Source organism: Apium graveolens, unplaced genomic scaffold (genome assembly GCF_009905375.1).
Source record: "Apium graveolens cultivar Ventura unplaced genomic scaffold, ASM990537v1 ctg1809, whole genome shotgun sequence".
NCBI lineage: Eukaryota > Viridiplantae > Streptophyta > Magnoliopsida > Apiales > Apiaceae > Apium > Apium graveolens.
In genome coordinates this window covers 4,145-73,459 of record NW_027417406.1, presented here as the reverse complement: position 1 = coordinate 73,459, position 69,315 = coordinate 4,145, and the positions used below count along the sequence as shown (strand labels likewise).

General features: G+C 36.8%; 2 protein-coding genes across 2 annotated transcripts; both read right to left on the bottom strand.

Moving 5' to 3' along the window:
* Positions 1 to 27,470: 27,470 nt before the first annotated feature.
* LOC141700129 (V-type proton ATPase 16 kDa proteolipid subunit) lies at positions 27,471 to 31,395 on the bottom strand. The gene is made up of 3 exons (XM_074503902.1): positions 31,206 to 31,395; positions 28,598 to 28,883; positions 27,471 to 27,880 (listed from the first exon to the last, which is right to left on the bottom strand). Exons 1-3 carry the CDS (start codon positions 31,282 to 31,284, stop codon positions 27,748 to 27,750), a joined length of 498 nt encoding a protein of 165 aa, XP_074360003.1. The 5' UTR covers positions 31,285 to 31,395; the 3' UTR covers positions 27,471 to 27,747.
* Positions 31,396 to 32,270: 875 nt separating this feature from the next.
* Positions 32,271 to 34,965, bottom strand: LOC141700131 (V-type proton ATPase 16 kDa proteolipid subunit). The gene is made up of 3 exons (XM_074503903.1): positions 34,733 to 34,965; positions 33,301 to 33,586; positions 32,271 to 32,598 (listed from the first exon to the last, which is right to left on the bottom strand). Exons 1-3 carry the CDS (start codon positions 34,809 to 34,811, stop codon positions 32,466 to 32,468), a joined length of 498 nt encoding a protein of 165 aa, XP_074360004.1. The 5' UTR covers positions 34,812 to 34,965; the 3' UTR covers positions 32,271 to 32,465.
* Between the last annotated feature and the right edge of the window lie 34,350 nt (positions 34,966 to 69,315).

Below are 69,315 nucleotides of genomic sequence, written 5' to 3'. Positions count from 1 at the left end.
AAAGATATCCAAAAATGGGCCGCCTCAATTTTCTCTCCGTTACCTCGTGTATCCTCCTTACGTGGATTAATTATTTTGAAAACGAGTTCCATTCGTTTCAGCTCTTGATTCACTTCCGGACGACCCCAAATGAATTGCGAATGCAATTTCATAAATCCATAGGGACAAATTATGAAAAGATATCCAAAAATGGGCTTGCCTCAATTTTCTCTCCGTACCTCGTGTACTACCCCCCTACGAAGATTATTCGGAAACCGAGTTCCATTCGTTTCAGCTCCGATTCACTTCCGGACGACCCCAATGAACGTGAATACAATTTCATAAATCCATAGGGACAAATTATAAAAAGATATCCAAAAAATGGGTTGCCTCAATTTTCTCTCCGTACCTCGTGTACTACCTCCTGCGAGGATTATTCGGAAACCGAGTTCATTCGTTTCAGCTCCGATTCACTTTCGGACGACCCCAAATGAACGCGAATGCAATTCATAAATCCATAGGGACAAATTATTAAAAGATATCCAAAAAACGGGCCGCCTCAATTTTCTCTCCGTACCTCGTGTACTACCCCCTACGAGGATTATTCGGAAACCGAGTTCCATTCGTTTCAGCTCCGATTCACTTCCGGACGACCCCGATTGAACGCGAATGCAATTTCATAAATCCATAGGGACAAATTTTTAAAAGATATCCAAAAAAAGGGCCGCCTCAATTTTCTCTCCGTACCTCGTGTACTACCTCCTACGTGGATTATTTTGAAACCGAGTTCCATTCGTTTCAGCTCTGATTCACTTCCGGACGACCCCAAATGAACGTGAATGCAATTTCATAAATCCATAGGGACAAATTATGAAAAGATATCCAAAAAATGGGCCGCCTCAATTTTCTCTCCGTACCTCGTGTACTACCTCCTGCGAGGATTATTCGGAAACCCAGTTCCATTCGTTTCAGCTCCGATTCACTTCCGGACGACCCTGATTGAACGTGAATGCAATTTCATAAATCCATAGGGACAAATTATTAAAAGATATCCAAAAAATGGGCCGCCTCAATTTTCTCTCCGTACCTCGTGTATACCTCCTACGTGGATTATTTTGAAAACGAGTTCCATTCGTTTCAGCTCTGATTCACTTCCGGACGACCCCAAATGAATGCGAATGCAATTTCATAAATCCATAGGGACAAATTATGAAAAGATATCCAAAAAATGGGCTGCCTCAATTTTCTCTCCGTACCTCGTGTACTACCCCCTACGAAGATTATTCGGAAACCGAGTTCCATTCGTTTCAGCTCCGATTCACTTCCGGACGACCCCAATGAACGTGAATACAATTTCATAAATCCATAGGGACAAATTATAAAAAGATATCCAAAAAATGGGTTGCCTCAATTTTCTCTCCGTACCTCGTGTACTACCTCCTGCGAGGATTATTCGGAAACCGAGTTCCATTCGTTTCAGCTCCGATTCACTTTCGGACGACCCCAAATGAACGCGAATGCAATTTCATAAATCCATAGGGACAAATTATTAAAAGATATCCAAAAAACGGGCCGCCTCAATTTTCTCTCCGTACCTCGTGTACTACCCCCTACGAGGATTATTCGGAAACCGAGTTCCATTCGTTTCAGCTCCGATTCACTTCCGGACGACCCCGATTGAACGCGAATGCAATTTCATAAATCCATAGGGACAAATTTTTAAAAGATATCCAAAAAAAGTGCCGCCTCAATTTTCTCTCCGTACCTCGTGTACTACCTCCTACGTGGATTATTTTGAAACCGAGTTCCATTCGTTTCAGCTCTGATTCACTTCCGGACGACCCCAAATGAACGTGAATGCAATTTCATAAATCCATAGGGACAAATTATGAAAAGATATCCAAAAAATGGGCCGCCTCAATTTTCTCTCCGTACCTCGTGTACTACCTCCTGCGAGGATTATTCGGAAACCCAGTTCCATTCGTTTCAGCTCCGATTCACTTCCGGACGACCCTGATTGAACGTGAATGCAATTTCATAAATCCATAGGGACAAATTATTAAAAGATATCCAAAAAATGGGCCGCCTCAATTTTCTCTCCGTACCTCGTGTATACCTCCTACGTGGATTATTTTGAAAACGAGTTCCATTCGTTTCAGCTCTGATTCACTTCCGGACGACCCCAAATGAATGCGAATGCAATTTCATAAATCCATAGGGACAAATTATGAAAAGATATCCAAAAAATGGGCTGCCTCAATTTTCTCTCCGTACCTCGTGTACTACCCCCTACGAAGATTATTCGGAAACCGAGTTCCATTCGTTTCAGCTCCGATTCACTTCCGGACGACCCCAATGAACGTGAATACAATTTCATAAATCCATAGGGACAAATTATAAAAAGATATCCAAAAAATGGGTTGCCTCAATTTTCTCTCCGTACCTCGTGTACTACCTCCTGCGAGGATTATTCGGAAACCGAGTTCCATTCGTTTCAGCTCCGATTCACTTTCGGACGACCCCAAATGAACGCGAATGCAATTTCATAAATCCATAGGGACAAATTATTAAAAGATATCCAAAAAACGGGCCGCCTCAATTTTCTCTCCGTACCTCGTGTACTACCCCCTACGAGGATTATTCGAAAACCGAGTTCCATTCGTTTCACCTCTAATTCACTTACGGACGACCCCAAATGAATGCGAATACAATTTCATAAATCCATAGGGACAAATTATGAAAAGATATCCAAAAAATGGGCCACCTCAATTTTCTCTCCGTACCTCGTGTACTACCCCCTACGAGGATTATTCGGAAATCGAGTTACATTCGTTTCAGCTCCGATTCACTTCCGGACGACCCCAAATGAACGCAAATGCAATTTCATATACCCATAAGGATAAATTATGAAAAGATATCCAAAAAACGGGTCGCCTCAATTTTGTCTCCATACCTCGTGTACTACCCCCTACGAGGATTATTCGGAAACCGAGTTCCATTCGTTTCAGCTCTGATTCACTTATGGAAGACCCCAAATGAACGTGAATGCAATTTCATAAATCCTGTAATAACCCCAATTTTTGAGAAATTTTGAAACCCTTATGAATAGTGTTTTTGCTGAACGAGAAAACTTTTCATGCCACGCTATGTAGGGAATCTGTTATTGATCTTATGGGATATTATTAGTACTCTATGTGGTATATAAGTGTATGTAAAGATCGTCAGAATCCAATTCCGAACACTTTGATTTTTCCCGGAAATCCACAAGATACGGAGAGAATTGAGTATAAGGTAACAGGATAAAAAGGATTGAAATTAAAGGATTATAGGAGAGGATCATAAAAGGAATATAATATATTGAGAAAGGTTAAGGGAACCTAAGTAATAAGATCCCGGGTATGATCCCTCAAACGATAAACGAGAACGAAAGATAAGCGAACCGTAAACCAAATAAGTGACCAAGAGACAAGCTTGTACAAGAAGCCAGGGATGGTGACATCATCAAACCACAAGGTGTGGACAAGTGGGAGCATTTTGACATGTGCAAGGTGACACAAGCATGACAAAGAAGGGAAGGAAGTGTGGTTGAATTATAACCACACAAAATCAAGGTTAATTAAGTCATTAACCAAAAACAACACAAAAATCAACCAACCAAGAAAATCATTTCATTTTCATCAAACAAAACACAAAAATCTCTTTCTTCCCAAGCTAGCTCTCGGCCCATTTCTTAAAATTTGAAGATCCAAGCTCCACCACTTACTATTTAGCAAGGTAATTATCTAGGCTTCCCCATGGATAGTTACATACTTCCTATAAGTTTAAGCTTCTAATTCCAAGCCAATCTTTTTCTATAAATCAAGGAAGAAGATGGTGAATAGTAACCTTCAAGAAATAACTTTAGTTTTCTTGAATTTTTATGAAAGATTAAGGTTATACAAGCAAGGATCAAGGTTCTTTAGGCATTCAAAGCTCTTGGGTTGTGTTAAAAAGCTTCAAGGAAGGTATAATCTCTTAACCAAGCTTTGTTATTGAATGTTAAGAGCATAATATGAGTATTTTAGTTCATGAGAGGCTTGATGGTTGTGTATGTAGAGATTAGTGAGTTTTGGGATGTTGTTGGATTGGTAAATGTTGTTGTTTTGATTAAAAGAACTTAAGTATGGTTAAAGTTAAGCTTAGGCATAAGTATGAATGTTAAACTTGAATTGGTTGGGGCTGTTATGATGTGGATTGGATGGATGTTGGTTGTATGATTGATTTGAGGTTGAATTGTGATGGTGTTTGAATGGTTTAAATTTGGGAAATCGCGTAAACATAGCCGTCGTAACGTCCGATTTTCTTTAGACTGTTTTTGTGCATAACATTAGGACCCGAGAACCCCCTGCTAGATTATGACCATTGCCATGTCTAGATAGCTCGTGTTACAAGCTTCGTTTTGATATGTAGTTCGTTCGATTCCGATGCACGGTTTAGGAGAAACGACCGTTTCAAGTAACGGCGTTTCGCGAACGAAACATTTCCCCTCGCCTTACTTTGAAACATAGGTTAAAGACCAAAAAGGGTTAGTTAATGTATGAAACAATTATGGTAAGAGTGTTAGGCAGTTGGTAAGACACTCGCGAAGGAATCGCCTTAAAATTCGTAATGGTTAATTTATTAAAAATGGTGGAGCCGCGGGTACCCGAGTGACTTAAGCAAATCAGTGAGCGCAAAACAAGCGTTAGAGTCTAAGTTAGTTAAAGTATAGATTTACAAGTGATTTTGGTTTAATTCCAACTTACTTGTTGTTTATAGGATATCAGACTCGTCCCGAGCCTTTCTCACCCCCAAGTCGCTCAGGCAAGTATTCTATCTGTTATACTGTTGTTGTGATGTATACACTTGTATATGCATTATCTTGCGATAGATGCATGTTGGTTAATTAGCAAATGTTGCGATATATTGAAGCATGCTGATATGGTATATATATGCATGCCTGTTTCGTATTCTTGATTTATATATCTGTTGGTTCAAATGCTTATTCGTTGCATAATACCTATGCTAGAGATAAGCGGTATTTGCGTATACCCTTAGTATAGGGACCCAAAGGTGGAAATATTTTCTAAAACCGGGAGTCGAGGATCCCGAGTAGATTTTGTATATGTGGATATATATATATATATATACTTATATATATATATATATATGGTCATAGTTTTCAAAACTATTAATCGAATAAGGGTTATTCGATTACTTTAACTTTATTTTATTATTGAATATTATTTCGAATATTATTCGAGGACTTATGACTCCTTTTATATTATTTAATGAATATTATTTCGAATATTCATTCGAGGACTTATGACTCCTTTTATTTTATTATTTGAATATTATTTGAATATTCATTCGAGGACTTATGACTCAGTTTATATTATTTAATGAATATTATTTGAATATTCATTTGAGGATCTATGACTCCGATTATTTGCTGAGATATATTCTGTATTTTATTAAAGAATAATGTTTCGATAATCAAACTTATTTTCGATTATTCAAATGAAGATAATACTTTCATATAAGTATATCTTTGGTTATTTAATACTCGTTTCAAGTATAAATTTTAATACTTCTACTTCAATTATTTTTATAAAGATTATTCTTTATGGGAATATTATTTAATTAATAATATTCAGTCATTTTCTAAATATTCTGGGGACTGATTTACTTCATTAAATCAGCTTTACTCCAAACACTCTATAAAGTGTTTTCGAGTCTTCAAAATGATTTTTAAAAGTTAGAGCGGATCCCAAAACTCATTTTTATATTTAAGATCTTCCTTTTTAAGGGGATTTAAATACTCGCTTAAAACCTGAGGGATCCGGCTCTGTGGTGTATTTTATATTCACAACAAGGTTGCAGTTTTGGTAAATGAATTGATTACTTACCCAACGTTCGGGAAGTAAGTCCATCTATTGAGTCGGCATAAGCAACATGGGCTCAGTGGGCGTCCATGATAGTGTAAGTGGCTCAGTGGGAGTCCATCAAATGCATAAGTGGCTGAGTGGCAGTCCAGCATAGGTCCTAATGCGGCCAGGGTGATGACCAGTGGGGAATTCGTCCATCTACTAGTAGAAAAGGTTACTTATTGGTATCTTTGTCTGATCAGCAAGATATCAGGTTTATGCCAAGGTTTTCTCCTTTCCAAATTCATTGGATATTGCAACTCTGTTTATAATTTTCATAATAGAGGTTTTCAAGGAGTGTATGAAATGTATATATATAGGTGTATATATATATCGGGATTTAATGAAGTGTCTCGTAACTTCATTATTTATAATGATATTCAAAGATTGAATCTATTCAAATCTTGTCTTGTAGTCTCATCTATGTGATGAACTTTTGAACTGATTATAACTTGAACGGTGGTAGTTCAAGTAATATTTGGAAAAGATATAAGTATATTGGGGTATCTTGTAACTTCATCTTTTAAACTTATATCTAGTATATGATTATCTTATGCATGACAAAGATTTTCAGAAAAACGTTGAGACAAGGTTAGATATATGAGATCACCTTGCAACGATATTTTTATACAGTTATAAACTGGAACTCTGTGTATATTATGCATGGAAGAGGACTTCCAAGATTTTGAAAAGTATATATATATATATATATACTGAATATTTTGCGACTTCATCGCATTAAGATATCAACTTGGTTCATTTCTTTTGACCAAGACTTTCATGAGTACTAAGAGAAGGCTCATATACTATTAATCATTATACATATTATTTTGGTGGGCTTGCTGCTCACCCTTGCTTTCTTCTTTCATCACACAACAACAGATAGAAAGGATGAACAGGACCAAGCTCCCGATTCGCAAGCGATTAGGAGACGTTCCGCAGTTTTCTAGATTCATTGATGCCGCCGTAGCTGAGGTAGGAACTACCAATAGGCTAGGATTTCAACTTCTAATGTACCAGATTTATGTATAATTATGAATTGTAATAATGGCAAAGAAATGTAAATTTATTCAGAAAATCTTTTAAGGTGTATTGGCAGATAATTGTGGAATAAAATGACTTGTGGTTATTTTTGGATGTTCATCTCTGAGACTATAACGTATGGTGTGTGCATTTATTGTGGGGTCACAGTACAGAGTAGTTGAGTAATTATTAAGATTGGGTGTTATTAAGGGAAATGGAACTCGTGACAACCTGGATCCCCGACCCCGGATTTGGGGGTGTTACAGAAATGGTATCAGAGCTAAGCGTTATAAACCTCAGAGATGATGTAACGTTAAGATAATAAGTTCACTAAGATAATAAGAACTCTTGCCAAGTTCATAGTCGGGCTACCTAACGTAGCACTGACAGTTAAAACCCTTACGGGAACCCTTATAAGTATCGTGATAGTAACATAGTTCATTCTCGTATAGGGCAGCGGGGCACCGAACCTTGAGGTTCAGGAGCATCAGCATGAGGATGTTTTATTTCAAGTTGGAGATCAAATTGTGAATCTGATGGAGTACCCTAATGAGGGACCGGATGAGGTTCAGATAGAGAATGTTGCGGTTGAGGATGTTATTCCGGAAAGGATTGTGGCTGAGGAGGATCTCATGGAGGATCCTGATGAGAATGAAGAGAGGACCGCTGAGGAACAGATGACCGTAGTCAGGGCGACTACCAGAGCAAGAATGGCCGCGAGGGTGGCACTAGAGGATGAAGAGTTACCAAGGGCACAAAGGTTAATGAGGGCAGAAGGAGTGGGGCCTTCCACGACCCCAATTATACCAGTATCAGACCCTCTTCCAGAGGCTCCTGTAGACATCCATGAGGTTCCACCAATTCCTGTTCCCTCCCCTGTACAGAGCCCAGCACATACTGAGGAAATGCCACCTTTATCCCCTGCACCATTGTCACCTGATACCGTGCTTGGTTATCCATTTGGATCTCCTGGGTCTGCACCACCTGCACCCCATGGACTGCTAGATGCTACCACTCAGGCTTCTCTTATCGCTGATTATCATATGACTTTGGGTGGCCTGTCAGAGGCCCGGAATGTTAGGAGTGATCTGTTGGATCGACTTACTGCACCAAGGATTGAGGGTGGGATACTTCCGGCAGGATTAGCGTATAGCATGGAAAGGATTGAGGCTACCACCCGTGTTACAGCTAGAGGCCATCTTGAGGGTCAGGTTGATCCAGCTCTACTTGCGACTATCTTAGACCTCATCACCTCTGTGATGGAGCAGGTTAGGGATGTCGTGCGTGCTCGCATCTCTTAATCCATGGTAGTGTGCAGAGCCAGAGCAATCAAACAAGGGTTTCATGTAGCACCGCTTTCGGAGGATTAGCCTAAGTAATGAATGGTTAGTTTTAATGACGAGATGACTATCTATGGTAGTACTTTTGGGATAGGAGCGATAAGTTCATATGATGTAATCCTCTTCAATATGTTCAGTTGTTGTACCCTCGAACAAATGGTAATGTATATATTCGTTAATTTCAGTTCAGATCAGTTTGTTTGTGATAAAATCACATTGTTAATTGCTCTATTAACACTTAAGAGAGTGTCATGAAGTTTATCGAACTTGAGAATTCATAATTTGCAATCGTGCAAGGACTAAACGAGGGGAAGACTTAAGCAAAGTAAGTAAGACAAATATCCGGAGATTCTCAAAATTTTCCAAGTAATATGCCCCCACAAGGAATAAGATTAGGGGGCAAACCTTGAATGTGATAATCAGGGAGGTCGCGATTAAGATATAAAGAATCCGGAATATATTAAAGTGGAAAATGAAGATTTTAAATTAAAAGATGACCCCAATTATGGGGAGTAGGAAGAAATATTTAGACTAAGACAGCAGAAGTCGAGCGAGATAAGGAGACCCGAGACGGTACTCCTATACGGAAATCCATGAACCTGTCTAAACAGAACTTATATTTTATTCCCAACCACCACCTTGAGGAAACAATGTGGTGTGAAATTCTTTCAGGACCTCTAAGTCGCTAAGCTCTCAGAGTTCCAAGGAACAAGCTGACCCAGTCGAGGCAAGAGCCTGGCTAAAGGAAATATAGGAATCATTTGAGATTCTAAATGATTGACGAATCACAAAAGACTGTTTTTATCACTTACCCTCCTAAGAGAGAGACCACCCGCTGGTGAAAGACCAAGGAAGGCACGGAGCAAGAGATTATAATAAACTGATTTAAGTCCAGTCAATTGTTTTCGGGAAAGTAATTCCCAAAGATAAGGAGATAGTGTAAAAGCTTTAGAGCCAGAACAAAGGCAGACAAGTATGATAAATTATGAATCTAAGTTGTAAAAGTTGTCAAGATTCGTTCTAAGGACACGAATCCAGAATGACGGGATGTTTGAAATCAATGCTTATATTGTGATTGGTTTGTGAAATAATGATAAGAGAAAGGAAAATAAAAAGAAACTGAAGTGGAAAGGAATATAAAGGCAATAGAGCTTGAGGAATGATAAGGGAGTTGGGTATGAGGAAACCCTAAAGACTCATAGCAATAGAAATAGAAAAGTATGTAATCGTCAGGATGATGATGATCCACCATGAGTTAAAATTGATGGTTGAAGGCATAAGAGATACATATATTGTACCCCCTTTAAGTTGGGAGGATTCGAGGAAACCTTGAGATAGTTCGAAGGATAAATATCGAGACACGGATAGACTGAGGAGACAAGAAAGTAAGAAATCAGGAAAAATTGGATGAAGGAAGTGACCTTCAATAATGTGAAATGTAAGACCGGTGGCCCGATACCCAGAAAGGGAGACGCCAGGTATGAGAGATATCCCAACATTGAGATGACTGTTGAGATAAACAACAAAAGTAAATAAGGAATTATTAAAAAGAGGTTCACGTTGAACATGACCAATATCTTCCAGAACATCCATGTTATCATTACCAAATCAGGAAAGAAAAGCGGATGACCATTGTTATCTTTTGGAGGCCATATGGATTGACCTCAATTTGAATAAGGATGCTATTATGAAGTTAGGTATAGACTATCGAGGTGGGAATGATGAATAAGATAATCTATCAAGGATATATGACTTGATTTATCCATGGAAGGATGCAGGTACCTTTTAAAGGTGGAATTAAGGATAGAACATTGGTAACTTAAAATGAATCCTAGGGGACTGCATAAAGGTTGGCATGTTACCCTTAATAGGGACAGTATGAGTTTTGACAGTATGATTGGGAAAGGGTTAAAGTGACAACAACCTTTAAGAATCAGTGGAGAAATTTTTCAAAAGAATATAAACAATGGTTCTAGTATTAGTAAATGGTATTGTGATATGCCATGTATCTAGGGAATACAGGAGGAACGATTGAAGGATAACCTTAGAGGTTTTACAAGGAGAAAGGTAATATTCAAAATTCTCAAGAATAGAAATGTTGATAAAGGAAATATGACGTAATTATAATGTTGCCAAGTGGGGCACGTGTTAAACCACGAGAAAGTATGGATCGAACCAGTAATGGTCGAAATTGTTCAGGGCAATTAGGACTTAAGATAAAAGATGTTCTAATTATGATTGAGAGTCAGTCATGACAGTGATTAACCTCTAAAGGCTGAGGGGATAACTTATGGAAAAATGGAAAAAAATTTTTTACTCATCAGATATTAAAGAAAAGTATTTTCACATAAGTTGTGATTGAAATAAGGTAGAAAATTTATTTGGAGGTGGTTAAATTGACATTGACTGTAAGGAAATTTTACTATCAGGAAAGGCCAAAGAAGTGGATGACACTTTAAAGGTAAGAGGATAATTATAGGCGCTTGTGCCAAAGGAATACAGTGATGATGGTTAAAACTATGAAGGTTGTATTATGGTTTGGAAGATTGACATTCCTTCTGATGACTGTGCAATACCCAACCGTAATAGTAGTTGGTAAAGGTTTAATTCGTGTAATGGCCATGAGCAGGCTATCTATCTCAGAAGGTACTATCTTGAGAATAATCCAGGACCATGTTTCAAAAAGGACTAAACGAACCTTTGAGTTAAGTCTTCTATTTAAGGCATATGACTAAGAATGGTATTAACCTGCTATCGTTGCTTTGATTGAAACTCTTCTGCAATTTTATCTACTTCATGTCATGAAGGTACGTCAGAGTTTGGAGTGTTCTTCATGAATTGTGATTGGTGGTTATGTTAACTCCTTAGGAGAATTAGATACGACATGTATGGACTCTGTATGGTTAGCTATTAAGACTTCAGGGAAAATAAATGACTACAGTGGGTCAGTGGTGGACCATAGTAAGGCAGCAATGATTCTGCGAGTAGTGAGCTGATTACAACCATGAGAGTTGTATTGGAATGGGTGTTGAGATTGAGTACCACTAATCAGGTCGTGGTAGTGTATAAGTTATCATTGATAGACTAATTAAGTAGAGTATCTACCTGGTGAATTATTATTCTTTCTTATCAATAGAGAGTCGTATTATTATACGAGGATGGTTGCAGTGCAAGCATAGAATTCTAGTAGCGATGATGTATAGAATGAGATCCCAGATTCGATTTTCGATGTCGAGGGAGTTTCAAAGGTAATTGTGTATAAGCTCGAGGAAGGGCATGGGTCCATAGAATGATGGACGGGATAGCGAAAATATTTAGGCACGTGAAATACGATGCTATAATACTTGATGTTGATATAAATATATATATGTTTTGTTCTCCTATGACAAACCTCTATAGTTCAGAGGTAGATTCCAAGCCAGATATTTTATGGCAATATTTTTTTTACATATATATACAATTCTCTTCAGTTTGCTCTTTTCTCTTCTTTTCATTTCATGTAAGCTGAGAAGAACAACCCTTCCAGAAAAGGGGAGGTATTGCCGAATGACTATCTATCTGTGTGATAGAAGCCTAGTAGGATACCAGCTATTGTTTAATTGCTTGTCAAGTACTAAAGGCTAGCCACCTTCTGTACTAACTATGCGATATAACAAGTGTTCATGATCATAGTGATCTCTCAACAAATTCCTTTACTTCTATATGATGAATCAAACTTTGGAAAATAGAAACAACTGAAAAAGGAGTAATAAAGTGGTGGTAGTATGCGGAATGGGAACACATTCGTGATACTAAGGTTGACGTGGTTATTAAAAGGTTATAGAACGCTAACGAGCAAAAGTATAACCAGTATAATATTAGGAACGGGAAGTAGTAGCGATTACGAACTGGAAAAGAATGGGTATTGAGAAGCAAAAGTTCTAATGATAAAAGCTATAATGAGAGTCTGGGCAATAGACTTGAAAGAATTTGGAATGATCACTTAATTCGGATTGAGTTATCTTACGACAATAGATCATATGTCACTATCGAGATGTCGCCTTATGAGATCCTTGAGGGAAGACAATGTCGATCTCCCTTACGTTAGGATGAAGTTGTAGAGCGTAAGATGCTCGGACCCGCAGTAGTCCAAAGGACCAAGGATATGATAAATCTAATCAGAGGACGGCTGGTAGTAGCCCAAGATGGACATGATAAGTATGTTGATTTGACCCGAAAGGATAAAGAGTATGAAATAGGGGACCTAGTAATGTTATAGGTATCCCTTGGAAAGGATTGATGAGGTTCGGAAAGAAAGGAAAGCTAAGTCTACAATTTGTTGGACCCTTGGATATATTAAGACGTTTGGGAAGTTAGCATATGAGCTAGCCCTAACCCCGAACATGTAACAAGTTCATAACGTGTTCCACGTATCAATGTTAAGGAAGTGTAATTCGGATGCCAGTCAAATAGGGGCATATGAGCGCATAGATATGCAACCCGACGTAACCTATATGGAGCAACCAGGAAGGGTTATAGAGTGAAAAGGAACAAGTGCTTAGGAGAAGGATTATCAAACTAGGCAGAGATTGGTGGTAGAACCATAATGTGGAAAATTGACTCGAGAGTTAGAAAGTGTAATGCTAAGAAAGTATCCCCATTTGTTTTCTATCTGATTCTGGGACGGAATCCTTTTAAGGAGGGGAGACTGTAATAACCCCAATTTTTGAGAAATTTTGAAACCCTTATGAATAGTGTTTTTGCTGAACGAGAAAACTTTTCATGCCACGCTATGTAGGGGTTCTGTTATTGATCTTATGGGATATTATTAGTACTCTATGTGGTATATAAGTGTATGTAAAGATCGTCAGAATCCAATTCCGAACACTTTGATTTTTCCCGGAAATCCACAAGATACGGAGAGAATTGAGTATAAGGTAACAGGATAAAAAGGATTGAAATTAAAGGATTATAGGAGAGGATCATAAAAGGAATATAATATATTGAGAAAGGTTAAGGGAACCTAAGTAATAAGATCCCGGGTATGATCCCTCAAACGATAAACGAGAACGAAAGATAAGCGAACCGTAAACCAAATAAGTGACCAAGAGACAAGCTTGTACAAGAAGCCAGGGATGGTGACATCATCAAACCACAAGGTGTGGACAAGTGAGAGCATTATGACATGTGCAAGGTGACACAAGCATGACAAAGAAGGGAAGGAAGTGTGGTTGAATTATAACCACACAAAATCAAGGTTAATTAAGTCATTAACCAAAAACAACACAAAAATCAACCAACCAAGCAAATCATTTCATTTTCATCAAACAAAACACAAAAATCTCTTTCTTCCCAAGCTAGCTCTCGGCCCATTTCTTAAAATTTGAAGATCCAAGCTCCACCACTTACTATTTAGCAAGGTAATTATCTAAGCTTCCCCATGGATAGTTACATACTTCCTATAAGTTTAAGCTTCTAATTCCAAGCCAATATTTTTCTATAAATCAAGGAAGAAGATGGTGAATAGTAACCTTCAAGAAATAACTTTAGTTTTCTTGAATTTTTATGAAAGATTAAGGTTATACAAGCAAGGATCAAGGTTCTTTAGGCATTCAAAGCTCTTGGGTTGTGTTAAAAAGCTTCAAGGAAGGTATAATCTCTTAACCAAGCTTTGTTATTGAATGTTAAGAGCATAATATGAGTATTTTAGTTCATGAGAGGCTTGATGGTTGTGTATGTAGAGATTAGTGAGTTTTGGGATGTTGTTGGATTGGTAAATGTTGTTGTTTTGATTAAAAGAACTTAAGTATGGTTAAAGTTAAGCTTAGGCATAAGTATGAATGTTAAACTTGAATTGGTTGGGGCTGTTATGATGTGGATTGGATGGATGTTGGTTGTATGATTGATTTGAGGTTGAATTGTGATGGTGTTTGAATGGTTTAAATTTGGGAAATCGCGTAAATATAGCCGTCGTAACGTCCGATTTTCTTTAGACTGTTTTTGTGCATAACATTAGGACCCGAGAACCCCCTACTAGATTATGACCATTGCCATGTCTAGATAGCTCATGTTACAAGCTTCGTTTTGATATGTAGTTCGTTCGATTCCGATGCACGGTTTAGGAGAAACGACCGTTTCAAGTAACGGCGTTTCGCGAACGAAACATTTCCCCTCGCCTTACTTTGAAACATAGGTTAAAGACCAAAAAGGGTTAGTTAATGTATGAAACAATTATGGTAAGAGTGTTAGGCAGTTGGTAAGACACTCGCGAAGGAATCGCCTTAAAATTCGTAATGGTTAATTTATTAAAAATGGTGGAGCCGCGGGTACCCGAGTGACTTAAGCAAATCAGTGAGCGCAAAACAAGCGTTAGAGTCTAAGTTAGTTAAAGTATAGATTTACAAGTGATTTTGGTTTAATTCTAACTTACTTGTTGTTTATAGGATATCAGACTCGTCCCGAGCCTTTCTCACCCCCAAGTCGCTCAGGCAAGTATTCTATCCGTTATACTGTTGTTGTGATGTATACACTTGTATATGCATTATCTTGCGATAGATGCATGTTGGTTAATTAGCAAATGTTGCGATATATTGAAGCATGCTGATATGGTATATATATGCATGCCTGTTTCGTATTCTTGATTTATATATCTGTTGGTTCAAATGCTTATTCGTTGCATAATACCTATGCTAGAGATAAGCGGTATTTGCGTATACCCTTAGTATAGGGACCCAAAGGTGGAAATATTTTCTAAAACCGGGAGTCGAGGATCCCGAGTAGATTTTGTATATGTGGATATATATATATATATATACTTATATATATATATATATATGGTCATAGTTTTCAAAACTATTAATCGAATAAGGGTTATTCGATTACTTTAACTTTATTTTATTATTGAATATTATTTCGAATATTATTCGAGGACTTATGACTCCTTTTATATTATTTAATGAATATTATTTCGAATATTCATTCGAGGACTTATGACTCCTTTTATTTTATTATTTGAATATTATTTGAATATTCATTCGAGGACTTATGACTCAGTTTATATTATTTAATGAATATTATTTGAATATTCATTTGAGGATCTATGACTCCGATTATTTGCTGAGATATATTCTGTATTTTATTAAAGAATAATGTTTCGATAATCAAACTTATTTTCGATTATTCAAATGAAGATAATACTTTCATATAAGTATATCTTTGGTTATTTAATACTCGTTTCAAGTATAAATTTTAATACTTCTACTTCAATTATTTTTATAAAGATTATTCTTTATGGGAATATTATTTAATTAATAATATTCAGTCATTTTCTAAATATTCTGGGGACTGATTTACTTCATTAAATCAGCTTTACTCCAAACACTCTATAAAGTGTTTTCGAGTCTTCGAAATGATTTTTAAAAGTTAGAGCGGATTCCAAAACTCATTTTTATATTTAAGATCTTCCTTTTTAAGGGGATTTAAATACTCGCTTAAAACCTGAGGGATCCGGCTCTGTGGTGTATTTTATATTCGCAACAAGGTTGCAGTTTTGGTAAATGAATTGATTACTTACCCAACGTTCGGGAAGTAAGTCCATCTATTGAGTCGGCATAAGCAACATGGGCTCAGTGGGCGTCCATGATAGTGTAAGTGGCTCAGTGGGAGTCCATCAAATGCATAAGTGGCTGAGTGGCAGTCCAGCATAGGTCCTAATGCGGCCAGGGTGATGACCAGTGGGGAATTCGTCCATCTACTAGTAGAAAAGGTTACTTATTGGTATCTTTGTCTGATCAGCAAGATATCAGGTTTATGCCAAGGTTTTCTCCTTTCCAAATTCATTGGATATTGCAACTCTGTTTATAATTTTCATAACAGAGGTTTTCAAGGAGTGTATGAAATGTATATATATAGGTGTATATATATCGGGATTTAATGAAGTGTCTCGTAACTTCATTATTTATAATGATATTCAAAGATTGAATCTATTCAAATCTTGTCTTGTAGTCTCATCTATGTGATGAACTTTTGAACTGATTATAACTTGAACGGTGGTAGTTCAAGTAATATTTGGAAAAGATATAAGTATATTGGGGTATCTTGTAACTTCATCTTTTAAACTTATATCTAGTATATGATTATCTTATGCATGACAAAGATTTTCAGAAAAACGTTGAGACAAGGTTAGATATATGAGATCACCTTGAAACGATATTTTTATACAGTTATAAACTGGAACTCTGTGTATATTATGCATGGAAGAGGACTTCCAAGATTTTGAAAAGTATATATATATATATACTGAATATTTTGCGACTTCATCGCATTAAGATATCAACTTGGTTCATTTCTTTTGACCAAGACTTTCATGAGTACTAAGAGAAGGCTCATATACTATTAATCATTATACATATTATTTTGGTGGGCTTGCTGCTCACCCTTGCTTTCTTCTTTCATCACACAACAACAGATAGAAAGGATGAACAGGACCAAGCTCCCGATTCGCAAGCGATTAGGAGACGTTCCGCAGTTTTCTAGAAGCATTGATGCCGCCGTAGCTGAGGTAGGAACTACCAATAGGCTAGGCTTTCAACTTCTAATGTACCAGATTTATGTATAATTATGAATTGTAATAATGGCAAAGAAATGTAAATTTATTCAGAAAATCTTTTAAGGTATATTGGCAGATAATTGTGGAATAAAATGACTTGTGGTTATTTTTGGATGTTCATCTCTGAGACTATAACGTATGGTGTGTGCGTTTATTGTGGGGTCACAGTACAGAGTAGTTGAGTAATTATTAAGATTGGGTGTTATTAAGGGAAATGGAACTCGTGACAACCTGGATCCCCGACCCCGGATTTGGGGGTGTTACAAATCCATAGGGACAAATTATGAAAATATATCCAGAAAATGGGGTGCCTCAATTCTCTCTCCGTACCTCGTGTACTACCCCCTACGAGGATTATTCGGAAACCGAGTTCCATTCATTTCAGCTCTGATTCACTTCCGGACGACCCCAAATGAACGCGAATGTAATTTCATAAATCCATAGGGACAAATTATTAAACGATATCCAAAAAACGGGCCGCCTCAATTTTCTCTCCGTACCTCGTGTACTACACCCTACGAGGTTTATTCGGAAACCGAGTTCCATTCGTTTCAGCTCTAATTCACTTACGGACGACCCCAAATGAATGCGAATACAATTTCATAAATCCATAGGGACAAATTATGAAAAGATATCCAAAAAACGGGCCACCTCAATTTTCTCTCCGTACCTCGTGTACTACCCCCTACAAGGATTATTCGGAAATCGAGTTACATTAGTTCCAGCTCCGATTCACTTACGGACGACCCCAAATGAACGCAAATGCAATTTCATAAATCCATAGGGATAAATTATGAAAAGATATCAAAAAAACGGGTCGCCTTAATTTTGTCTCCATACCTCGTGTACTATCCCCTACGAGGATTATTCGAAAACCGAGTTCCATTCGTTTCAGCTCCGATTCACTTCCGGACGACCCCAAATGAACGCGAATGCAATTTCATAAATCCATAGGGACAAATTATGAAAAGATATCCAAAAAATGGGCCACCTCAATTTTCTCTCCGTACCTCGTGTACTACCTCCTGCGAGAATTATTCGGAAATCGAGTTCCATTCGTTTCAGCTCCGATTCACTTCCGGACGACCCCAAATGAACGCGAATGCAATTTCATAAATCCATAGGGACAAATTATTAAAAGATATCCAAAAAACGGGCCGCCTCAATTTTCTCTCCGTACCTCGTGTACTACCCCCTACGAGGATTATTCGGAAACCGAGTTCCATTCGTTTCAGCTCTAATTCACTTACGGACGACCCCAAATGAATGCGAATATAATTTCATAAATCCATAGGGACAAATTATGAAAAGATATCCAAAAAATGGGCCACCTCAATTTTCTCTCCATACCTCGTGTACTACCCCCTACGAGGATTATTCGGAAATTGAGTTACATTCGTTTCAGCTCCGATTCACTTCCGGACGACCCCAAATGAACGCGAATGCAATTTCATAAATCCATAGGGACAAATTATGAAAATATATCCAGAAAATGGGGTGCCTCAATTCTCTCTCCGTACCTCGTGTACTACCCCCTACGAGGATTATTTGGAAACCGAGTTCCATTCGTTTCAGCTCCGATTCACTTCCGGACGACCCCAAATGAACGCGAATGCAATTTCATAAATCCATAGGGACAAATTATTAAAAGATATCCAAAAAACGGGCCGCCTCAATTTTCTCTCCGTACCTCGTGTACTACACCCTACAAGGATTATTCGGAAACCGAGTTCCATTCGTTTCAGCTCTAATTCACTTACGGACGCCCCAAATGAATGCGAATACAATTTCATAAATCTATAGGGACAAATTATGAAAAGATATCGAAAAAACGGGCCACCTCAATTTTCTCTCCGTACCTCGTGTACTACCCCCTACGAGGATTATTCGGAAATCGAGTTACATTAGTTTCAGCTCCGATTCACTTCCGGACGACCCCAAATGAACGCAAATGCAATTTCATAAATCCATAGGGATAAATTATGAAAAGATATCCAAAAAACGGGTCGCCTCAATTTTGTCTCCATACCTCGTGTACTATCCCCTACGAGGATTATTCGGAAACCGAGTTCCATTCGTTTCAGCTCCGATTCACTTCCGGACGACCCCAAATGAACGCGAATGCAATTTCATAAATCCATAGGGACAAATTATGAAAAGATATCCAAAAAATGGGCCACCTCAATTTTCTCTCCGTACCTCGTGTACTACCTCCTGCGAGAATTATTCGGAAATCGAGTTCCATTCGTTTCAGCTCCGATTCACTTCCGGACGACCCCAAATGAACGCAAATGCAATTTCATAAATACATAGGGACAAATTATTAAAAGATATCCAAAAAACGGGCCGCCTCAATTTTCTCTCCGTACCTCGTGTACTACCCCCTACGAGGATTATTCGGAAACCGAGTTCCATTCGTTTCAGCTCTAATTCACTTACGGACGACCCCAAATGAATGTGAATATAATTTCATAAATCCATAGGGACAAATTATGAAAAGATATCCAAAAAACGGGCCACCTCAATTTTCTCTCCATACCTCGTGTACTACCCCCTACGAGGATTATTCGGAAATCGAGTTACATTCGTTTCAGCTCCAATTCACTTCCGGACGACCCCAAATGAACGCGAATGCAATTTCATAAATCCATAGGGATAAATTATGAAAAGATATCCAAAAAACGGGTCACCTCAATTTTGTCTCCATACCTCGTGTACTACCCCCTACGAGGATTATTCGGAAACCGAGTTCCATTCGTTTCAGCTCCGATTCACTTACGGACGACCCCAAATGAACGTGAATGCAATTTCATAAATCCATAGGGACAAATTATGAAAATATATCCAGAAAATGGGGCGCCTCAATTGTCTCTCCGTACCTCGTGTACTACCCCCTACGAGGATTATTCGGAAACCGAGTTCCATTCGTTTCAGCTCTGATTCACTTCCGGACGACCCCAATGAACGCGAATGCAATTTCATAAATCCATAGGGACAAATTATGAAAAGATATCCAAAAAATGGGCCGCCTCAATTTTCTCTCCGTACCTCGTGTACTACCTCCTGCGAGGATTATTCGGAAACCGAGTTCCATTCGTTTCATCTCCGATTCACTTCCGGACGACCCCAAATGAACGCGAATGCAATTTCATAAATCCATAGCGACAAATTATTAAAAGATATCCAAAAAACGGGCCGCCTCAATTTTCTCTCCGTACCTCGTGTACTACCCCCTACGAGGATTATTCGGAAACCGAGTTCCATTCGTTTCAGCTATAATTCACTTACGGGCGACCCCAAATGAATGCAAATACAATTTCATAAATCCATAGGGACAAATTATGAAAAGATATCCAAAAAACGGGCCACCTCAATTTTCTCTCCGTACCTCGTATACTACCCCTACGAGGATTATTCGGAAATCGAGTTACATTCGTTTCAGCTCCGATTCACTTCCGGACGACCCCAAATGAACGCAAATGCAATTTCATAAATCCATAGGGATAAATTATGAAAATATATCCAAAAAACGGGTCGCCTCAATTTTGTCTCCATACCTCGTGTACTACCCCCTACGAGGATTATTCGGAAACCGAGTTCCATTCGTTTCAGCTCCGATTCACTTACGGACGACCCCAAATGAACGTGAATGCAATTTCATAAATCCATAGGGACAAATTATGAAAATATATCCAGAAAATGGGGCGCCTCAATTGTCTCTCCGTACCTCTTGTACTACCCCCTACGAGGATTATTCGGAAACCGAGTTCCATTCGTTTCAGCTCCGATTCACTTACGAGGATTATTCGGAAAGTTTCAGCTCTGATTCACTTCCGAACGACCCCAAATGAACGCGAATGCAACTTCATAAATCCATAGGGACAAATTATGAAAAGATATCCAAAAAATGGGACGCCTCAATTTTCTCTCCGTACCTCGTGTACTACCCCCTACGGGGATTATTCGGAAACCGAGTTTCATTCGTTTCAGCTCCGATTCACTTCCGGACGACCCCAAATGAACGCGAATGCAATTTCATAAATCCATAGGGACAAATTATGAAAAGATATCCAAAAAATGGGCCGCCTCAATTTTCTCTCCGTACCTCGTGTACTACCTCCTACGAGGATTATTCGGAAACTGAGTTCCATTCGTTTCAGCTCTTATTCCTTTCTGGGCGACCCCAAATAAACGCGAATGTAATTTCATAAATCCATAGGGACAAATAATGAAAAGATGTCCAAAAAATGTGTCGCCTCAATTTTCTCTCCGTACCTCGTGTACTACCCCCTACGAGGATTATTCGGAAACCGAGTTCCATTCGTTTCAGCTCCGATTCACTTCTGGACGACCCCATATAAACGCGAATGCAATTTCATAAATCCATAGGGACAAATTATGAAAAGATGTCCAAAAAACGTGTTGCCTCAATTTTCTCTCCATATCTCGTGTACTACCCCCTTACGAGGATAATTCGGAAACTGAGTCCCATTCGTTTCATTTCTTCTCTAAACGCCAAGATATTCCTCCAACTCCAAGAGGCGTCCCAAGCGGCTGGAATATCCCAGAAGTTTCTCCCTCTAAGACAATAAACGTGAATCCATTTCACCCATAAAGAACAAGAATCAGGGACTAAGTTTCAAATATGATACGTCATAAGCGCTTTATTCCAGCACCTCAAAGATCTAAGACCCGACCCTCCTTCTGGCTTCGGAAAACAAACATCTTTCCATGAAACCTTAGCTTTCCCTTTAGAGGAATCCTTACCACCCCAAAGAAATACTCGAATCAACTTCTCTACTTGCTTGGTGACTGTAATAGGTAGAAGGAAAATAGAGCCCCCATAAACTTGCAACGACAACATAACTGACGTAGCTAATTGTACCCTAACAGCATAGTTTAACCAATTATTTTCCCACGAATCAATTTTGTCTTGAACTTTTTGCACTAAAGGTTTACAGTCATTAACCCAAAGAGTAGTCGAAATTAAAGGCACACCCAAGTATTTAACTGGCAAATACCTAATTCTAAAATCCAAAATACTCTAAATCAAAGATCTATCAGACCGAGCAACATTACCAAAATAAATATTACTATTGTCATTATATTCCATAAACCAGAATAATTCCCAAACTCATCTAAACAATCTCTCAAAATCTGAACCGAAACAGGGTCAGCAGCACAAAACGAAAACAAATCATCTGCAAATGAGAGGTGAGAGATTTTTAATTTAGTACATTTAGGATGATACCTGAAATTACCCTTCCTCAATTCTCTTTTTAATCATCAAGGAAAGCATCTGCATAACCAAAGTAAACAAATACGGGGACAAAGGATCACCCTGACGAAGGCTTTTCTCCCCTTTAAAGAAACCATGCATCTGAACATTAAGAATAATCGAATATGAGGGGGAAGAAACACATTCTCGAATCCAGCCAATTATTCAATCCGGGAACCCAAAAATCTGAAGAGCATCCATCAAAAAATCCCACGACACACTATCGTAGGCTTTCTTAATATCCACTTAATTGCACACTGAGGAGCTCCTACCTGTCTATGATAATTCTTCAAAAGCTCCTGAGTAAGTAAAATATTATCACTGATACGACGCCCCGGAATAAAAGCATTTCGGCTATCATCAACAAGCTCATTCAAACTCCCTTTAATCTTATTAGCAATAATCTTAGTAATGCATTTGTAAAGAACATTACAAAGGGCTATAGGGCGAAACTCACCAACCACGCTAGGATGATCAGTCTTAGGAATAAGAGCAATTAAAGTAGCCTTCACCTCCTTAAGCAATTTACCAGACACGAAAAACTCTTTAACAGCCTGGCATATATCCTCTCCAATATTGACCCACGCCTTTTTAAAGAACAGAGCTGAATAACCATCAGGACCAGAAGCTTTGTCGTCCCTCATTTGAAAGATGACCTCATTAATCTCCTCACTAGTAACCTCCCTAATTAAATCCTCAGCTGTAGAAGCATCCAACCGACTAGCAAAAGGCTCTAAGCCCACACACCTGTCACAAGAGTCCTTTTTTCCCCACAATTTCAAATAGTACTCTACAAAACCAGAAGTCATACCTTCCCCTCGCAACACAGTCCACTCTTCATTAGTAATCTCAAGAATAGTTTTTTATGTCTCATGGCCTGAAGACTTTTTTGAAAAAACTTGGAATTCTGATCCCCCACCTTGAGCCAATGAACCTTAGCCCTCTGCTTAAGAAGTCTCTCCTCCTCTAATTTACAAGTCCTATAATCCCTGGAAATAGTCTGTTTCCTCCCCTGAAGCTCCTCATCAAAGGACAAGAATCCAACTGGTTTTGAATATCTATCAAACGAGCTTTAAGCACATCACCTTTTTGAGACAAATCACCACCCTTCCAAGATTCAGATTTGAAAATATGCTTCAATCTATGTAATTTCTGAGTGACCTGAAACATTTTAACCCCGCCAACTCTATGCTTCCAAATGCCTGAAACAAGATCAAGAAAATTCTCTCGATAAGCCAAGAAAATATTGAATTTAAACGAGCTCTTACACCCTTCTATCCACAGAAATGCATGTCAACCATAGCTGGACTATGGTCACTAACACCCCGAGGCAGAAAATGAACAGATGTCCCGGAAAATTTATTCAAGAAATTCAAATTAGCCATAAATCTATCCAGCTTTTTCACCACACCAATACCATGAGGGAATCCTACCCAAGTAAACTGAATACCAAAATAAGCAATATCCTACACTTCAATGAAATTAACACAGTCTCTAAATTCTTGAATAGCCGGAGAACGACTATCCACCCCTCCATCCATCTCTGAATTATTCAAGATAGCATTAAAATCACACATAACAATCTAAGGCGAGTTAGAGGTCAACATACTATAAGAACAAAGAGAATGTCATTCCTCTCTACGCGTCACATGCTCATTAGCCGCATAAACAATCAAGCAATGAAAGTTATTATTACTCACCAAGTCAGTAACCACGCAGTGAATTACTTGATCTGTAGACAGAATCTCTAACACATCAAACAACTCCGGGTCCAACCCGCAACAACTCTACAACCCCTCAGACAAAGATTTGAATTAGAAATCCAATCCCAATTCCTAAACAACCTGTAACATTATAAACACGCCCTTTAGCAACATGGGTTTCAATCAACGCACACAAACCTACTTGATTATTGCGAATTAAATCAGCAACCTCCTTGCGTTTGTAAGGCTGATTAAAGCCTCTCACATTCCAGAAAGCTAACTTATCCATACAAATAAATACAAAAGCACAGACCCACCAACAATCAACAATCAACACTCCGATTTATCAGGAGGATCCACACCATTCAATAACCCATCTGTAAACTCCTCCCCATGCTCCTGGACAATACCATTCATCATAAACGAATATATATCATCCGCATCTGAGCTATATTCATTAACCATATTAGTTCTATACATTGTAATTTTCTGAAAATTGCTATCCAGATGCATCTTCAGATGCATCTTCTCCTGTTCTTCAATTTTCTACTCAAGACTTACTCTCTCATTAGGGTTTAGGGTTTAGGGATTTAGGGTTTAGGGGTTAGGGGTTTAGGGTTTAGAGGTTAGGGTTTAGGGGTTTTGGGGTTTTGAGGTTTTGGGTTTTGGGTTTAGGGTTTCGGGTTTTGGGGGTTCATGGTTCGGGGTTCAGGGTTGGGGGTTGGGGTTGAGGGTTGAGGGTTTTAGGGTTTATGGTTTATGGTTTTTTTTTGGGTAAATGAGGTCAAGCCTCGTATATTAATCTAAAAGAGAGAGAATGTACAAGGGGTGATCCTTCTCTAAAATTCTAAGAAACAAGTCTTCAAAAGAATTTAAGAAAAGGATCAAAATAAAATAAAAAGAAACAAAAACATATAAAAACACCCTCAAACCCAACTAGCAAGCCCAAAGAACAGGTGCTAGGAAAAACCAACCAAAGGCCTAAATAAAACCCATATTAAACAAAACCTAATTCGGCCGAACCAAGAAAGCCCAGCCTTGCAGATCCAAGCAACCTCAGCCCAATCAGAGTCAAGCAAAGCCGGAAAGACCAGCACTGCAGCATTCCTTTAACTGTATTTATATTTAAAATGTTTTTAAATATTTTTTTTACGTAAATTTGGATCAAGGAATATTTTAGATAAAAGAAATTCTCAGCTAGCTAATGCCATTTGAACCTGTTAATAATTGCGTATAGCTCAGGAAATAGATTACGATACTTTGCTAGGGCGTGCTTTGCACAATTTATGATGCCTTAGTAATGAGCGCATTACCGACACCGATAAACCTATGATACTGTGTCACCAAATATTTGTGACCTTAGCGAACTGCGGAATTTATTATGTCTTTATTTTTGAAACTGTGATTAATGGACTACGGAAATTCTGAATTATTATTTATGAAATATTTTTCAAACTCACTTGATCCTCTGGTTAGTTCGAATAGTTTTCTTGCTGGGTGTGTAGCTCATTATTTCTGAATTTTCAGGTACTTAGCGACGAGTTTGCTGTTGGAAAGGATTAGAGTTGAGTTTATGTCACTTAATAAAGTTGAGTTTTAGCTGTTTGGATCTTAGGAGTTGCGTCTTTGATTTAGCTTTTAGTTGGGACTTGGTCATTTACTTTTGGTCTAGACTTAAATAATTTTGTGACATATTGGAAATCCGTTCAATAAATTTATGAAAGTTGGTTTTAGTTTTAAAATGTTGAATTGTATTTTAGTTCCGCTCTTGAATAACAGCTTGAAAAAGTGTGGGTTGTTACAACGACGGTGGTAAACAATAAACTGAATGGCAGCAAGAAGCGGAAGACGGACCAAGAGCACGATGTCAAGGATAAGTATCCTCGGATTGGCAAAAACTCTGATCCCCCTTCCAAGAAGAACCAAGGTTCACTGAGTACGCAAGGTTGAATCCGCCAGCGAGCCAAATACTAATGGAAACCGAGAAAGACAAGGACTTCTGATGACCGAAACTACTAAGGAGAGACCCCGAGAAGAGGGACAAGAACAAATTTTGTAGGTTCTATAAGGATGTTGGTCATGACACCAACGACTACGGACAACTCAAGGACGAGATTGAGAATCTGATCCGACGAGAAAAGGGTGGAAAGTTCATTAAGAGTGATGATGGCGGAGGCCATAAGAGAGATAATGATCAATGGGGTAACAACCGAGGTCAAACCCGTATCCCATAGGGCATGTGATCAATTTGATCTCCAGAGGGCCAACGGCAGCGGGGACAACGAAGAACTCTTGAAAAGCTTAAGTTATGGAGGTGATGAGTATAGTCGGAGGCGCACCCAAACGTGCTAAGACTGAGATACATGTTGATTCGGCGACCCTGACCTTTAGGGTTTTAAATTTCCTCAGGATGATTCCATGTTTATCACCCCGATAATTGTCCTCTCAAGAGAGTCCTGGTCGACAATGGAGCTTCCATAGACAATAGGTTTCACGACACGTTTGGGGCACACTGACTCTCAACTGACCTTCTCTGACGCGCCCATCTATAGGTTTAATCTATAGGTTTAATCTATAGGTTTAATGGATTGAAGTGTCAAGTATAAGGAGCGATTCGACCTCCCATAACTATAGGAGAAGAGCCCCAAGAGGTCACGCAGATGTTAAACTTTTAGGTTGTCAAGGCAGCCTCAACTTACAGTGTTACGATGAAAAGGACCAGGATTCATGTGTTTAAGAACGTGCCCTCAACTTACCACATGGTACTCAAGTTCTCAACTAGATACAACGTCGTTGAAAAGAAAAGAGATCAGAAAATGGTCGAAGTTGCTATTTAACAGCACTTAGGCCGATGGAACTGGTCCCAATAAAGGACATGGATGTTCGCGAGAATGAAGAACGTCGAGGGAAGCCAGCTGAGGACTTGGTCCCAATTCCTCTAGACTCGTTACACCTTGATATGGTCACCTACATTGGAGTGTCTTTGGAGAAGCCCTTGAAGGACCGATTGACAAAGTTCTTACAAGAGAACAATGATGTGTTTACTTGGATAACAACTGATATGTCGATCAACCCCAACATTATAACTCACAAGTTGAATATCGATCTCCGTGCAACAGAAGTAGAGAACCTATGCACCACGGGCTGGAAACCATTAAACAGGAGGTTGAGAAACTCTTACTTCACTCGAACCAGGATTTATTGGCTAACAATTTCTTGACAACAAGAATTTGAGGTATTATGAACCCAGTAAAATAAAGGTGTAGTCAATATTTAAATTTCATAATTTCTTGACCAAAGTTCTAGTCATTCCTTAATTTATTATAAAAAATTTAATCCTAGTAATTTAGATGTGAATAGGTGTATTTAACTCCAACAATGTTACTTTAATTCTTTGCTTATTTATATTATATCATTAAAACTACTTCTAATCATAAAAAAATACGCTACACAATAGAAAGAAAGAGAGTTTGTTCTTAATTATTTATAATATGCAAGTTACGAGAGGAAAAAGGTAGGTTATTTATAGGTAAAGAGGAGCTTGTGATTTAAATAATTAGGAGTAAATGCTAATGATTTAAAAGAGACACATATATAGATTCTAAGCCACAAAAAAACGCTATAAATAACTAACATTATCACATACTGAATTGTAGATTAATGTTGCAACACAATTATAACAATGAATGTAAATAATACATGCAGATAAAGGCAAATAGACAAGTAACTGCTTTTATTTTGCAAGAACTGAATACTACTACTACAGCCTCTGAACATACAGAAGATTATGCAACCATACAAACGCTGTTCGTATAACAAAACCTTTTTCTCTTTTATCAGACTTATGACAGCGCCATTAACAATAGAAAGAATTTGTACGAGCACCTCGATTCTAGTCAGCTCTGGATTGGCCGGCACGCGAAGACAAGATAATGCCAACAATGAGACCATACAGAGCCAGAGCTTCAGCAAAGATGAGGATAAGAATCATCCCGACGAAAAGTTTGGGCTGTTGTGCATTTGCTCTGCAAATTAAAATTATAATCAGATAGCGAGCACTTGAGCAATGCTTTAAAAAAGATGTTTTACTTGGGCTATTGTAGAAAAATATATTATTCAGTTTATACAATTTCTTTTATTGTCTGTTGTGTATATCCAGAATATATACTTAAAAACCAATGACCCCCTGTCCCCTACTAGATCTGAAGTACTACATGCTACTCTTCTTGTCCACTGCTAAATTTATCCAACATTGAGTGTCTCTTTACAAAAAATAACTACTACACACTCACATCTGCACAAAAATATAAATATCTTTTGGTCTTTAAAGACATTAAATTTTAGGCAAACTAGTAATTCATTTTTATAACATTTTCATTGGCAGTAGAGCACAGTACTATAAGCTAAAGAGGCTTCTCCAACTGTCTTAAAAGTATTGAGCTACTGAAAAACACAATTACCCCAAAATGCAAGGATGGAGCATTGATCATGGATGCCCAAGTGATAGACATGCAGTATTATAAACTAAAGAGGCTTCTCCAACTGTCTTTAGTTAGAAGTATTTAGCTACTGAAAACAAACAATCTTTAGTTAGAAGTATTCAGCTACCTATTTACTTCAGTTTTACTACAAAGAGCAGGTCGGTTTACTTACCATTAACTTGTACCAGAAAAACAAAACAAGCACACAATTTAGATTACCATGTATCACCAACAAATAATTAGATGGAAAAATAACAATACCTAACACCAGCATCACCAACAATTCCAATTGCCATTCCAGCGGAGAGCCCAGCAAGACCACAAGCAAGGCCAGATGAAAGATGAGCATAACCATCAAAAAGGTAGTAGGATTTTGCCTTCGGATTGATCCCAGTACTGATAATGACGGCGATAATTAAACCATAGATACCCAACACACCAGCCATGACAACTGGCACAATCGACTTCATAACAAGCTCTGGTCTCATCACTCCCATTGAGGCCACTCCAACACCACTCTTTGCTGTACCATAGGCAGCTCCCATACCTTCATAAAATCAATCAATTTGAAGATGAAAATCAAACAATATATATCTTGCCTGAGAGAAATCTAAAATAAACATGCAATCCCATATATTATCATGGTACTAAGGTAAAAACACTGCTTTACATTTCTCTGTGGACTCCTTACAAAGATCAATATTAAAAAAAACATATGTTTCGTTAGAAAGAAAAACTTCTTAACAGTTTCTTATATATTATAATAATATAAGCAAACATGTTTATACACATTTCCCACTAATATATATGTTTCAATGTTAAAGTAAAAGCGGATCTCCGAAGATTCAGTTGCAGCCAAACAGCAAGTCCTCGTATCCCACTTATAGACTAGAGATTTTATACATTTTAAATATACACCATACCAACAAAATAAAAAAGAGAAGGATCTCCTTCTATTTCTGCATTAGAGTACACATATTCACCTCTTCAATTATAAATGTTACGCTATGACTTCATAACAGCATTATATTGTTAGATCCACAAATTTCTTTGAACTTAAAAGGCTTATCCTTTAGGTGGTCAAATTTTTAGTCTCCTGTTTTCAAGTGCAGAACAGTTTCACATATCAGATATCCTCTCGATTTCCTATAATTTATGTCCAATAATATCTCCAAAGAAGTGGAATAATATCTGTATGTGATACTCACTCAGCATCCCTTCCTACAACCTGTAACGATTCGTAGAAAAACTATATCGTCCAAAACTCTGTATTACATATCAAAACGTCACTCCTTATTTTCTAACTTCCCCCAGACACATTAAAAATTGATAAAACGGACACCTATTACTTCACCAAATCCCAAAAATCTGACACAGTTGAAACTATAACAAGATTTAAACATCTGACACCTTAAACTTGTACTTGACTACTCCAGATTCAAACATACCTCCAAATCAAAGCCGACAAAAACACTAAAATCTCATCCAGAATACGACAAATCTCCGTAAACAGTCATTACTTAACATTACTACAAACAGACAATTAACAACTAATACACCAAAACAACATCTACTAAACCACATCCAACACTCGATTTATCGACTAAATACACCGAAACAATATAACAATCAGTATTGCATTTGCATAAATCATCCATACAACTGCAACAAACTAACAGATACAATAGTACAACAAAATTCACAACAAATCAAGCAATAAAAACATAATTAACAACTAATACACCAAAACAACATCTACTAAACCACATCCAACACTCGATTTATCGACTAAATACACCGAAACAATATAACAATCAGTATTGCATAAATCATCCATACAACTGCAACAAACTAACAGATACAATAGTACAACATAATTCACAACAAATCAAGCAATAAAAACATAATTAACAACTAATACACCAAAACAACATCTACTAAACCACATCTAACATTCGATTTATCGATTAAATACACCGAAACAATATTACAATCAGTATTACATAAATCATCCATACAACTGCAACAAACTAACAGATACAATAGTCCAGCATAAATCACAACAAATCAAGCAATAAAAACATAATTAACAACTAATACACCAAAACAACATCTACTAAACCACATCTAACAGTCGATTTATCGATTAAATACACCGAAACAATATTACAATCAGTATTACATAAATCATCCATACAACTGCAACAAACTAACAGATACAATAGTCCAGCATAAATCACAACAAATCAAGCAATAAAAACATAATTAACAACTAATACACCAAAACAACATCTACTAAACCACATCTAACATTCGATTTATCGATTAAATACACCGAAACAATATTACAATCAGTATTACATAAATCATCCATACAACTGCAACAAACTAACAGATACAATAGTCCAGCATAAATCACAACAAATCAAGCAATAAAAACATAATTAACAACTAATACACCAAAACAACATCTACTAAACCACATCTAACATTCGATTTATCGATTAAATACACCGAAACAATATTACAATCAGTATTACATAAATCATCCATACAACTGCAACAAATTAACAGATACAATAGTCCAGCATAAATCACAACAAATCAAGCAATAAAAACATAATTAACAACTAATACACCAAAACAACATCTACTAAACCACATCTAACATTCGATTTATCAACTAATACACCGAAACAATATAACAATCAGTATTGCATAAATCATCCATACAACTGCAACAAACTAACAAATACAATAGTACAACATAAATCACAACAAATCAAGCAATAAAAACATAATTATTCAAATTAATACTTAAAAACACAATAATTAGAGATCTAGAGTTAAAGTTAGGGTTTAAATATACATGAAAAGACGAGAGCAGCGGCGGCGCCGAGAAAGCCGAAGAACGGAGCGGTTTCATCGCCACTGAACGCCGTCGACATGTTTTCCGGTGAGATTGAAATAATTCCGATGAGATTCCGATTAGAAAAGTTGAGATCTTTTCAACTTCACAGATCTCTTTGTGTGTGTATGTGTGTGTCTCTGATCTATTTGTAAAACAAATGATAGGGGTGAGATTTGTATTATTATGTGTAACTGGGTCCATACACGTGTTCTGTTCCAGTTTGGATCACGAGATCTGGGCCTTGTTGTGGTGAAGTGGGCTGGGCCATATAGAACGTTTCGGAGCCATATTGGGCCTTATAAATTAAATCATCAATAATAATACTTATGAACAGCCGATTCGATCTATTCTTTTCGAACAATAAAATGTTGGGAGAGAATTAACGAACTCCATTACGGCTTGGCCACTGTATCCTCACAAGTTGTTTTAGCTGCCAAATTCATAGTAGGATTTTCGTTCATACTTATTCGTGTTGCTCCAACTGGTTCGTAGCGTTTGTACAACGATTTGAGAATTAGATCATGGTCTATTCTTTTAAAGTGGATGTGGTGTGACATCCTCTTAAAACGAAATTTCAAATGGTGACATAGTTGATCAGAAATTCTGTATAATTTTATTTCAGCCTTATTGATTGGGTTCGTCCCGTTAATAATTGCACCTGTATTGATTGGGTTCGTCCCTTCAATATTTTTTATCGTAGAAAACCTACACCCGATACCTTTTGGGTGTGCACCGATTAAACCCACAGGCTCACACAATAGCCTATATGAACCAAAATAAACCGCACTTAAGCATATACTCCGGTTCAGGAGCTCCAGTAGGATTCAAACATGTGAAACAAGATAATTATCCTCTTTTTAACCAACTGAGTCATCCCTTGCGGGCTTCAAACTTTACTTTGAACATACTTACGATGCAAGTCCTTAATTTAAAACAAAATATCATTTTTCCCTTTTTACAACTCTGCCAGGTTTGTTTCAAAAAAATATCCTCGTGATTGTAATTTATCCATTCTCAGCCACGAACAAAAAGAACATAATAAATTACTAACATCATCACATACTGAATTGTAGCTTAATGTATCAACACAATTTTAAACAATGAATGTAAATAATACATGCTAAAAAAGCAAATAGACAAGACCTCTTTCTCCTTTATCAGACTTAAGATAGCGCCATTGACAGTAAAAAAAAAAAAATTGTTCGAGCACCTCTTTTCTTAATCAGCTCTGGATTGGCCAGCACGAGAAGACAAGATGATGCCAACGATGAGACCATACAGAGCCAGAGCTTCAGCAAAGATGAGAATAAGAATCATCCCAACAAAAAGCTTTGGCTGCTGTGCATTTGCTCTGCAAAGTGAAATTATATTCAGATAGCAAGCAATTGAGCAATCCTGATATAATCATTCACTTATTACTCGTTGGTAGAGTTTTTTCCCTTCAAAGGGGCTCCAAACTTTAATAAGAAAAAGTTATGCTTAAGCTATAGTAGAACAATATTTTGTTCACCCTATGACCCTATATTAGTTTTATTTTTATTATTGCCATTTGGGTATATACAGAAGATATACTTGATCATAAACCTCCCTATCGAGTTAAAAATTTGACGTATTATATACTTTTCTTCTTGAACATTGTTGACTCTGTCCAACACTGGTCTCACATCATTACAAAAATATATACTACACATGCAAATCAGCACAAAAATATATCTTTTGGTCTTTAAAGACGTTAATTTAGACAAACCATTCATTCATCTTACATACTAAAGAAGCTTCTCTAACTGTGTTTGACGTTAATTTAGACAAACTATTCATTCATCTTCCATACTAAAGAAAATTCTCTAAACGTGTCTAAAAAACACATTCAGCACAAAATGCAAGAAAGAATCTATAGATGATGCAAGCCTACTGACAGACTTATATACTTTACAGTGTAACCTAAGCACATATAATATCAAGTATCAACCATGTACCAGACAACTAAAGCACATAAATTTCGCAACCATGTATGGTCCCAAATCAAATATTAAGATAGAAAAAATAAAAATACCTAACACCAGCATCACCAACAATTCCGATTGCCATTCCAGCAGAGAGCCCAGCAAGACCACAAGCAAGGCCAGATGAAAGATGAGCATAACCATCGAAAAGGTAGTAGGATTTTGCCTTCGGATTGATACCAGTACTGATAATGACAGCAATAATTAAACCATAAATACCTAACACACCAGCCATAACAACTGGCACAATTGACTTCATAACCAGCTCTGGTCTCATCACTCCCATTGAGGCCACTCCAACACCACTCTTGGCTGTACCATAGGCAGCTCCCATACCTATATAATATCAATTAAGTTGAGAATCAAATCAAATTATATATATCTTGCTCAAACCAAAATCTATTAACACGGATACCAAATATTAGCAGGTGAACATGTTTATTTGCATTTCTCTGCAGATTTTCATAAAGATCTAAATCAAACAACATGCATTTTTTCTTAAAAGAAAAACTTAATGTCCATATACTATGTAAATGTTGCTATGTTAGAGAAAAAGCCGGATCTCTGAGGATTCAGTTGCGTCCAAGCAGCCATGTTTAATCGCCAACAACTCCCCCATGACAGCATCAGGAATTAGATCCTCACTAACTTCTTCATATACTTGGGAATTAATACATTTAAAAGTATACAGTATACAATATACCAACAAAATATATTTCTATTTCTGGCATTATTAGTGTGGCATTACAGTATACATATGCACCTCTTCAATTATAAAGCTTAACTAATTTATTTCAGGTGGTTAACTTTTTTAATCTTTCGTGTAGTCTAGCTTTGAAGTGATTTTTTATTTCATATATCTTATATTGATCCCTAATAAATTCAGTCCATAAATATCTCCAATGATGTGGAATAATCAACCTGTACGCATACTCACTAAGAATATAATCCTACAACAAGTAACGAGACATAACAAAAAACTTTATCGCCATCAAAACATTATTTGTCAACTTCCTAACTTATGCCAAACACATTTTAAACTTGATTAGCTTGTGGACACCTATAATTTATCAAATTCAGCTCGTAACTCTTAAACTATAACAACATTTAAAAACCGACACTGTAAACTTCTTCTTCACTATTTCAGATTCAAACATAACACCAATTCTAGTCCGAAATGCGATAAATCTCCGTAAAACAGTAAGGAGTTACTAGTACTACCATTAGAAACAGACACTTAACAATAATCGAAAAAACATCCAATTTATCGACTAAATATAACAACACACTATAACAATCAGTATGTCATAATCCATCTATTCAACTGCAATAAACTAATAGATTCAATTACTCAAACACATAAATCATATTAGAATACCAAAAATTAACAACAAAAGAAGCAGTAACGATATAAATATCCAGATTACTATAAATACACACAATAAATAGAGATCTAAAGTTAAATTTAGGGCATGAATATACATGAAAATACGAGAGCAGCGGCGGCGCCGAGAAAGCCGAAGAACGGCGCGGTTTCGTCTCCACTGAACGCCGTCGACATATTTTCCGGTGAGATTGAATAAACTCCGATCAGAAACGTCGAGATCTTTTCAACTTCACAGATCTCTCTTACTCTCTCCCACTCTCTCCCACTCTCTCTCTCTCGCTCGCTCTCTCTCTCTCTCCGTGATCTATATGAGAAACAAATGGTAGGGGGAGATTTGTATTGTAGCTGTGATTGGGTCCATACACGTGTTATCTTTCAGTTCGGATCAGGATCCGGGTCATGTTATTTGGCACTAGGATGGGCCGTGGAATTTCGAAGAGAGCTGTTAGTAGTCGCCGAGCCCATTACTTTTTTATTATGGATCGGTAAGCAACAACATTGGGCCTATAATTTTTTTTTTTAGCAAGTCTGACCACCGAGAGTAATCAAACTAAACCAAATATAATTCGCTAGAGTCGAGTTTGAGTAGAGTTTGAGTAGAATAAGATGTACGTAAAATCGGAGATCATATATTTATTTGAAAAAAATTGTGTGAAGAACCCTACTAACAAAAATTGAGTAGAGTTTGATGGATTTTGTTATGATAAATAACATATGTATCTTGTTGTGTCGTTGAACTTTAAAAAAAAACTTTAAAGTCTGCTATGATTTTTAATTTTTACTCTATTATTATCTTATAAACTTAAATTATTTTGTATCATGTATAATTGAAGGAACCCCATTTGATTATATTTTCATCTTCGTTGTAGGATAATATATAGTTACTTAATTATTTTAGACTTACTTGCAGTGACAGTGACGTGACCCCAACTATTATTTTTTAGCAGTAAAATAGCTTAACTATAAAAATTATCATAGAAGTGACTAAACAAAATTCTTCTTAACACCCGATAGCATTTCGTCAACAAGTGTAGACGGACGTCATTTTTCAAATAATAAAAAATATGTAAAGACATAATTTGAAGGTTATATGCTTACAAACACCTGTGTATATAAATAGTCCATCGCATTTTGAGAAAACCCTAGATTTCAAACTTTATATAATAATCTAGTATATAGCTAATATATTGCCATGTTTACTAGTATACCTGACTAATAGTTGGTATTGGTGAGGTGGCCTAATTCCAATTGGATCAAGTGAGCTGATGAGGTGATGTTATTTAAATTCTGTTGAGTAAAAGGCATTGCTATGATGTTCTTGGCACTATATATACTAGAAAATGATAGACCTAAGGCATTGCTATGTTGTTTTTAGCACTATATACACTACAAAATGATATGCCTTTTTAGGATGTGCATTTCACTTCTTTCAGGCTTCTTTTTGTCATATTGTATCAATGTACTTCTATGAACGCTTTTGATTAAAAACGTCATAGTTAATTCTTTCGGACTTCTCTTTGTCATTTTGTATCAATGTATTTCTATGCACGCTTTTGATTGAAAACGTCATAGTTAATATTAACAAACTCACATGTCAATGAACATTTTTGATTGAAAACTTCAGAGTTAATATTCACAAAGTCACAGGTCCTTTTGGAGCTGGCTAGAAATAGAAACAAAATTCTATTATATGGGCCTGTAGCAGGGCTAGAAATCGCACTTTCAAAGGGTACCTTGATCACTCCAAATCACTCGTGATTTTAAACAAATAAGTTGACCAATCTGTTAAAGAAACTAAAGATGAAGAGAGTGCTTCCCGGTCCATAAAGGAAAAGAAGCAGCAAAAAGATGCATGTGCCTTTGAATACTTCTCAGAAAGTGTCTTTTTCCTTAGAGCTAGACAAGCAAGATGAAGCAGATAAATGCATCACACAGTATCGGGAATGTTCAAGTCTAAATGATAAAAATTATGCTATTTCTGGTGGATAAATTATAGTTCTTCATGTGAACAGTTCAGAGTTGGCTTTGGAAAAAAATCTCCCAATGCATTACATATATATGCATTTAAATGCTATCGATTTGCCACACAATTCTTTTTTTTTCAGGAGTTGCATGTGATTACCACTACGATACAAGGCATGGTGCGACATGTTCACACAATTTACGAGGCAAGCACGATGTAGCGATGTTGCTTGCAACTCTAATTACCATTTGGGGCTCCCTATATATGCACAGGATGTAAAAACGAACATATGCAATAGTTCTAATAATGGAACTTGATCAATCAAATAGAGGCTAAAGACAGAGCTAGCTTATTATTACCTGGAAATCAACAAGAGCTCATCTATAGAGTTTCATTGATAATATTCTGGAAAATTATGTGAATATTATGTGTTAAATAAATAAATATTATGTGTTTAATAAATTTAAAGTGACTATTGTCATGCTATTATATGTTATAGTTGTTATGTGTATTTCTGTGCGGTCCAGAAAATTTTTCGATTGATTAATTTATGTTTAAACTGCAATTATATGAATCTATCTACAATCGGGATGCGTGTTTATTAGCGTCTTTATTAAGATATTCGTTTTATTTTATTTTATGCGCATTTGAATACATTTTATACGTATTCGGGTTTTTCTATTAATTTCAGTATCGTTTTGTTTTTCAAAAATCAGCGGATCGGGACCCCACCGGGACGTCAAACCACACAAAATCCGTGTTTTTATTTTTATAAAATTATTCGTATTTTAAATACCCTTTATTTTCGTATTTTCGAATTATTCGCTATTTTTGGGGAATTTTGACATTAATTTTATATTTTATCATTTTTAAAATTATTCCCCGTAATTATTATTTTGGGGTTTAGTTATTGTAATTTAGAATAAAAACACCCTTAATTTATTTTGGGATATAATTTCTGTAAAAATATAAATACCAACCATTTATTTATTTTATTCATTATTTTTATAAAAATTTCAGAAAAATAGAAATAGGCAAAGAACATTCTTGGGGGTGAAATTTTTTCCTTCAACTTCAATCACGATTTTTGATCGATCTAGCAAACCAAATAAGACGTTCTAGTAGTCAAAATCATCCTCTCGACGAGAGCTTTCTTTTGATATCATCTTTATCTGATGTGAATTATTTTTAAAAAGTCGATTTTGACATTCTTGAGTTGAATTTCGTTTTGATTTTTAAGTGATTGTTGGTTGTTCTTGTTGATTGAATAAGCTTCCTGATATTGTTTAGAGCAGATTCATATATTTATTCGAATTGTTTAAGTTCAGAATCGATGTAGTCGAGTTCATGGTTTTTAAGATTTTATTCTTGTAATTTAAGGATTGTTCTTGACATCTGGATTGATTTTGATCATAGGTATCGATTCTAAATGACAAGAGCTTTAATTTAAGATATAATTCGTTGTGTTTGGTTGAGTTTTAAAGGTTTTGGGTAATTGATCGGAAAAGTCGAGTTTGGAGGTCGAAAATTGGCCGGAGTTCGTGTTTACTGCCTTTATGATTGATGTTGTGTGTTGGTAGTTGGTACGAATTCCAGATATGCTGGTGACTTGAATTGTGCTAAAAACGAGCAAGAATCGTCGAGTTCGGGGGTGTTGGAGTGGCGCCGGGAATTCGCCGGACTCCGGCGAAGTCGCCGGTTTCTGGGATTAGCCCAGATTCCAGTCGACCTTCAACCGGAGTTCTTGGCAACCCGGTTGAAGTCCCCAACTCGACCCGTTAAATTTAATTACAACCCGACTTTGATTTCTTTTTCCCCAAACTCAACCATCAAATATGTTTCTGTCCTCTTCTTTTTAAAATTATTTCAAAATTGTTTTATTATTTCCAAAAATCATTTATTTTGTTTCTAAAAATTATTTACTTATTATTTTTATTAGTTAATTATTTATGAATTTAATTAATTGATTAAAATCATTTAATCAATTAATTTCATTTATAAATAGTTAAATAAATATAAATTATTTATAATTAATTCAAATAATTCTTAAAAATTATTTTTAGGCTTTTAAAAATTATATTTTGGTATTTAAAAGTCATTTAATATTATCATTAATTGATTTAATTATATTCATTTCTTATTTTATTCATAGTAAATAAACCGTTCGTCCGTTTAATACGAAACGAATGCGTATAGACTCAGAAAAATATTGCACTTTCAATAAAAATACTTTTGAATCCTAATTTCTTTTGTATTGTAATGTCATTTGATATGTGTATCAGTTTGAGTCGATAATTGATCGATAAATATTATTAATGATCTGATTTTAATTCTGAGCGCACTGAAGCACATCTTTTAAATGGTCTGATTTATGTGTTACATAAAATATGTGATTACATGTTATACGAATGCCATGATTATGTGTTACGTGATATGCATGCTATCTGTTTACAGTCTTAAAATGCCATGATTAGTTATAAACGATCGGGTAGATGTCAAGACGTATAGTTACGTCGATTGAGTTTGGTTCTGTCAATTAAGATAGTCCTTTTTTTTATAGAATCAAGTGGCAAGGAGTACAATCAGGTACTAGACGGAGATAGTAGCCATCAGCTATAAGCAGAGTAATAGTAAAAAGTTATTGAGCATACCAGGCAGGTATTATCCCATATTCTAAATTCAGAATAGCTTGTTGTTTTGCATATTCAAAATATAAGAACTGTTTATAAATACTCTGATAGCGCATTGAATATCAATACTCCTATATTTATTGACATTCTCTTATTCTAGCAATCATTCTGCTTGAACCAATCCTTTGATTTGATAAATAGTGAATAACTATACTATCCAGATATACTCTATACATTGAAACTTTGAATTGGGATTAGCGAATAACTAATTGTTCTAGTTGTTTCGCCATCAGTTGTCGAGATAACTCTGGACCATGTGAAATGGGGAGTTGAATAGATAAGGATGTCATTGATACGACTCCTTTAATCAAAATTGTTTTGTAATTTGGTTATTGGTTAGCGTAAGAGGCCGAGGCACCGGTCCAGCGTGAGCTATTATACGAAAGTGTAATATCTTGTTAGGCGTGTAATATATAATAGATGATGTCAAAGAATTATGCCTCGGAAGAATGTCAAAGATTACTGGAGGTAATAATATCATCAACATCAGGCAAGAGCATAATATCAAAGGATGGAAGATTTCTGAATATAAAAGCTGGCTCTTTGTCAAGTTATAGGATAGGGATGTTAGCTAGATATCCTAAGCCAGATTTGCTGGAACTAATAGAGGCTCTAGCTGACACCCCCATTCTAGAAGAATTGGAAATACTTGTGCAAATTAAGAACATAATTGAGAAAGAATCAGACAGCTCAGTCTTTACTTAATTATTGTAAACTGTCCAATGTGCAAGTGTTGTATCAGCTTTTGTATCATTTTATTTTCATTCTTTAACTTGGGGTTAGTCTTGTTAACAGGCATGAATTTGTGATAAGCAATCTTCTCACAAATTGGGGGAGATTGTTGTGCAAGATATGCCTGTATCATAACAAGACTAAGTCATACTGACAACCCTAAGATTAGTTGTATTGTAACCTTAATCTGTAATTCATACTTGTAACACTTAATGTCTGTAAAATGTAAATGGAGCAGACTGGAGCATTTTTCTCTAAACAGTGTCAAGCCTAAGAATTCTATCTGGAAGAAGATCAAGAAGATCATGCCTCAGAAGAATTATGAAGAAGCTTGGAGTTGAATAATTTTGTTTGGTATAAAACATTCTAAGTCAAGATCTCTACAAGTCACAGAATTAGTGTTATAGAGAAATCATTCGAGAACTCCAGAATGACTTATCGAGAAGTCATTTAAACTCCAGAGAGTACCGACGGATGAGTAACATCTACCCGGCGGATGAGCAATATCCACTCGACGGATGAGGAATGTCTACTCGATGGATAAACCATGTCTACTCGACGGATAAACCATTACTACTCGACGGATAAACAACATCCACCGGGTATAGAGAACTCAGGAATTATCTGTCGAGAACTCAGAGATATCGACAGGTATACATTCATTAGAGAACTCTGAGTTATCGATAAGCCAAAGTCCATTAGAGAACTCTGAGTTATCGATAAACCAAAATTCACTAGCGAACTCAAAGTTGTCGATAAGTCTAGGCAACAATGAAGTTTCAGAGATATCGACAAGCCAACATGCCTATCGAGATGTCGAGTTCTCTACGACTTAATTGGAGATCTCGAAGTGAAGAAATTTCTCTAAGTACAGAACAGTTCAATATCCAAGGTTGCAAATCAACAAACAATTTACACAGCTGGATTGACAAGTCTACAAAAAGCAGCTTGAGAGATGTGCAAGATCAACGACAAAGATTAACTGACATATGAGATTAAAGTAGTCACGGGAAGCTAAAGATATGCTAAGCCAGAAATGGAAGATTTGCTTTTCTATAAATAGAAATGACAAGTGACGGTTTAGAAAAGATAATAGCATGTTTATTATCCACCGTGTAAACCAGCAGTTAACTGAGTTATAAAGTTGACACTGGTCCTCTAGTTAAGTTAAGAAGAACAATCAGATTAAAAAAGAGTGTGTTCTCTCTCAAGAAAGAAGCTAAATTCTAAAACAAGAACTTAAAGATTTTGTAGCAAAATACTGCTTGATTTTTAATATAAAATTAAGTGAGTTTTGAAGATCTTTGTTTTACATATTTGCTCAGCTATTTATGTTTAACATCCATTCTACTAAATCATTAACAACAACCAACTGCTAAAGCCTAAGTCGATCGAATATCAAACATTTAAGTTAAAACACATTCACCCCCCCCCTCTGTGTTGTATTCATACCTAACAAGTGGTATCAGAGCAAAATCTGAAAGTAAACAGATTAGATCTTGGAAAAATGAATACACAGAAAATCAGTAGTATCAAGATTCCTCCCTTTGATAAGGCCAGTTACACTTTATGGAAAAAGAAAATGTTGCTGTTTATAAGAATGACCAATCACCTTTACATTGATATCCTCAAGAATGGGCCCTTCACTCCTGTAGTTAGAGTTGAGGAAACCACAGATGGAGATATGGTTATTCCAGCTCATTATGCTCCCAAGGATCCTTCTGAGTATACTGAACCTGAAAGAGAGAAAGTTTCCCTAGACAGTGCTTTGCAACTGATACTAATTGAGTCACTTGACAGTGTAATGTATAATAACATTGTCAACTGTGACACTGCTAAACAGATCTGGGAAAAGATTGAAATACTTTGTGAATGAACTGAGGAGGTTAGGTCAAATCAAAGAAGGATATTGATTTCTCAGTATGAGGGTTTTATGGCTAAACCAAAGGAGGGTATTACTGATGTGTTTGAAAGGTTTAATAAGCTGATAAATAACTTGCAGCTTCATGATAAATTTTATGATGTTGAAGAAGTGAATTTGAAATTCTTGCTCACTCTTCCTGACCATTTGGAACAAAAGATCGCTGCAATCAGAGAAGGAAGGGATTGGAGTAGAATCACACTGGAAGTGCTCTATGGGGTTCTGAAAGCTTATGAACTTGAAATGATTCAAAAGGGGTCATTAAGGGTTGGTCAAGGATATGTAATGGATGGATCAAGTGTACTGATTGTGAATGAAGGCCAGACTTTTAATGATGAACAAAGATCCCCAACTCCAGTCATTCCTACAAGTGAGAAAAGAGTCAATGACACTGAAGAGCAAGTCAGACTGGAATTGGATGAAGAAAATGAGTTCTACACTTTGATTAGCTTGATGAGCTAGACAGATCAATGGCTTAATTGGCTAGAAAATTCTCTAATATTAGAGTAAAGAAACCAAGATTTTTCAAAAGCAAAGGACAGTTCTTCAACAAAGACAGCAGCTGGAAAGGAAAAGGGAAGTACGCTCCTGATAGCAAAACTGGCTACAAAACTGGATCTGTTGATAGATCAAAAATAAGATGCTTTAACTGTGATGAGTTGGGCCATTTTGCTACAGAATGTAGGAAACCTAAGAAAGCAAAGAAAGACAAGGCTTATCTTGAATTGGAAGCAAAGTATGATGCTCTTCTAAAGAAGCAATAAGGGAAAACTTATATTGCTGAGGGCAAGTGCTGGGATGATTCAGATAATGATGAAGATGAAGAAGTTGGAAACTATGCACTCATGGCCTTGGAGCAAGGAGACTCTTCATCATCTAAATCACAGGGCAAAGGAAAGAAGATCATATGGATCATTGATAGTGGATGCTCCAGGCATATGAATGGTGATAAGGCCCTGCTATCACAATTTAGGGAGATGGCTGGCCCTTTGGTAACCTGTGGAGACAACAGCAAATGATTCAAAATGGGATATGGCAAGATTGTTTCTGGAAATATTGTCATTGAAGATGTAGCACTAGTTGCTGGATTAGAAGTAAATCTCGTAAGTGTTAGTCAATTTGCAGACATAGGTTTTCAAGTTATTTTCAACAAAGAAGATTGTGCTTTTATTAGCAAAAAGACTAGTGAAATTGCTCTTAAAGGAGTAAGAAAGGGAAGCTTGTTTGTTGCAGACTTAGACTCAACAAATAAGGATGGAATGTGTTGTTTCTACACCAAGGCATCAAAAGAGCAAAGCAAATTATGGCATAAAAAACTATCTCACTTGAATTTCAAAGCAATCAACAGCCTAGTCAAGAAGGAACTTGTGAGAGACATGCCCAATCTGGAATTTGCTCAACTGGAAGTTTGTGAAGCTTGTCAGAAAAGAAAAATGAAAAGATCAAGTCACAAGTCAAAATCTGTGAATTCTATAAGTGCACCTCTGCAACTTATTCACATGGACTTGTTTCGGCCAGTAAATGTCTTGTCCACTTCAAGGAACAAATATGCCCTTGTCATGGTTGATGATTTTTCAAGATACACTTGGGTTGAATTCATGTACTCTAAAGATGAAACTCCAAACATTATAATTGAGCACATCAAGAAAATTGAAAAGCAAGCTGAAGAAAAGGTTAGTGTGAAAAGATTGAGAAGTGATAATGGAACAGAATTCAGAAACTCAACATTAAGTGAATTCTGCAAAAGCAAAGGCATTGTTCAAGAATTTTCAGCAGCTAGAACACCTCAACAGAATGGAGTAGTTGAGAGGAAAAATAGAACATTGGTTAAAGCTGCTAGAACTTTGCTACAAGATGCTCAGTTGCCAACTAGTTTTTGGGAAGAGGATGTTAATACTGCATGCTACACTCAAAACAGATATCTCATCAACAAAGCTCATGGCAAATCACCCTACTCAATCATGTCTAACAAGAAGCCTACAGTGAAGCATCTACATGTGTTTGGAAGCAAGTGTTATATTCTAAAAGACAACTCTGAATATGTGGGAAAATTTGACTCTAAAGTTTTTGAAGCAATTTTTATGGGATATTCATTGGAAATAACAGCCGATAAAGTTTATGTGATTGATCAAAAGAAAATTATGGAAGCACAGATGTGACTTTTGATGATGACAAGTGTCCAGGCTTGGAATGCCTTGATGTAAATGATGTTGAAGCCCTTGCATTTGAAAATCTAACCATTGACAGTTATTATGATGAGGAAAATGAAGTTGTGACACAACAAGTGACAAATGAAGAGATCTCTGAACAAAATCATGAAAATGAAAGCTCTCTTCATACACCTGAATTTGATGGCACAAACTCAGGGGGAGAAGGAGAGAATGGAAATGACAGTCATGGTAATACTGAAGAAAATGATGAAGGCACTAGTCAACAGACACACACCAGAAAGTGGGATAGGAGTCATACAATAGAAGCTATTATTGGTGATCCCTCAGCTAGTGTGAGAACTAGAAGTGCAACTGCTACTGAATGCCTACATGCATATTTTCTGTCTCAAGTAGAGCCCAAAAAAACTGAAGAAGCCCTATTGGATCCTGACTGGATATGTGCCATGCAGGAGGAGCTGGATCAGTTTGAGAGAAACAAAGTTTGGAAATTAGTCCCTGCACCAAAGAACAAAAGTATAATTGGAACTAAGTGGGTGTACAGGAACAACATGGATGAAAATGGAATTGTTACCAGTAACAAAGCAAGGCTGGTTGCTAAAGGCTAATCACAAGAAGAGGGAATTGACTATGATGAGACTTTTGCTCCTGTTGCAAGACTAGAAGTAATAAGAATTTTTCTGGCATTTGCTGCACACTCAAATTTTAGGGTGTATCAAATGGATGTCAAGAGTGCTTTTCTTAATGGTGAACTAGAATAAGAAGTTTATGTGCAACAGCCACTTGGCTTTGAAGATCCAGAATTCCCTAACTTTGTTTACAAATTACTCAAGGCTCTATATAGACTGAAACAAGCACCTAGAGCCTGGTATGACACACTGTCAGAATTTCTACTCAAACATGGTTTTACCAGAGGTAATATTGATAAGACTCTCTTCTACAAGAAGCATGATGAAGATATGATCCTAGTTCAAATCTATGTGGATGATATCATCTTTGGATCTACAAATGAAAAGCTTTGTCAAAGATTCTCTAGGCTAATGCAGAGTGAGTATGAAATGAGCATGATGGGAGAATTGAGTTACTTCCTTGGCCTTCAAGTTAGTCAAAGAAGTGATGGTATTTTCATCAGCCAAACCAAATATGTGAATGACTTATTGAGGAAATTTGGTATGGTGGATAGCTCACCTGCATCTACACCAATGTCTACTGCAACCAAGTTGGATGAAGACAAGAAAGGCAAAAGTGTGGATATTACAAGCTACAGAGGAATGATTGGTTCATTGCTCTATCTGACTGCTAGTAGACCAAACATCATGTCTGCTACTTGTCTATGTGCCAGATTTCAGGCCAATCCAAAGGAATCACATTTGATGGCTGTAAAAAGGAATTTCTGATACTTAAAGGGAACTCCAAACTTGGGATTATGGTATCCTAAGGGAACTGGTTTTGAAGCTGTTGGATACACAGATGCAGATTTTGCTGGATGCAGGGTTGATAGGAAAATACTAGTGGAAGCTGCCAATTTCTTGGTCAAAGACTTGTGTCCTGGTATAGTAAGAAACATCAATCTGTGTCAACTTCCACATTTGAGGCTGAATATATAGCTGCTGGAAGTTGTTGTGCTCAAGTGCTTTGGATTAGAAATCAGCTAATGGACTATGGTCTAGTGTTACACAAAATTCCTATTATGTGTGACAATACTAGTGCCATATCTATAGTAGCTAATCCAGTTAATCATTCTAGAACAAATCACATTGATGTTAGGTACCATTTTATCAGGGAACATGCTGCAAATGGTACCATTTAGCTCATTTTTGTTCCAACAGAAAAACAATTAGCTGACATTTTTACAAAACCTTTGGATGAATCAACCTTCACTAGACTTGTGAGTGAAATTGGAATGCTCAATTCTTCATCCTAAGGCAAGAACTTAGCTAATGTTTTGCAGCAGATTAATTTCTAATAAATTAACCTAGTTTGATTTAATTGGAAATTAACTGAAATATGAATTAAAAATATTTCAGAATCTCTGTATATTTATTTTTCTTTAAAAACTAAAAAAAAAATTCAACTTAGAATATTTCAAATTCTAAGTAAACTGCTTAGTTGTTAATTTACATCTTTAATGTGTAAAATTAACACAAGACAGAAAAACAGCACTCAAAAGTATAGAGAACTGAGTTCTCGATAAGTCAAAATGACTTATCGACAAGTCATTTTAGAGTTCTAGAGTGAGTCCTCGATAAGTCTATTTACAGACTTCTCGAATGACTTCTCGATAAGCTCTATTATGACTTATCGATAAGACCATGTAGAGTTCTCTAATAATGTTAATTCACAGAGTTCTCGACAAGGATATTTTGAGATTTATCAATAACTCAGAACTAAAATAATTTATTTTAATGAATTATTTTAGACAAATACTTTTGGAAAATTTATTCTGATTTCAATTTGATTCAATTCAAATAAATTAGAATTATTTTAGTCCATTTTCGGACAAACTGGGTATTTATCAGAGTTCTTGATAAGTCATCTTTGACTTCTCGATAAGTTACTTTTTCTATTAATACCCAAACTTCTCGATACACACACTGCACTTACACCTTCTCGAGATCTCAAGTGACCTAGCTTTCAGAAAAAAGGCGATTTCTCTCTCGTTTTTGCTCCTTTCTCAAAACTTTCTCTTACCCACTACTTCTAAACACTACAATGGCACAAAACATTGTTAGAGCTATCATTCCAGAGAAGAGAATTAACTTTATTGTTTTTCTTGATGATAACCAAGTCCCTGATAGTTTCAAGGGGTTTGTGAAGTTTCTTTCTGAATACTACATTGCAGGTGCTTTAACTGCAAGTCCTGTGCTGTATTTGGACGTTCTTCATGAATTTTGGACATTAGCTATAACTAGGATAGTTTTTCTAGAGAATGTCACTTCTATGGTGGTCACATGCACAATTGGAGGCCAGGAAATTGAGTTTTCAGCTGCTGATGTGAATACAGCCCTGGGATTGCTAACTGCGAATTATGGACAGATGTCAACTACAGATGAGTTGAGTGAATTCATGGACTTCATCAACTACAATGACTCAATCAACTTGGCAAGCCTAAACAGAACAAACCTTAGGAAGGAATGGTCCTTTGTGTTTGACTCTCTAAGTGAGGGCTTTCACTTGCAGAAAAAACTGGCTTTGACAACATCTCAAGTGTGGTGCAAAAGCTGGTGTTCTCAATAGCTCACAACAGGCATCTGAATGTTAGAGGTCTAATTCTGGAGGAGCTGACGACCAGGCTTACTATGCCTTTGAAGAATAGAGGTAAATAAATCTTTTTTCCAAGGTTTATTATGTCTACTTTATCTCATAAAGTCAATGACATATATTTGTTAGCTGGTACTGATTGTAGTAGAATTGGCAATTTCAAACAAGTGTCCAAAATTATATTTGGCTCACTTACTTCAAAGAATAAGGTGAGTGTAAGTCTCAGAATCACTCCATTTATGTTGGAGAGGTTCATGACTTTTCCTTACCCTATGCTAGACATGAGGGCTCCTAAATTTGCTAATGCAGCTATGGTTCCTGAGCCTATGAAAGCACAAACACATGCACACCAACAGGGACCTTCCAAGGCTGCGACCCCTTCTTCTAAACCACTAGATGTTAGCAAACCAACCATTTTAGTCTCTCAAAAGACTGAAGTGAGTAAAAAGAAGAGAAAGGAACCTACCCTTGCTATTGTAAATGAGCGTGAAACAATACTTACTGAACTAGAGTCACCCTTGGTCAAGAGACCAAAGAAGAGTAAATTACCTGAGCTGACCACTCAAAACACCTCTATGTCCTCCCAAAATGGCACGGTTGAACAAATGGGGAGTAAACAGTTACTAGATGCATCCTCTCAACAGGGTGTATATATTGAAAAGAGCATTCACCCCAATGCATCATGTACTGAGTCAGCACAACCTGCACCCAGAGTGTATGGTAGAAGAAATAAGGATGGCACACACAGTGAGGGCACATCACTTGAAGCTCCCTCATCCATTCTGGGGGAGCTGCCAACATTCACAACTGAGCAAACTTCTCTAATCTCCCAAATTTCTTCATCATATAGAGCACTTGAATCTGATTCCCAAGTGCACCAACACTCAAGTAACATGGTTCATGAAACTATGCTCACCACCCAGAATCAACATCTAGATGGTGAGAGACTACTAGCTGGGATAGATCTTGATGACACCATCACAAACATGGGGGTTTCATCAGTTTTTACTGAAGACCCCATGGTCACTTTTGCACCTTCATGTGCACAATCATCTTTATAGATGAATATGTTTGATGGTAGTACTCCTAAGGGGGAGCTATCTAAATCATCTCCAATTCAATTGGAGGTTCCTCTAGAAGGAACAACTCCCCTCACAGCCCTAGCTGAAACTGCCTTCACAGTTGCAGCTAGGAGTATAATTGCCAATGACCCTGTTATGGGAGAGGCAAGTTCATCACATTTCTGTGACAATGCTCTGCAAGGTGCACAAAGGTTTGAGGCTGGTGTACATGACAGTAACCCAGTAAAATCCTCTCCAATTCCAATGGAGGTTCTCACTACAAGTGGAGGACAACACACTGTTACAACCACAGAGCAATCTGTGAGTCAAACTGTGACCCCGGTCATAGATGCTTAAGCATTTTTTTTGGTGAAATGAGTATGATTAGCCCTATATGGTTTTCTTCTAATCATATGATCACAGATTACCTCCTCTCAGCCACCTCTTATTTCTGTAGGTCAAACAATATTTGAGCCTTTCATGTGAGAATAAGAGAAAAGATTGAGTAAAAAACAAAGAATAAGAGAGGCAGGATCCTTCCTGGCAAAAGGAGAGGTAGATGAATGTATGGATTTAGTAATCCTTGTGAGGGAACTCTGACTCTCAAAAGTCATGAAACTAGTGCAGTGAGAATTGGTGAGACCACTTATTCAAAAGAACAGAGAGCTTATGATTTTTATCACTAACAGATTTTTCTGCAGATCTAAGTGAAACTGCTATTATTTAAAACTTATCACCATGAATCCCAATGAAGCTTGAAGCTGCAGACAATGTTCCAAATGGACAATGACAAGAGCTTGAACAATGTGCATTTAGCTGGATTTTTCTTCCTGAAGATAATGTCAAAAAGGGGGAGAATATATCTAAATGCCAAAACAGCTAATGGATGTTGAATAAATCTAAATGCAACTCAACAAAAGAAGACCTGATGGGAAGACTGGTTTTCGTTTCTGCATTTAGTTAAAGTTTTTGACATCATCTATCAGAACTTGTGCATAATTTCATAATGAACAAGTTGGGGGAGATTGTAATATATAATAGAGGATGTCAAAGAATTATGTCTCAGAAGAATGTCAAAGACAACTGGAGGTAATAATATCATCAACATCAGGCAAGAGCACAATATCAAAGGATGGAAGATTTCTGAATATAAAAGTTGGCTCTTTGTCAAGTTATAGGATAGGGATGTTAGCTAGATATCCTAAGCCAGATTTGCTGAAACTAATAGAGGCTCTAGCTGATACCCCCATTCTAGAAGAATTGGAAGTACTTGTGCAAATTAAGAACATAATTGAGAAAGAATCAGACAGCTCAGTCTTTACTTAATTATTGTAAATTGTCCAATGTACAAGTGTTGTATCAGCTTTTGTATCATTTTATTTTCATTCTTTAACTTGGGGTTAGTCTTGTTAACAGACATGAATTTGTGATAAACAATCTTCTCACAAATTGGGGAAGATTGTTGTGCAAGATATCATTTAATGATTCACCTTCTTCAAAGTGAAAATATTCATACTGTTGAATAAGAAGCTGCATTTTGTTCTCTCTGACCTGCTCATTACCTTCACAGATGATTTGTACAGTGTCCCAAACTTCCTTTGCAGTTTGGCAATTGATGACATTGTCAAACATATCTTGATCTAAGCCATTAAACAAAATGTTCATGGCTCTCTTATCCTTGCGGATTTCTTCCATGTCTTCAATAGTCCATTCTGCTCTTGGCTTGGGAATAGACTGTCCAACAGCAACTGTTGCAGTAGCAGCTGTGGCTACCTTGTGAGGGATGTGAGGACCATTTTCAATACAGTTGATGTAGCTTTCATCTTGAGAAAGAAGATGTAAATGCATCTTCACTTTCCAGTGATGATAATTATCCTTTTCCAGGACTGGAATCTTTACACCAATATCCTTCCTATTCATGATGGTAACAGGAGAGTTCTTCTGTGCACTCATGATGTTAGCAGAATAGATCTTTAAACTCTTTATATGTTAAGAGCTTGCTCTGATACCAATTGTTATTCCCAGTGGACTAACAATGAGATTTACAGAAGGGGGGTTGAATGTAAATCTCAAAACTTTTTCAAGTTTTGAGCAATTTGTAAGGCTAAGTGTTTGAGTGATCAAATGTGTGTGAATTGCTTGGAGCTGATGCAGACAGATATATATTCAAACACAAATGTAATGAACACAAAGAACTTAAAAACTTTTCTGGTGGATTTGTTGTTCCACCAGAGATGTGTTATTTCAGAAAATCTGTGATTCAAAATTAAATCACAGCTGCTTCCTAGTACAAACTAGATGATTTTCTCTCTTGATATTTCTAAACAGCTCAGGGAAAATTCACATCTAATTACTAGCTACTACTTGGTTTATATATCACCAAATTTACAAGTGAAGACAAAGATAAAGTACAATAAGACAATAGTTCTCCACTTGTTTCTATTCCATTTTTATCCAGTGTAATATGGAATTATCTGTTGACTTTCCATTTTGAACCAGACTAAAAACATCTGCTTTTTCTGCTGTTCCTGAAATAGGCTACCACATCTCTGTCAATCCATGTGCCTCTGTCAGCTTTGTTAACTGTCACTATCAACTGCTATGAGACTGAGCATCCGTTGAAGTTTTCATCCGTTGATGGCTTTATCCATTGATGCTCTAGCAGTTGAAGCTTTATCCGTTGAAGTACTTATCCGTTGATGGATATTATCCGTTGAAGCATTAGAGACATCCGTTGAAGCTTTGTTTCTTATCCGTTGAAGGTCTTCAATATCCGTTGACACTTCTTCACTTATACAAAATTACAAGGCATGAAATATTTACAATTAGCCCTCCTATTTGTACATCCATTAGTAGTCAACATGACTGATTATTTCCTAACAACATCTAAGAATTACAGCTTGAAATCAGAGAGTGAAATGTGCTACAATACCAAACTTATTGCTAAGTAAGGCTACTCCTTCAACGGATAGCCAAGATGGTCTTATCCGTTGAGGCTACAAACACTAGATTTCTACTTAAGTGTTTTGCTTAACTTATCATCAACCTAATACACATATTCCTAATAATCTCCCCCTATTTATGTCTACTAGAACTGTAGGCATAAATTTGGGTTTAGCTTGATGATAACAAAACACTTAACAAATATATAAACTGTAACAAAGCAGAAATTCAAAAGTGCTACAAAAGTGTTAGGTCCCAATGTGTTTGTAGAAGGGGGGGTTGAATACAAACAGTACCGAATAATCGAATTAAATGCGGAATAAAAAATGTGAAACAAAATTCAAGTTAAATAAAAATATTATTAAACTTGAAAGGTGTTACAACAACTGTATCGATTACAAGGAATTAATCTCAAATTAATTATCACAAATCTAGAATAAATTCGACATGAACTTTTTCTATTTTTGTAATAAAAAAGATTCAAATGCTAAACGCAATTTGAGATTAAGTTCTAGGGATTTTGATCCGCTAGATTGTTACACAAGAACAAGATAAAGATTTCTAGTTGATTGGATTTAACTTTACAATCTAGAAATTGATCTTGAATTAAACAGATGAAAAATGTAATATTTCAAGGCGGCTGCTTTTCTTGTTCTTGACTTGTGTTTTAAAAATTAAAATGATATGCTGCTTCTCTGCTTCTATTTAATCAATCAGCTGAATAGTATTTAATTGGCATGACAATCCTATAGCTGGCAAGACTTTCGGTAGGACAATTGAATGAACTAGCAAGACAATCTGAATGAACTAGCATGACAATCAGAATGAACTAGCAAGACAATTATCCTCCTAGAGTAACTTTCGGTATGACAATGGAAAATGGCCTAGCATGACAATCGGTATGACAATCCAGATTGTCATGCTAGTTCATTTCCATTTGTCTTGCTGATTTAAGATTTGAATTTAATCCAATTAAACTTCTGAAAATTCCTAAAATTAATTCAGAATTAATTAATCAATTAATTCAATTAATAAATAAATTATTCTTCGCAGATATAATTTATTTTCTTAATTAAATTAGATGAATTAATTAATTAATAGAGAATTAATTCTAGTCTTGAGCAGCAACCATTCTTCTGCAAATCTTCTGAAAATCACTGAAAATTATGAATCAATTCCACCACTTCAACGTTGACACTCGATGTACTGTCTGGTTCATGAGTGACTAACTTCCGTGACGTTTCTTCATGTCTTGACTCTGACACTTTGATTTTCTTCAGATTAAATCCTTGTAATTAATTGATACTCTGACGAGATCTCTGTCACTTGAATAAATCCACAATCTTGACTTATATCACTGAGGCATGATCAATTTCTTGAACTTCTTCCAGTGAATTAACTCCTCAAGTCTGTAGATGAACATTGTCTCTGAATCCTTTGACAGATATTACTTTGCGAGATCTCTCTGACGGTAGATCCACTATTTACTTATTACATTCTTATTTGAGTTGAGTTGAATCCTCGAATATACAAATAGGTCTATGACATATGACTTACAATCTCCCCCTATTTGTTTGTTAGACAATAACACACAAATACCTAGAGGATAACTCAACTAACAAATAAGAAAAAGATATAAACATACATGCAAAGTAAATAGTAGAAAAGTTCTGGATGAGATTTAACATTTTCCAGATTCCAAGTAGATGTTCCTCTAGACTGAACATATCTTCAAGTAGTTCCATCTTCATTTGTACAACCACATTTCCTGTTGAGAAGCCCATATCTCTTGCTTCTCCCCCTATGAGAATCAACTGATTAAAGAAGATCACCTTCGTTTTACCACCTCTCCCGTACAATAGGATCCGCAGATAAAAACCAATGGTACTCCCCTAACAGCTTCTTCCCTTATCAGAAAATCACCTTGTGTTTACCACCTCTCCCGTACAATAGGATCCGTAGTTACAAACAACAATGGTGTGGTGTAGTGTACATTTTTAGGATCCAATGTGTTTGTAGAAGGGGGGGTTGAATACAAACAGTACCGAATAATCGAATTAAATGCGGAATAAAAAATGTGAAACAAAATTCAAGTTAAATAAAAATATTATTAAACTTGAAAGGTGTTACAACAACTGTATCGATTACAAGGAATTAATCTCAAATTAATTATCACAAATCTAGAATAAATTCGACATGAACTTTTTCTATTTTTGTAATAAAAAAGATTCAAATGCTAAACGCAATTTGAGATTAAGTTCTAGGGATTTTAATCCGCTAGATTGATACACAAGAGCAAGATAAAGATTTCTAGTGGATTGGATTTAACTTTACAATCTAGAAATTTAATCTTGAAGTATGCAGATGAAAAAATGAAATATTTCTTCTTGATTTTCTTTTCTGCCTTGTTTCTTGACTTCTGTGTTCTTAATTATAAGTTGCTGCTTCTCTGCTTCTTTTTAAATCAACAAACGAATAGAATTGACTTGGCATGACAATCCTATAGCTGGCAAGACTTTCGGTGAGACAATTGAATGAACTAGCAAGACAATCTGAATGAACTAGCATGACAATCAGAATGAACTAGCAAGACAATCATCCTCCTAGAGTAACTTTCGGTGTGACAATTGAATATGGCCTAGCATGACAATCGGTATGACAATCCTGATTGTCATGCTAGTTCATTTTCAATTGTCTTGCTGATTTAATGCTTGAATTTAATCCAATTAAACTTCTGAAAATTCCTAGAATTAATTCAGAATTAATTAATCAATTAATTCAATTAATAAATAAATTATTCTTCGCAGATATAATTTATTTTCTTAATTAAATTAGATGACTTAATTAATTAATAGAGAATTAATTCTAGTCTTGAGCAGCAACCATTCTTCTGCAAATCTTCTGAAAATCACTGAAAATTATGAATCAATTCCACCACTTCAACGTTGACACTCGATGTACTGTCTGGTTCATGAGTGACTAACTTCCGTGACGTTTCTTCATATCTTGACTTTGACACTTTGATTTTCTTCAGATTAAATCCTTGTAATTTATTGATACCCTGACGAGATCTCTGTCACTTGATTAAATCCACGATCTTGATTTATATCACTGAGGCATGATCAACTTCTTGAACTTCTTCCAGTGAATTAACTCCTCAAGTCTGTAGATGAACCTTGTCTCTGAATCCTTTGACAGATATTACTTTGCGAGATCTCTCTGACGGTAGATCCACTATTTACTTATTACATTCTTATTTGAGTTGAGTTGAATCCTCGAATATACAAATAGGTCTATGACATATGACTTACAATCTCCCCCTATTTGTTTGTTAGACAATAACACACAAATACCTAGAGGATAACTCAACTAACAAATAAGAAAAAGATATAAATTGTCATGCAAAGTAAATAGTAGAAAAGTTCTGGATGAGATTTAACATTTTCCAGATTCCAAGTAGATGTTCCTCTAGACTGAACATATCTTCAAGTAGTTCCATCTTCTTTTGTACAACCACATTTCCTGTTGAGAAGCCCATATCTCTTGCTTCTCCCCCTATGAGAATCAACTGATTAAAGAAGATCACCTTCGTTTTACCACCTCTCCCGTACAATAGGATCCGCAGATAAAAACCAATGGTACTCCCCTAACAGCTTCTTCCCTTACTAGGAAATCACCTTGTGTTTACCACCTCTCCCGTACAATAGGATCCGTAGTTACAAACAACAATGGTGTGGTGTAGTGTACATTTTTAGGATCTTTTTCTTCCTCCCTGCTATTTCTCCCCCTTAGTTGAGGAATCCTCCAAACTATTACTTAAGCTTTTATCTCCCCCTTTAAAGAAGGAATGTATGCCGTCGTCTGAAGGAGTTCTCATATTTCACTTGGTTGGAAAAGAAATAACAAGTAGTTTCTCTTTCTTCCTCACTGTGAGTGTGTGATTCTGTTTAGTGTACCTCACATGTGTTTCACTCTTCTCTCCACTCGTGTTTACACTCATTCTCACAAGTATATCACTCTTCTCTCATAGCTCCATAATCCAGCTGTACCTGCAAGGAAAATCACTTTAGCCATCCTTTAAGGAGGTCACAGGTGGTGCAATGGGAGTTCACAAATCCCCATCCTTGTTAAACTCGTCAGATAAATCTGAGTCATAATCTACAAGTTGCTAGTTTCCCTTTTAGGGTTCCAGATTTGAATTCTGGGAAGGTAAACAATGATCCAAAGAATTTAGCATAAAGATCAAAGTTCCCTTCTAATGCCTGTGAAGACATTTCCTTGTGACTCATCAGGTTTATATCTGAATCATTGTCAACAAGTTGCCGATCTGCACCTATGTCAGATCCACTATCCGCAGATGCATCCAGGGGATTTAAGCCTGGGGAGGTAGACACTGACCACTGACATATGGCTTTTGGATCAGTATCCTCTCCTAACACCTGTAAAGGCAATTGGTCCACTAACGAACCTTGAACAATCGAATCTGACCTTAAAATGGTCGAAACTCTTGTTTCCGTCAACTCATCCTTTGTGTGTGTAACCTCTCCTTGTGCATCAAGAATTGATTATGTTTGAAGTGGTGACACTACATCGGATACCTTGGCCGACAGGCAAAATTCAATAGACTCACCCTGTTGAGAGAATGAATCTAGTAACTGTTTTTGAGCCTTTTCAGCCATTACATCTTTTTGAGAAGATGTATGGGGGCTAGCAGTTGTCTCGGTTTAAATACTACTCATCTATGTAGGAGACAGAGCTACTGGGTTGACTACAGAACCTTCCTTATGTGGTGCACTAAGGCACTATCTCCCTCACGCTCATTCATACTACATTTAGTGGTAAGAGAGTGTTGGTTGGTTCTGTTTTTGTGTTTGTCTTTACAGTCTGGGATAGACGTTGTGGGTTTTCAACCTCATGACTGTTAATGAAAGAAAGTCATTGGAGACTGAACCTGTAACACAGAATATATGGTAATAGAGAGAAAATGATTTACAATAGTGATTTCAAAAGATTTTACATGACATAAGAAATCACTAATGTAGAAAGAAGTTTGATTTTGTTTTTCAATATGAATGAGTTTTTGATAAAACATTGATCACTTAGGGTAAAGACTAAGTAATTCTCATTCATATCAAAAGCTTACAAATATCTGCAACATAATGTTAACAAGATATCATTGACCGATACTTGTCAAGTACTTTAGATACTAATTGTTATGTTGCATTATCAATATACCACTGCACATATAAAACAATATGATTGTGCTTAGTGATAAAAGAGTTATAAATATGACGACTCTACTAGTTCATATGAAATTATAACTTCTGTTAGAGTGCCATACCATGTCCTTGACGATTGCTTGAGCAGTATACTAGTTCATACCAACCTGAAGTGAGATTGTGAAGAAGAAATTGCATAGTCCAATAGATCTGCAACTGCAAAGTCCATGAACTGTGGTGCATTGACTTCCTCTTTTGACTTACCAACCAGGAGTACACTTGTACACATCTTACTAGAGTACAATTCCAAGTGTAATGTGCAGCAGGTGCTTGATATGTCGTAATATTCTCAAGTCTCGTCACTGGTGCTATATGTTAGATACTGCTTCCTGATAATAACCTAGCACAATATACAAAATTACAATGATAACATTCCCAGCTTGCAAACAGCCATATCCCTCAGATAAACCTTTGCTGTTATCTCCAAAGGTAACCATGGGGCCAGCTTTCTCAACCACATTTGATAGCAGGGCTCTATCTCCGGTCATATGTCTTGATGATCCACTTGTCAAGAATCCACACTACCGGTTACACCTGTATACTGCCCTGCACTTCAAATGGATTAGACCTTCTTCGGAACCCAAACTTGGTTGGGCCCGGCATACTTGTAGAACTGTCCTTTGTCAGACAAAACAACATTTTTAATTTTAATGGTCTCAACATTCTCAATGACTGAACATTTGACCTTGTAAACAGCCTTAACAAATTTCTGTTTAAGCTTAGGCACAAATGTCTCCTTTCTAGCCTTAGAAGGACTAGCAGTCTTAGACCTATCATGCTTCTTGTTATTCACATGCTGACGAGGAGTAGTCTTATCATTAGACACATGCTTACCATTAAAATAAGCATACATCATATTAAAAGCACAAGACATACAATTAGCAACACCACATGCTTTATGAGAGTGATTAACAGCAGGCAATTTATGCATGGTAGACATGGCATTATTGTTATCCAACTCATGTGTGTCTGAGTTAGTCTCAGTTGCTTTCACAACTTTGACTGGAACTTTCGACTCACTTGACTTGGAAACAATCTTCTCATAAGCATGATCCTCAGCACGTATTTCTTCTTGAATAACAGAAGAGGTCGCATCAAATGGTTCAGCAATTGATGCTTTATAGAGGGGTTCATCAACACCCTTAAGCACATATGGTACTTCCCTCCCTTTAGCACATACATGAGGAGGGGAGTTTATGCCTAATTCTCCAATAACAGCATTGTAATCATAACCTATTCCAGATGTTTGATTAACAGCTTGCTTACTGTAGAACTCTTTAGCCTTCGAACAAGAATTGAAGTAGGCTCTAACCTTAGTCTCAAGACCGGTGATCTTATCTTTGAGAATAGTTTCGAGTTTTCTATAACAGTCAACTCTATTCTCTAGAAAAGATACCTGTTCTTTTAATTTGTCTTGATTAATGTGCACAAGTCTTAATTCATTGACCTCTTTCTCAAGGTCTGTGATCTGTAAACTTAACAGTTCATTATCACGACGTGCACAATCTAAGTTACCTCTTAGATGATAAACCATTTCAGCATCATAAAGTTTTACCTCTATTCTTGATGATGAAGCTTTTCCATCAATAGCCATAAGAGCAAGATTTCCTTCATCTTCATCTTCACTGTCAGTATCATCCCAGCTTCTTCCCTTTGCCAGATAAGCCCTTTCAGAGTTCTTTCTTACTTGCTTTGGCTTCCTACATTCTGTGGCAAAGTGTCCCAACTCATTGCAGTTATAGCATCTAATGGTGCTTCGATCAACCATCCCTGTTTTGTACCCACCACTGCTGGTGTTAGAGGATGAAGATCCACCTTTCTGGAATTTGTTGTAGTTGGACTTGTACTTAAGCTTGGGATTCCTCCTGAATCTGACATGGGAGAATCTCTTGACAATTTGGGCCATTGATTCATCTTCCAATTGCTCCAGCTCTTCCAAGGAATAAAAATCATCACTTGATTGATTTGTAGTAGGAGGATCATATTCTGCTACTAACTCATTTTCCTCACCCTTGGAAAACTGTACCATTCTTTCTAACTGTTGAGATTGTCGTTGTTGTTGACCTTCAGCTACAAGTGCATTAGATGTGCTGACCATTCTATCCTTCCCGTAGACTTCCTTCTGTTGAATCTGCTCCAACTCATAGGTTTTTAACACTCCATAGAGCCTGTCCAAAGAAATCTCACTCAGATCTCTAGCTTCTCTAATGGCAGTGATTCTATGTTCAAGATGAGCTGGCAGTGTTAAAAGGAACTTTTTGTTGACCTCCCTGATTGAATAATACTTTCCATTGATGTTCAGGTTGTTGATCAACGCATTGTACCTCTCAAACACTTCAGTAATTCCTTCTCCTGGATTTGATTTGAAATGTTCATATTCAGAGGTTAGGATTTCCAACTTGTTCTCCCTAACTTCCTCTGTGCCTTCATTAATCACCTCAATAGTTTCCCACATGTGTTTGGAATTTTTACAGTTCATCACATGTCTGTTCATCAAGGGATCAAGGGAATCAATTAATATTAATTGAAGGCTGGCATCCAAGGAGGCTTCTTCCTTCTCAGCAGGAGTAAAATCTTCAGGCTCTTTTGGATAGGTTCTAGCTTCAGTAGTCACCACACCATCTATTATTACCTCCGGTTCAATAACCATCGGAGTTTTTATACCCTTCTTTAACAAGTTTGAATATTTGGGATTTGCAACTTGTAAAAATAATAGCATCTTCTTCTTCCACATGATATAATTCTCTTTATCAAATTGTGGAATTTTAACGGTTCCAACTTTATGTGAAGTCATTATGAATTTTTGAATAAATAAAAATTCAAGGAGTTGAAAAATCACAAAAGTCTAGGATCTTGATTTGTTCGTTAATCAGAAGGCTCTGATACCAATTGTTAGGTCCCAATGTGTTTGTAGAAGGGGGGGTTGAATACAAACAGTACCGAATAATCGAATTAAATGCGGAATAAAAAATGTGAAACAAAATTCAAGTTAAATAAAAATATTATTAAACTTGAAAGGTGTTACAACAACTGTATCGATTACAAGGAATTAATCTCAAATTAATTATCACAAATCTAGAATAAATTCGACATGAACTTTTTCTATTTTTGTAATAAAAAAGATTCAAATGCTAAACGCAATTTGAGATTAAGTTCTAGGGATTTTGATCCGCTAGATTGTTACACAAGAACAAGATAAAGATTTCTAGTTGATTGGATTTAACTTTATAATCTAGAAATTGATCTTGAATTAAACAGATGAAAAATGTAATATTTCAAGGCGGCTGCTTTTCTTGTTCTTGACTTGTGTTTTAAAAATTAAAATGATATGCTGCTTCTCTGCTTCTATTTAATCAATCAGCTGAATAGTATTTAATTGGCATGACAATCCTATAGCTGGCAAGACTTTCGGTAGGACAATTGAATGAACTAGCAAGACAATCTGAATGAACTAGCATGACAATCAGAATGAACTAGCAAGACAATTATCCTCCTAGAGTAACTTTCGGTATGACAATGGAAAATGGCCTAGCATGACAATCGGTATGACAATCCAGATTGTCATGCTAGTTCATTTCCATTTGTCTTGCTGATTTAAGATTTGAATTTAATCCAATTAAACTTCTGAAAATTCCTAAAATTAATTCAGAATTAATTAATCAATTAATTCAATTAATAAATAAATTATTCTTCGCAGATATAATTTATTTTCTTAATTAAATTAGATGAATTAATTAATTAATAGAGAATTAATTCTAGTCTTGAGCAGCAACCATTCTTCTGCAAATCTTCTGAAAATCACTGAAAATTATGAATCAATTCCACCACTTCAACGTTGACACTCGATGTACTGTCTGGTTCATGAGTGACTAACTTCCGTGACGTTTCTTCATGTCTTGACTCTGACACTTTGATTTTCTTCAGATTAAATCCTTGTAATTAATTGATACTCTGACGAGATCTCTGTCACTTGAATAAATCCACAATCTTGACTTATATCACTGAGGCATGATCAATTTCTTGAACTTCTTCCAGTGAATTAACTCCTCAAGTCTGTAGATGAACATTGTCTCTGAATCCTTTGACAGATATTACTTTGCGAGATCTCTCTGACGGTAGATCCACTATTTACTTATTACATTCTTATTTGAGTTGAGTTGAATCCTCGAATATACAAATAGGTCTATGACATATGACTTACAAAAAGTGTATATGCTGAGATGAAATTGAAGAAATACATTATTTCCAAGGGTGCTCCTTTAGCCTGAGCAAATTACTTTCTTTTCCTTTGATCCCTGGTTTTCTTTCCCAGCCTCCTGTCATTCTACTCTATTTGAAGTTGAAGTTGTCTGTAGAATTCAGCTTCATCTTCTTCATTGATATCTAACTTAGACTGCCTATCCTTGAGAGTTTCATTACTGGCAATCTTTAGCTGATCTTCAATTCTGAAAAATCTTCTGACTCCTTTGTTGTCTCTGAACTCCATCAACCAATGAGGTGATTTGTGAATTGTAATACCTCTCTCTTGAATGAGTAAAGTTCTAGGCAAGGCATTGGGCTCCCTCCAAGTTTTCCTTATGTTGGCAATCTTGTTGAGAATCTCAGTCCTGACAGTCCTGGTAAAGCCAGAATCTTTTTGTATGGCTGAGTAGACTCTAATCAAGGTAGAGTAGGCTTCATTCAGAATTCTGTGAAGAGGCTATGTTCTTTCCCCAGCTCCTTTGTATTTGAACACTAGTCTTTCTGGTAGCTGTCTGTAGGCAGCTATTCCCCTTACATCCTCCAGCTCATCCAGATAGAGTTCAATGTCTGAAAATTCTTTTATGTCACAGATGTGAACATAATCATCTTTAGAGGTTTGAGGTTTAGGCTTAGGCTTCTGTGTGAATTTGATTGAGGCTTTAGGGGGTGTTGATTTGATTCTTCTTTTCTGCTTCTTTGATGGTGTAAAAGAGGTTAGGAAGGTGGGCAATTTGATGGTGTCCCAATCAATTGGTTCCTCCTTAGGAATGATTGGTTCACCATGAATGTTTATGAAGGGGTCAGGCACAATGGGTTCAGGAATAGAGGGTAGTGGTTTGGATATTGATTGGTTTTCTTCAGTCTCATCTACCATCTTTCTCTTTGCATTGACCTTCTTTCTATTCCCTTTCTGCCATTCTTCCTTACTTCTTTCCTCCATCTCAGTACCAACCATGTCCCCCATAGCTCTATCTTCACCTTTGTCTTCAATTTCTTTCTGTTCTTCGGCCTGACTTAACTTTAGCTGTTTTTCAAGCTTTGCTTGTGCTCTTTTGTTAGCCTTTAGCTGTTTGGCTTCTTCCTTCAACCTCTTGGTTTCTTCCCTCTTGGCTATTGAGAATTTGGGATGTCCTTGCATCACATAGATGCTCTTTCCCTATCTAAAGATAACAACCATGTTCCTCCTTACAGCCTCATCCATGTTCTCTTTGAGCTTTATGATACTTCTACCCAAAAGCTTGTCTTCATCAGGCTTTGGAAGAGGAAAATCCACTCCTTTCATTTGAGCAAGGCTTAGAGGGTTCTTTGTAGAGTCCTTGTTGAAACTGTTGTTGGGCTTGAGAACCATAGGTTGCAGATCTTTGGAAGAAGTTTCTCCATCCTTATGCCTCCCTACTGGCTTGAGTTCCATAATAATTAATTCCACTTTTTTGCTATACTTCACAGATTGTGATTGAGAAGTTGTAGAACCAAATATTAGTTGCATCTTTTCATCAATCTTCTTCCTTTGTTCTTTGACTTGCAATTCAGCTGCTGCTATCTGGATTAGATCAATTCCATCTAGCTTTCCTTTGACTTGAATTGGTGGAGAAGTTATGATGACAGGAACTAGCACTTGAGAAATCTGAACTGTTGTAGATGGCTCTCCTTCCCCTTCCCCTTTATTCTCCCCCTTTTTGTTATCATCAAGGGTAGGGGTCAAGCCTTGTGCTTTTGCCAGCTGCATGAGTAGATTTGTTTGAGTTTGTTGATTCTGAAGAATGGTGACCATAGAGTCTTTAATGATTTGAACCCTATCTTCCAATCTGGCCAGCCTCTTGTCAGCATCAGATGCTTTCTCAGTCTCCCCAACAAATCTTGCATAGTACCATAGGGTATAACTGAATCCAATTTCTCAGCATTGTAGGATTTCAGATCTGCAATGTCCTGCTTGAGCTCATCCATACTTAGATTTTTCTGGTAATGCTGCAACTGCAAGAGATGCAGAGATTCCAGATGAGCTTGAAGAATTGCCTTGGTACCAGCATATTGAGTCTCCTGAAAGGCCTTCTGAATTGTCATGACTTGTCTGACCAAAGTGACACCAAATTCTCCTGGTGTTGGTGATTTGGCCAGTGCCCATTCAGGAAGAGCAGGAGCAGAACTTGGGCCTTCTACTCCCCCTAAGTTCATGCTCTCATTCAAAGAATTAGAGTCATCATCATTAGAATTTACTCCAAATTCTTCAGATGGCTCACTAGCTTGAGAAGGCAGTCTGTTGACAGCAGCTTTGTCTCTGAGAAGAGATTCTGAAGTGTGTACAATGTGTAGTGTCTGTTCTGCCTCCACATTGTCCTGAGCAGCCAAAAATTGAAAGGCTGAGACAGGGTGAGTAAAAGTGTCAGCATCCAAGGAAATGTTATCAATGACAGCTTTGTAATGTTGCTGAAATTGTCTTTCCTTATCTGCATCATCCACTTTCATTAACTCACTAGCAATGGCTGGATCCACCCTTATAGCTTCTGTACCTGCCTTTCTCTCAATTTCTCTCTGTTCTTGCATCAGGGGCTCCCCCTGGCTCACACACACCCTCACACCCTCACCTTCACCTTCTAAGGTGGCACTTCTCTCACTTACTTTTGCCATGCTGGAAGAAATAGCATGCATTTGGTGACTCTCAACCTCTCCTTTTGCCTGGGAGCAACCCAGCCTCTCACTCAAAAAATCACTCCCTTCCCTCAAGCCTAAAAGTGATTGTACAGTTGCCATGTCCTCTACAGTTGGAATTGTTTCTGTTAAGTGTGTAGAGGCCATCAATGGATAGGGAGTATCCGTTGAAGTGGAAACTGATGGTATCAACGGATAACTGCTGTTAAGCTTATCCGTTGAAGAACAACCACTTGTCAACGGATGAGAGATATCCGTTGAAGAAGGAAAAGATGTAGATATAGAAAGTGACATAATTGTTGAATCTGTGTGGATTGATTTTAAGTGTGGTGACACAGATTCTGCAACTACATCTGAAAGAATTGGCTGATGATCCAACAAATCATCTAAAAGATGATGATCACCAGGTGTTGAGTGGGGCTCCTCCCTGAGTTTTAATGAGGGAGAATCAGGAATTGATGTGAATATCATATCCACATCCAGAGAGGGTGTTGGAGAGTTTGATGAATGGTGTGTTTCTATATTGAGAGAATGGGGATGTGATTCCACATTTGCTGGAATCACATCAAGCTGAATTTGAGAAGGCACAGATACAGGTGGATGTATCTGTGCTGTGTGTGTCCCTTGTGTGGAAACTAGGGTCTTGGTCTTCTTCTTCCTTGAAAAGGCTTTAAATGGTGAATGTGTGGCTTCAGTGTCCCTCCCTCTTTTGTTCTGTGTCCCTGGTTGGGGACTATTTTCAATAGTTACAACCTTTTGGGAGGATGCAACTAGGGATGTGTTGGACTCCTTTTGAACCACCACAGTCTTTTGAGAGACTGTGGCTTGGCTGGTTTGGGTACCACTCACCTCTCCCACCTTATCCTGGGGGGCTTTTTGATGTTCACCCCTCCCCTCACCACTCACACCCTATTCACTCCCTTCAGGGTTTATGGTAGTTGTTACAACTGTTGTCTTTTGAGAAACAACAGAGGTAGGTTTCTTTGACTTGACTTTGGAAACTTTAGATTTGGTGGCTTTGGTAGGAGCCTGTTTGGACAAAGACACAGGTTCCATAGCCACACTAGAAGGCAAAGAAACATTGGGGTTGGAAATAGTAGGAGTTATAGAAACATTTACCTCACTTACCTGTGGTGCATTCATGATTGGCAAGTATACCAATGGCACCTGGCTGTTGAGGTTCATTCTCAAAAGGTCTGCAAGGACCCTTTTCTCTTGTGCCCATTATTTGAGTTTATTATTCTCATTGGATATAACCAAACCTTCAGCAACATGGTTAACCAATAACATAAAGAATCTAGCAAAGTAGATGTTATGTGGTCTATTAGCTTTGTTGCCTAATCTGGAACCTAATTCTAGCATAACACAGTTGCTAAAATTAAAGTACCTATCAGAAACTAGCATATAGAGCATATTAACAAGAGATGAAGTGATAGCATCAAAATTGCTAATCTTCCCAGAGAAAGCCTTAATAAAGGCATCTCCAAGAAAACTCCATTCTTTCCTAAGGCCTTTCCTTCTAATACTACCTAAACTAGCAGAATCAAAAGCATAGCCTATGGAATCTAGCATTGCAGAGACATCTTTATCAGTATGTGGTGTCATGGCATTATTCTCAGGCAAGTTAAAGCAAGATTGTATATCATCACAATTAATGCAATAGTCCTTACCTTTGAGAGAGAAGGCAATAGTCATATCTGTGGAGTTGAACTCTGCAGTTGTCCAAATTTCCTCAATCACTTCACAGTAGATGGTTGGGGCTTCCAGCATTGCATAGCTCAGTTTGCAGTTCTTGATGAAGTCCATCATCTTGTGATAATTAGAATGGGCTTCATTCTTTTCAACCAAGACTATGAAATTATTCTTTTCATAAACAAATCCTGTTTGAGACATAATTTTGACTACTGGTGCCATTGTTGTGAGTAGAGGTTGCAGAGAAAAACTTGAGAATTGAGAGAGAAAGAGAATGATAATTGCAAGAAAGCGTAAAGTGAAAATAAGAATTCAATTGGGCTTTTATACTTTCTTGAATTAAAACATAAATAAAATAATTAAATGATACTTTTAAGTAAGTGACAGCCGTTCAGGAATAAATAAAACTGTAGAAATTCTGAAAACTACCGTAAATACAAATACATACAACACTGTATATCTGTATCAACGGTTGAGTAAAAGAATCAACGGCTGTGACTCACTGACGTGACACATCAACGGATAATGTAAATAGTTATCCGTTGATGAAAAACACCATTTTATCCATTGAAGGATAAAATTACCAGAAATGTATTTGTCTTTCAACGGATGACGAATATCCGTTGATAGAACAATTTTGGCTTTCAACGGATAGGGAATATCCGTTGACAGGATAAGTCTTGATTAAAGCCAACTTTGTTCTTGCAGCAAATTCATTTCAGGCTACAAGACAGATTACATAGATGACATAGATTATGAATAGTTAAGCATACCTAACTCACTTACTAATCTTGTGAATGTTGATTCATCAAGTGGCTTGGTAAATATGTCTGCAATCTGCTTTTCACTTGGAACAAAATGAAGTTCCACTGTACCTTTCATCACATGTTTCCTAATAAAGTGGTACTTGATATCAATGTGCTTGGTTCTTGAGTGCTGCACTGGATTTTCAGTAATGGCAATGGCACTTGTGTTGTCATAAAATATTGGAATTTTGTCAACAGTTATACCATAGTCAAATAACTGGTTCCTCATCCATAGTATTTGTGCACAGCAACTACCAGCTGTAATGTACTCAGCTTCAGCTGTTGATGTGGAAACAGAATTCTGCTTCTTGCTGAACCATGATACAAGCTTGTTCCCTAGAAATTGACAGGTGCCTGTTGTGCTTTTCCTGTCTATTTTGCAACCTGCATAATCTGCATCTGAGTAGCCAATTAGATCAAAACCAGATTCTCTAGGGTACCAAATTCCTAGATTTGGAGTCCCCTTGAGATATCTGAAAATTCTTTTAATAGCCACTAAGTGAGATTCTTTAGGGTCAGCTTGAAATCTAGCACAGAGACAAGTAGAAAACATAATATCAGGTCTACTAGCAGTTAAATATAAAAGTGAGCCAACCATGCATCTATAACTTGTAATATCCACAGACTTTTCAGCCTTGTTTAATTCAAGCTTAGTGGCAGTGGTAATGGGAGTTTTTGCAGGTGAACAATCCATTAAGTCAAACTTCTTTAAAAGATCATAAATATATTTAGTTTGACTAATGAAAATTCCACCACTAACTTGTTTAACTTGTAAACCAAGAAAGTAAGTTAGCTCTCCCATCATGCTCATTTCATATTTACTTTGCATTAATTTAGCAAACTTTTTACAAAGTTTATCATCTGTAGATCCAAATATAATATCATCTACATAAATTTGTACAAGTATCTTAGAGCCATTAACATTTCTAAAAAAGAGAGTTTTGTCAACAGTACCTCTTGTGAAGTGATTATCTAGAAGGAACTTTTATAAAGTCTCATACCAGGCTATAGGTGCTTGCTTTAGTCCATAGAGTGCTTTCAACAAATAATACACATGGTCTGGAAAATTTGGATCTTCAAAACCTGGAGGTTGGCTTACATAAACTTCTTCTTCCAATTCTCCATTTAGAAATACACTCTTGACATCCATCTGATAGACTTTGAAATTGGCATTAGCTGCATAGGCTAGAAAGATTCTGATGGCTTCAAGTCTGGCAACTGGAGCAAATGTTTCATCAAAATCTATTCCCTCTTGTTGAGAGTAGCCTTTAGCAACCAATCTGGCTTTATTCCTTATGACAATGCCATTTTCATCCATCTTGTTTCTGAATACCCATTTTGTGTCAATAGAACTCTTGTTCTTTGGCTTGGGTACCAGCTTCCATACTTTGTTCCTCTCAAATTGGTTTAGCTCCTCTTGCATTGCTAAAATCCAATCTGGATCCAAAAGAGCTTCTTCCACTCGCTTAGGTTCCTCCTGTGATAGAAAGCTACTATACAGACATTCATCTTGAGTAGCCCTTCTAGTTTGTACTTTTGATGTAGCATCACCAATGATCAGTTCAAAAGGGTGATTCTTGGTCCATTTCCTTTGAGGTGGTAGATTAGCCCTTGATGAGGTTGCCTCAGTATTGTCATGATGTGAGATAGAATGTTGATTTGTTGAAACTCCCCCTGAGTTGCTGATCCTTTGAAAGGAATTGGGAGTTCTATCAACTGATGAGGTGAATTGATTATCCGTTGACAGACTGTGATCAACGGATGCTTCGTTATGAACTTCAACGGATGATGCACTTTGTCTTTCAATGGATGCTGCATTGCTTCTTTCAACGGAAGCTGAATTATGACTTTCAACGGATGCAGCATTCTGTGCATTATCCAAAGGCAGACTCTGGTTTCTTCTTGAGATGCCTTCTTCATCATTCTCATCTTCACTATCATCACAATATATCTCAATATTGTCAAATTTGAGTCCTTCATGATGTCCCTCATCTGTTAGTCCATCAATCTTTTTATCATCAAACACAACATGTACAGATTCCATGACAATGTTGGTTCTTAGATTGTAGACCCTATATGATTTTCCAGCAGAATAACCAACAAATATTCCTTCATCATCCTTTGCATCAAACTTTCCTTTGTGATCAGATTGATTCCTTAAGATGTAGCATTTGTAACCAAAGACATGTAGAAAGTTTAAAGTTGGTTTTCTTCTCTTGAATAATTGATAGGGAGTCATGCATTTTGCTTGATTGATTAGAGAAATATTCTGAGTGTAACATGCACAGTTAACAGCCTCAGCCCAAAAATAAGTTGGGAGTTTTGACTCCTCAAGCATTGTCCTTGCAGCTTCAATTAGTGATCTGTTCTTCCTTTCCACCACACCATTTTGTTGTGGAGTTCTTGGAGCTGAGAACTCATGCATGATCCCATTTTCTTCACAGAACATCTTCATGGTTGAATTCTTGAACTCAGTTCCATTGTCACTCCTAATATTCCTTACTTTGAAATCATGATGATTGTTGACTTGCTTGATATGATTGATGATGATTTCACTAGCTTCATCCTTTGATCCAAGAAAATAAACCCATGAAAACTTTGAGAAATCATCTACAATCACTAGGCAGTATCTTTTCCTTGAAATTGACAATACATTGACTGGTCCAAAAAGATCCATGTGTAGAAGTTGCAATGGTTCATCAATTGCAGATTCAAGCTTCTTACTGAATGATACTTTCTTTTGCTTTCCTTTCTGACAAGCATCACACAGTCCATCCCTTGTGAATTCCACTAGAGGCATTCCTCTAACTAAGTCCTTTTTGACTAGATCATTCATTGTCTTGAAATTCAAATAGGACAGCTTCTTGTGCCATAGCCAACTTTCAACTGGACTTGCTTTGCTGAGAAGACAAGTAATGGATTCTGCATCTGTAGAGTTGAAATCAGCTAAGTACACATTCCCTTTTCTAACTCCAGTTAGAACCACTTTATTATCCTTTTTTACTTGTGACAATACAGGCTTCAGAAATGAAGGAAACAGTATTCCCTCTGTCACATAGTTGACTGATGCTCAATAAATTGTGTTTGAGACCATCAACCAATGCAACTTCATCAATGATGACATTTTCTCTTGAAATCAAGCCATATTCCATAGTGAATCCTTTGTTGTCATCTCCAAAGGTTATGCTAGGGCCAGCTCTCTCCTTAAACTCTGTGAGCAGGGTGAAATCTCCTGTCATGTGTCTTGAACAACCACTGTCCAAGTACGATAGAT

Coding starts and splice junctions, on each gene's coding strand:
- LOC141700129 (XM_074503902.1), bottom strand. CDS start 31,284: ATGTCGACGGCGTTCAGTGGCGATGAAACCGCTCCGTTCTTCGGCTTT. Junction 28,884..31,205: donor CGCTGCTCTCGTCTTTTCAT/GTATATTTAAAC, acceptor GATTTTATGAAG/GTATGGGAGCTGCCTATGGT. Junction 27,881..28,597: donor GTTGGTGATGCTGGTGTTAG/GTATTGTTATTT, acceptor TTTAATTTGCAG/AGCAAATGCACAACAGCCCA.
- LOC141700131 (XM_074503903.1), bottom strand. CDS start 34,811: ATGTCGACGGCGTTCAGTGGAGACGAAACCGCGCCGTTCTTCGGCTTT. Junction 33,587..34,732: donor CGCTGCTCTCGTATTTTCAT/GTATATTCATGC, acceptor GATATTATATAG/GTATGGGAGCTGCCTATGGT. Junction 32,599..33,300: donor GTTGGTGATGCTGGTGTTAG/GTATTTTTATTT, acceptor TTCACTTTGCAG/AGCAAATGCACAGCAGCCAA.